General features: G+C 41.8%; 1 protein-coding gene across 1 annotated transcript; it reads right to left on the reverse strand.

The window, feature by feature from the left end:
• Window positions 1-18,882: 18,882 nt before the first annotated feature.
• LOC100559758 (BPI fold-containing family B member 4) lies at window positions 18,883-40,497 on the reverse strand. Its single transcript, XM_062979190.1, has 17 exons — window positions 40,402-40,497; window positions 39,429-39,550; window positions 38,415-38,526; window positions 35,651-35,752; window positions 34,935-35,087; window positions 32,702-32,765; window positions 30,364-30,427; window positions 28,757-28,848; window positions 28,431-28,613; window positions 26,849-26,902; window positions 25,050-25,070; window positions 24,773-24,919; window positions 24,561-24,628; window positions 23,285-23,327; window positions 22,605-22,668; window positions 19,554-19,630; window positions 18,883-19,085 (listed from the first exon to the last, which is right to left on the reverse strand). The coding sequence occupies exons 2-17, from the start codon at window positions 39,532-39,534 to the stop codon at window positions 19,062-19,064; spliced, it is 1,374 nt and encodes a 457-aa protein (XP_062835260.1). The 5' UTR covers window positions 39,535-39,550; window positions 40,402-40,497; the 3' UTR covers window positions 18,883-19,061.
• Between the last annotated feature and the right edge of the window lie 31,592 nt (window positions 40,498-72,089).

Consider the following 72,089-nt stretch of genomic DNA (forward strand, 5'->3'; position numbering starts at 1 on the left):
CAGATAAAAAGAAAGGAGTGGTTATATATAAAAAAGAAAAACACTCAGCACAACTAGCATTTAAGGATACGGAAGGAAGAATAGTAGGGATTAAGATTGACAAAGGAGGACAAAAACTTCTAATATGCAATATTTACGCTCCCAATGGAGCAAAAAGTAAATTTCTAAAAAAATTCATGGGCCTAATTGAAGAGCAAGAATATGACGAGCTAATGATAATGGGGGATTTCAATGGGGTCCTGGACACTAAAATTGACAAATCAGACCAAGGAAAAAAGACGAAAGACCCAAATTCAGGTCAACTGCCAAGAAATTTCATAAATTTTAAAAAGGAATATGATCTCAAAGATGCTTGGAGGAAACACCACCCAAGAGAGAAAGATTACACGTTCTTTCCAAATAGATATAAAATTGGTCAAGGATCGACATGATATGGATAACTAAAACACTAACTTCAAAAATAAACAAAATGAAAATCCTCCTGAGATCAGATACAGATCATTGCCCAATAGAAATTCAGATTAATCAAATACCAAAAAGTAGGAAATGGAGACTAAACAATAATTTACTGAGATCCGAAGAAGACATAGACAAATGCAAAAAACTTATAAAGGAATATTTTGAATTAAATGATACCCCGGACATAGACAAGTGCACCATTTGGGGCGCCAGTAAGGCCGTAATGAGAGGCAACTTTATTCAATTAAATACGATAAAAAACAACGCAAAACTTACCAAACAAAAAGAACTTCAAAAGGAAATTGAGAAAACAGAAAAAGAATTAAAAAGAAAACCAAATTGTTCCTCAGCAAAATCAAAATTAGAAATATTATACAAAGACGAAACTTAGAGATGGAACAAAGAGCAAAAGAAATGAAATGTATAAAACAATACCACTTTAGCAATGCAAATAAACCTGGGAGATGGTTGACACTCTTATTAAGGAAAAGAAAACAAGAATGTTGGGTAACCCAAATTAATGAAGAAGGAAAGTCTTATACCACAGATTATGAAATTTTGAGACAATTTAACAATTATTATGGGAAATTATATTCAAACGACCAAATTAAAAAGGAAGACATTATGAAATAGGAAAACAAAATATCCCGCGACTAACAGAGATACAACGAGAAAACTTAAATAAGGATATTACAGAAACAGAAATAGATACTGCAATAAAGAAGCTGAATCCCAGTAAGACTCCAGGCCCGGATGGTCTAACAGCAGCATACTATAAGAAATTAAAAGAAGAATTAACACCCTACCTAAAAGTTATAATGAATCAAGCCCCACACCAAAGCAAGATACCAAATTAATGGAAAGAGGCCAACATAGTAATAATACCTAAAGAAAACACTGACCCAACTAATGTTAAAAATTATAGGCTAATATCACTATTGAATATCGATTACAAAATTTTCACAACAATAATCGCAGAAAGGCTAAAAGAATATTTAATGATCTGGATTGAAGAAGACCAAACTGGGTTCTTACCCAACAGAAATATTAAAGACAATGTGAGGAATTTAATTGACATTATCGAATATTATGAATGCTACAATCAGAAAGAGCTGGCAAAAACACCCACCCAGGCCCAAAGGGGTGGACTAGGTGGCCTTTGGGGGTCCCCCAGGGCTGGCTCTAGGGACAAAGACAGGACTCTAACCCAGAGAGAGAGGCCCAGCTTCAGTGGACTAGAAGGGTGTGTGTGCAAGGTTTCCTGATTTCCCTGGTTCTTTGCTCCTCTCTAACCTTTCTATTCTTCTTTCACTTCCTTTTGACAGCCTCCCAGAAAGTGGCGGAGGGCCCCACTGAGCAAGACATTATTGAGGAAAAACTTTTTGATTTCTATGCAGCTATGGAAGTGCTGTGCACTCAGTGGGGCCCCTCCGAAGAAACAGGCAGTGGGGAGCCTGAATCCATATACATGGAAAACATACTTCCACCTCCCCTCTCAAGGAGAAGACGTCTTGGCTTAAGAATAAGCCACTGCCTTCAAAGGCTTTGGGCCCATCTCCGCCCCTCATGCCTTTCATTCCCCAACAGCCTGAAACTCTCCAGGCACCTGAGATTCCTTGGCAGACACCCACCCAGGCCCAAAGGGATGGACTAGGTGGCCTTTGGAGGTCCCCCAGGGCTGGCTCTAGGGACAAAGACAGGACTCTAACCCAGAGAGAGAGGCCCAGCTTTAGTGGACTGGAAGGGTGTGTGCAGAGGCGGTTCAACTACTAGGCCAACTAGGCAGTTGCCTGTAACACCATCTTGTTGGGGGCGCCATCGAGGCAACTTCTGTCTCCTGTGGCCTGCCTCCGCAAGGTATTGAACTGCTTTTTCTGTTGATTTGTTGTAAAACATGATGTTTTAGTGCTTGATTTGCAAAATCTTAATGTAATTTGATGTTTAATGGGGTTTTCCTTAATCCCTCCTTATTATCAAACATTTTCGCTTATCCAATGCTTTTATTTTTCAGTGATTGGTTTGGGGGGGGGGGGGGCCAAAATTCTGTTCGCCTACACTTGAAAAATACCTAGGGCCGGCTCTGGATGTGTGTGTGCAAGGTTTTCTGACTTCCTGGGTCCTTTCCTCCTCTCTAACCTTTCTATTCTTCTTTCACTCCTTTTGACAGCCTCCTAGAAAGTGGTGGTGGGCCCCATTGAGCAAGAAATTATTGAAAAAGAACTTTTGGATTTCTATACCACCATGGAAGTGTGACGTACTCAGTGGGGCCCCTCCAAATAAGCTGGCAGTGAAGACCGAAGGACCACAGCAAGGGCGGAAGGACAATTAAAAGCCTGCCAGAAGGGAACTGAAGCCCAAAAACCCTGAACCTAGCGCTCGCACCTCCATTGCTGCATAAAAGTGGCTAGAACGCAGGCCCAGGAACAAGGATCAAGCAGAAGAAGGGCAAGCAGAAGGTGGGACTACACACCAAGTTTGGGTGGAAGTATACCAAGAATCAATGAGGTAAATCCTAGAGAGCATAAATTACAAGAAACCATAGAGAAAAAATAATCGCTACAGACAATCTAAGCCCCCCAAATAAATAAGAATTACAAATATTCAATAACTACAAATAATATAAATAAAAGGAGAAATAGACGGATGGGCAGACAGATACAGAAACCGAAGGAGGGCGTTGAGGCGCAGTGGGCCAACAGATACCGGACCAGGAGACATCGAGGGAGCAACGCAAAGGACCTATCAAGGACAGAGTACAGCGAGATGGAGGAACCAGAATGACAAACAGAAGAAACATCGTGTTGTCGAAGGCTTTCATGGCCGGGAACATCAGCATAGAGCTTTTTGAGGGAAAGATGGAGAGGAGAGGATCAAGCACCGAGTACAGTGAGACGAAAGGCAATAAGATACCAGAGGAGAATAAAGGACTAACAAAGAAACTGCTTTGAGGGGGACTAAAAGATAAGGAGAAAAGCTAGGACAAAGACAGGACTTTAACCCAGAGATTGAGGCCCAGCTTTAGTGGACTGGAAGGGGGTGTGTGTTCAAGGTTTTTTGACTTCCTGGGTTCTTTCCTTCTCTCTAACCTTTCTATTCTTCTTTCACTTCCTTTTGACAGCCTCCCAGAAAGTGGTGGTGGGCTCCACTGAGCGAAAAATTATTGATAAAGAACTCATGGAATTTAACACATGCGCTGCGTGCTCAGTGCCCTCCCCCCCGCCCCAGAAGAATCTGGCAGTGGAGAGTGCATTTACATTGAAAGCATAGCTCCACCTCCCCTACCAAGAAGACTTGGTTTAAGAATACGCCACTGCTTGTGAAGGCCTTGGGCCCGTCTCTGCCCCTCCTGCCTCTCACCCGCATGCAAAGGCCGACCTCCGATTGCTGGCTGCATGTTGGACGACTTTGAGCTAGGGAGGTTGTTACCCCCTCATCCGCGTGATGGATCGAGACCCGGGAGATGCGACCCTCGCAGCGCGACCAGCCAACGGTGTCAAGAGGGGCCTTCCCTCAAGGAGACATCCCCAAGACACCCGGCAGCAGAGTGCAAAAAGGGGCAGCTCAAGTTTAATGGTGTTGGAGCCGAACGGCTCTCAAACGTCCATCTGCCACCAACACGTAGAGAAGGAAACCAACAGAACAAACGAAGATATATAAACAGAGCATCTCACCTCTAAGGAATGACCCCAGTTTGCAAGTGAAGCATACGCCAGTTTGATAACCTCGAGGGCTAAAGGTAAAGGAGTCCTTTCCTCCTCTCTAACCTTTTTATTCTTCTTTCACTTCCTTTTGACAGCCTCCCAAAAAGTGGTCCCCACTGAGGATGAAGTTATTACAAAAGAATTTTTGGATTTCTATACCACCAAGTGTTATGTACTCAGTGGAGCCCCTCAGAACAGCAAGCAGTGGGGAACCTGACTGGATTCACACTGAAAGCACAGCTCCTCCTCCCCAGCCAAGTTGCTCAAGAATAACCCACTACTTTTGAAGGCTTTGGGCCGTTTCGTCTCCGCCCCTCGATTCTATCGTCATCCTCCAAGAGCAACCTGCATCCTCAAGCAGGGATAGGGGGCGAGGGGGTGAAGAAAAGCCAAAAGGAAGGCAGGAGAAACCACAAATATAAAAGAAGGAAACAAATATACAAGATGACACAAAATGCGTGCCTTCATGCTATCACAAAAGATCAGAAAAGTCCCATCTTTGTTGTGTCATGCCTTGAACCCCACATTGTTCACACTCCATTTTCCTAGCATGTTTCATTTCTGCTCAGAAAGTCCATTGCCATATTGAAGGACCTTGTTAAAGGAATTGGCACTGAGGAGGATAAGAGATAACTTTTTCCCATTTCAATATTTCCATGGACTATGTACAAAGGAGATTTCACAGAGATAGCTATCTTCCATACATACTGGCACGCTCTGATTTGCCACCGTTTACTTACTTAGGGCCCAAGGATGATGGCCCTATATACGCAGTTTCTTGGTGGTGGATGCGTAGGTGGCTGTGGAGACCTATTCTTGACCCTATTCTTGAGAGGATAAAGAGAAAGAAAAAAAGAGAGGCAAAGAGGGAGGGAAGAGGGGAGAAGGAAAGAAGGAAGATTGATAGGAAAAAAGAGGAGGGGAGGAAGGGAGAAGGTAAGATGGAAAAATTACCTTCCCCATTTCGGCCCATGTTGCACTTTGCCTGGGTTCTATGAATTAGTCTCCAGTGTTAATATTGTATGTTTTATGTTGATTTTAACGATTTTTTTTTTACTGTAATTGATGTTTTTATTGGATAACTGTTTTATTGCTGTGTTTTGATATTTGTTTTATCGGGCAAGGCCCCATGTAACCCGCCCCGAGTCCCTTCAGGGAGATGGGACGGGGTATAAAAATAAAGTTATTATTATTATTATTAAAAAGAAAGAAAGGTAAGTAGGTTGGGAGAAGAGAAGGGAGGAGGGAAGGAGGAGGGAAGAAAGAAAGAAGTAAAGGAGGTAGGAAAAAGAAAGGAAGAGGGTAGAATCATAGAGTTGGAAGAGACCTCACAGGGCATCCAGTCCAACCCCATTCTGCCAAGAAGCAGGAAAATCACATTCAAAGCACCCTTGACAGGTGGCCATCCATCCTCTGCTTAAAAGCCTCCAAAAAAGGAGCCTCCACCACAGTCCGCGGCAGAGAGTTCCACTGCCGAACAGCTCTCTCTCACAGTGAAGAAGTTCTTCCTAATGTTCAGGTGGAATCTCCTTTCCTGTAGTTTAAAGCCATTTTTCTAGTCTTTAGGGCAGCAGAAAACAAGTTTGCTCTCCTCCCTATGACTTCCCCTCACATATTTATACATGGCTATCATGTCTCCTCTCAGCCTTCTCTTCTGTAGCTGCTCTTCATAGGGCTTGTTCTCCAGACCCTTGATCATTTTAGTCTCCCTCCTCTGGACGCTTTCAAGCTTGTCAACATCTCCCTTCAATTGCGGTGCCCAGAATTGGACACTGTGTGATTCCAGGTGTTTTCTGACCAAGGCAGAATAGAGGGGTAGCATGACTTTCCAGGATCTAGAAAGAAAAAGAAATCTGTAAGAAAAAGAATGGGAAGGAGGATGGAGGGGAGAAGAAAGAAAGAAAGAAAGAAAGGAAGTAAAGGGGGCAGGACAAAGAAAGGGAAGTTGGGGAGGGAAGAAAGAAAGTAAGAATCAAAGAAAGAAAGAAGCACAGGGGATAGAAAAGAAAAGGGTAGACGGGAGGAAGACAAGAGGGAAAGAGAGAGAGAAGAAAGGAGAAAAAAGAAAGAAAAAGAAAGGAAGAAATGTAGGTAGGAAAAAGACATGGAAGGAGGGAGGAGAGGAGAAGGAAAGTGTGAAAAAAATAAAGGGAGTAAGAAAAAGAAAGGGAAGAGGGAGGGGAGAAAGACAGAGAAAGATGTAGGAAAAGAAGAGTTAAGGTGGGAGTGAGGAGAGGAAAAGAGAAAGGAGAGAAAAAGAAAGAGACGTAGGAAAAAAAAGAGGGAAGGAGGGCGGGAGGAGAAAAGAAAGAAAAAATGAAGAAAGGGGAGGAGGGAAGAAGGAAAGAAGGAAAGAAACAAATAAAGGTGGTATAAAAAAGAACGGGAAGAGGGAGGGGAGAAAAGAGAAAGAGATAGGAAAAAGATAGGGAAGGAGAGAAAGAAGAGCGGAGAAAGAATATTAATAACTTTAATAAATTGTATTTATATCCCGCCACTCTTCCTGAGGGGACTCAGAAGGAGGAAAGAAAGAACGAAAGATAGGAAAAGTAGGGAAGGAGGGGGGAGGAGGGAAGAAAAAGAAAAAGAAAGGTAGGTAGGTAAAAGAGGGAAGAAAGTAGAAGAGAAAGAAATACAGGAAAGAAGTAAAAGCAGTTGGAAAAAGAAAGGGAAGGGGGTGAAAGAGAAAGGCAGAGAAAGAAGGAGACATAAGAAAAAGAGAAGGAAGGGAGACAGGATTGGAGAAAGAAAGAAAAGAAGAAAGGAAAAAGGGAGGAGGGGAGAAAAAAAGAGAAAGGTAGAAAAAGGAGGGAATGTGGCAGGGAAGTGGGGAGCATGAAAGAAGGAAAGAAAGGAAGTAAATAGATCAGGAAAAAGGAAAGGGTGGAGGGGGAGGGGAAAAACAAAGAACCAAAGAAAGAAAGGAGCAAATGGGGTAGTAACAGAAAGGAAAGGGTGGAGGAGAGAAAGAAAGAAAAGAAGAAAGGGAAGGAGGGAGAGAGAAAGGGAGAAAAAGGAAATAGAAAGAAAGGTAGAAAGGAAAAAAGGAGGGAGTGAAGGAGGGAGTGAGGAGAGGGGGAAGAAGAAAAGAAAGAAAGAGCTAAAGGATATAGGAAAAAGAAAGGAAATGGGGAGGGGAGAAAGAGAAAAAGGAAGGGAAAAGGGGATGGAGAAGGGAAGGAAGGAAGGAAGGAAGGAAGGAAGGAAGGAAGGAAGGAAGGAAGGAAGGAAGGAAGGAAGGAAGGAAGGAAGGAAGGAAGGAAGGAAGGAAGGAAGGAAGGAAGGAAGGAAGGCAGCACCAGGACCGGCCTGGCAATGGAGCGAGTGAGCGAGAGAGGGCCTTTGCCGCCATCCTTCACTCGCCTGCCCTCCGTCCCTCTACATTCTATATTTTAAAAATATTTTTGTTAACTGCCATCAAATTGACTTTGAGTTTCAGGGAGAGACCTCCAAGTCACCTTGGCCTTCACGGTCCAGCTCAGGACTTGCAAAGTCGGGGCAGCAGCGGCTTTCTTGGTTGCGGAATCCACAGCATCCTCCATTGCAAATGACACTGATGGTAATGGCTGCCATCTCCAGCAACCTCCTAGGGCCCCTAAGGGAGACAAAGTATGCCGTCACACCCAGGCAGTTTTTAAAACTTTAGGATGTGCTTCTTCCTTTGCCCAGGTGAACTGCGGGGCCTTACTTAGAAGCTCTGGAAATCCCAGTAACCAAAGGCACTTCAAGTAGAACAATCCAACAAATTTTTATTTTACAAAGTCCTTGGCAGACTTGGCACACATAATTCAGGTTGCAAATAAAAACAATCAACTTATAAAACCTTGTAGATGTTCCTTGCTTCCTTTTCCCCTTTAGGTTGCTGGGTTAACTTCCACCAAAGGCAAAGAGGTCCTGAGATCCTCTTCACCCTAGCTCTGAGCTGCTATCAAAAGATCTATAACTATCTAAACGCAAAGCTAGTTTTTGAGGCGAAGTTGGTAGGGCTTCTTCCAGTGGCAAAGAAATCCGAAGATGTTCTCTGCCCCAGTGCCAAAGCTATAAGAAAGAACAGGTCTTTCCCCTATCTATGCTTGGCACTGGTTTTAAAGGCAGGTCAATTGTTTTGTACTTACGATGGCCTTTTCAGAGTTGGCCTGGCTTGGCCACACAAGCACATCTATGATGTTTCTCCTTCAGTCTAGAAGGCAGAATAGGCTTCTCAAAATGGAGCCTTCTATCCCCAGGAAAAGGGGCGGTCTCCAGAACAAAATGATACATTTGCAGGCTGCAAACAGCAAAGACTTGCAAACAGGCTAAACCAGGGGTCCCCAAACTAAGGCCCGGGGGCCACATGCGGCCCATCGAAGCCATTTATCCGGCCCCCACGGCACAAAGGCAGAAGGGGGTTGGGCTAAATGACCCAAGGGTTCTCCTCTTCTATTATTATTATTATTATTATTATTATTATTATTATTATCATTGAAGCTAGGAGGCCATCTGTCAGGGGTGCTTTGCTTGTGCTTTTGATGCACAAGGGCAGAAGAGGGTTGGACTAAGTGGCCCAAGGGGTCTCTTCCAAACCTCTTTATTACTGTTGTTGTTATTATTATTATTAACATTGAGGCTGGGAAGCCATCTGTCAGGGGTGCTTTGCTTGTGCTTTTGGTGCTCAAAGGCAGAAGGGGGTTGAACTCAATGGCCCAAAGGGTCTCTTCCAATCCTCTTTATTATTATTATTGCTTGGTGGCCAACTATAGTCCGGCCCTCCAATGGTCCGAAGGATCGTGAACTGGCCCCCTGTTTAAAAAGTTTGGGGACCCCTGGGCTAAACTATCAGACTGCTGCAGAATCTGCAGCAACCCTGGAGCAAATGCAAACAGATACTATTCCCACAACTATAAAATGCAAACCAAACTTCTGGGGGACGGAACACAAAGCCATGTTGTTAAATGCTTCTGCCGAATGTGAGGCCTGCCTCAAAGCCTGAGGAGGGGAACCAGGCCTGCTTTCAGATATAGGACCCACCTCACTGGCAGCCATGCCCTCCTCAGTTGTGGTCTCCTGTGGAAGAGGCTGTTTGGCTGGGGCCCTCATGGCAGGCCCTCTACCCTCAGCTTCGATTGTGTATCCAGTTGTGGTATTCAGCCGGGGCCCTCCTGGCAGGCCCTTCACCCTTCGGTCCTCCCTGGCCCTTCCTGGAAGCCATGCTGTGCTAGGAAAAAACAGAGGCAAAGAAGTAAATCCCTATGCCCCAATGGCACTGTCTGCCAGATACAATGAAAAGGCTATGTGTAGTGAAACAAAATGGCTGCCAGAACAAAGTCAGGCTTCAAAAAGGATGACACAAAATGGCCGCCCTGCTCCCAGGCAGGATCCCTGCTGAGCATGAGATCAGGCCCAAAACTAAAATGGCCGCCCTGCCAAGCAAAGGCATGGAAAACAAAATGGCCACCCTACTACCAGGCAGGCTTCTTGCTGGCGGTGCGACTAGGCCCAAAATCAAAATGGCCGCCCAATGCAATGTTAGTGAGGCCAAAACAAGGAAATCAATTAGAAAAAGCACAAAAGTCTCTGTGAAAAGGTGACCAGGAGAGGAAAGCCAATGGGGCTGTAACTGGCAAAAGGCCAAGGTGTAAGGGCGAACAAAAAGGCCCTTCTGAGGGGCAAGAGGAGGACCAAGGGGCCCCTCCAAGGACAAAGGAAAGACTATTTTAAATCTCTCATGAAAGGACATTATGTGAGTTGGTGCAGCTGAGCACATTGTACATATGTTGTTCTGCATTTAAGAATAATAAACCACTTATTCTTTATTGTTCACCTGCGTGGCACCCATCTTCTTTCTCTGGCAAGGCCGTGTGTGGACTACACATTTTGATTTTTCATTGTGCCACAACATTGTCCGAATGCCCCATCACCGCCTCCCAAAGCAGTCCCTCTACTCTCAGCTCAAGAATGGAAAATAGAATATCGGTGGGCAAGAGGAGATTTAAAGGAGATTTAAAACATGTGAAAAGAGAACTGGGAAGCTGTTGTCCTCGAGCATTGGAACTGGAAGTCAGCTGTGACCAGCAGTGCTGTGGATTTTGAAGAGGCGCAAATGGGGGGCGAAAGGGAGAAACGTGCCCAGAGGAAGCAGGCATCCCAAGCTAACCCTCGTCAGGACCGCCATCCATTTGGAAATGTATATCCTCATAGGTCTCCACAGTCAATGACAGACCCACCATCAAGACTCTACGCTTGGAAGGCAATCAGACTCAGCCATGAGGGATGGCCTATAGCTGTCAGATAGCACCAACCCCATCAGAGCCTGACACATGGGTGGATGGATCCTGGCAGCTCTGGGACTGATAGACAGCTGTCTTTGGGGATGTCAGATGAAGGACTGTGTAGTGGTGATGTAGAGGCGATGGCTCACTGGCACTCTGCACAAAGTCAGGAGTCCCCTGGGCTCCAGAGAGCAATGTATAGTACACTACAAATTGAATACCAACTACAGGAGATTTTATTGTGGGCCAAGCAATAGGCGACAAAATGCATATGTCGCAATCTCAAAATTTGCAAGGGTTTTTATCACTTTTATAAAAAACTAGCTGTGCCCGGCCACGCGTTGCTGTGGCAAAGTGGTGGTGGTATTGGTTAAAAGTTGTGGTGGAATTTTTATTTGACGTTATTTGTATTTTTTAAATTAATTGTATTGTAACTTATCTTTTTTATTTATTATATTTTATTATTTTGTTGTATTGTTTTTAGTTATTTTGTTATAGTATTTTATTGTATTAATTTTTTTAGTGTTTTTTATTATTTTTATTGTATTATTTGTATTTATTTTATTTTTTATTCTTTTATTAACACTGGGCTGAGTGGGTTGCTAGGAGACCAAGTGGGCAGAGCTTAGCTTTCTAAGTGGCAGCAATTTGTATAAAAACATTTATTTCTCTCCCCCTAATTAGGACTTTATTTTTCTTTGCTTTTTGTTGTATCAACCTAGAGGCGTGGATGATGGGTTGTGTTGTCAAATTTAAAGGTTGGGGGGCTTGTACTTTTGTTGTTTTGTGGGTCGCCATGATGCCATCACTCTTTTATATATATAGATATCAAGGATATAGAGAAATCAATTATCCCATTGGTCTAATTTGGATAATACAGATTTTCATTGACTCTCTATGATTCCTCTATGACTCTGAACGGGCAGGAAGGCAAACAGGTGGCAGCTGACAATGGCACAATTATGGTCTTTCATGTTTCTGACCCTGCGCACTTACAGTAGAGTCTTACTTATCCAACCTTATCCAACTTTCTGTATTATCCAATGCAGTTGGCCTTTTAGTAGTCAATGTTTTTGTAGTCAATGTTTTCAATATATTGCGATGTTTTGGTGCAAAATTTGTACATACAGTAATTACTACATAACGTTACTGTGCATTGAACTGCTTTTTCTGTTGATTTGTTGTATAACATGATGTTTTGGTGCTTAATTTGTAAAATCATTATGTAATTTGACATTTAATAGGCTTTTCCTTGATCCCTCCTTATTATCCAACATATTCGCTTATCCAACGTTCTGCCGGCCCGTTTACATCAGTGAGACTCTACTGTACCTCATGTTTACAAAATTTACTTGGCGCACTTTGCCCAGTTCGTTTTTATGATTTTTATTTTTGTTGTTTAAATCATGTTCTATTAATGTCCGCCATTTTATCCTTGCATGTTAATGTTTAATATTTTATATTTGTGCATGGTTTTGTTATTTGGTTTTATCCTTGCATGTTAATGTTTAATATTTGTGCGTGGTTTTGTTATTGTTGTGGCTTTGATTTATCTGCCCATTCTAAAATAGCTCCATTGTTGATGCGTTGCCGTTATTACATTCCACTTTATTGTCCATTTTAGCTGTGAAACTACCTCTCCCCATTTCGGAATATTCTGCACTTTGGCCTAGATCTATGAATCAGTCTTCTGTTTTTAACATTTTATGCTGCATGTTGATTTTAATGACTATTTTATTGATGCTGATGTTTTTATTGTTGGGATAATTGTGTTATTGTTCTGTTACTGTAATTATACTGTTGTTTCAGGCAAGGCCCCATGTAAGCCACCCCGAGTCCCTTCGGGGAGATGGGCCGGGGTATAAAAATAAAGATGATGATGATGATGTTGGATAAGTGAATATGTTGGATAATAAGGAGGCATTAAGGAAAAGCCTATTAAACATCAAATTAGGTTATGATTTTACAAATGAAGTACCAAAACATCATGTTTAACAACACATTTGGCAGAACAAGTAGTTCAATACGCAGTAATGCTATGTAGTAATTACTGTATTTATGAATTTACGACCAAAATATCATGATGTATTGAAAACATTGACTACAAAAATGGCTTGGATTACCCAGAGGCTTGGATAAGTGAGACTCTACTGTATATTCATTTTGATATATGGAGTATTGACATTACAATCATAAATTCTGTAGTTAAGTGTATTTCATTCAATATAAGTTTATATTTTATACCTGATTATTGACCATTTACTAGTGTATACTTGTGGGTATACAGTAGAGTCTCACTTATCCAACATAAACAGGCGGGCAGAATGTTGGATAAGCGAATATCTTGGATAATAAGGAGAGATTCAGGAAACGCCTATTAAACATCAAATTAGGTTATGATTTTACAAATGAAGTACCAAAACATCACGTTAGACAACAAATTTGGCAGAACAAGTAGTTTAATACGCAGTAATGCTATGTAGTAATTACTGAATTTGTATATGTAGCACCAAAATATCATGATATATTGAAAACATGGACTACAAAAATGCGTTGGATAATCCAGAATGTTGGATAAGCGAGTGTTGGATAAGTGAGACTCTACTGTATTATTATTATAAAATAGTTCATTCACTTAATATAATAATCTTACAAAACCATTCACTGCAGCTGACCTCGCCACAGGATCGTAACAAACACTGTCTTCAGTGAGTCTTCTTGAAATGACAACAGGAAACAAAAGTAGTAAACAGTTCAGTTTCTGTCTTTTTTATGGAACCAGGATGCCCTTGACTGGTAGTGCAGAAAAGGTTTCACTCTTGGCGTTGATTTCAGCTTTAGCTTCCAGCTACTTATCAGCTGCCGGCCACCAGCAGCCACCATGTTTGCAAGCTCAATTCCTTTTTTTGAAAAAAGAGCATTCCTTTTCAGTTAGGGCCTTGGAACCCAGTCAGTGAGCAGTGGGGATTTGAAATTCAGGGAGCAGTTAGGAGTTGGTCTGTGGAATTCAATCAGTTCTGAACTATGTTTGGAGAAGAAAGGCTCTTCAAGGAAAATATAGAGAAAGCCTTTAAGAAAGGGCTAAGACCTATATTTGGGAGCTCTATGGTCTAGAGCAGGGGTCCTCAAACTTTTTAAGCTGAGGGCCGGTCCACAATCCTTCAGATTGTTGAGGGGCCGAATTATCATTTGAAAAAAAAAAATACAAACAAATTCTGATGCACACTGCACATGTCTTATTTGTAGTGCAAAAACAACAACAAGAACAATGAAAGAACAATACAATATTTAAAAATAAAAATAATTTTAACCAACGTACATTTATCAGGATTTCAATGGGAAGTGTGCTCCTGCTTCTGGCCAATAAGATAGTCAAGTTAATTAGGGTTGTTGTTGTTGTTGTTGTTGTTGTTGTTGTTGTGTGCCTTCAAGTCATTTCAGACTTTGGGCGAGCCTAAGTCTAAAATGTATTTATTTATTATTTATTTATTTACTGCATTTATTTACTACATTTGTATCACACCCTTCTCACCCCAAAGGGGACTTAGAGTGGCTTACAAATTATATGTACATACAATATATTATATTATTAGCATAGCACAATATTAGCATTATATATTACTTTATTGAACTATACCACTATACTGTAATATTATTAGTAATATTATATGTAATATAGAATATATAATTAATATTATTATATGGTATTATTATTAGTGTTATATTGTGTATACAATGTATTATATTATAAAACTGAGGGCGGGGGCCAGGTAAATGACCTCGGAGGGCCGCATCTGGCCCCCGGGCCTTAGTTTGGGGACCCCTGGTCTAGAGCACCGCTGTTTAAATCCCAGGAGAAGTGGATTTAAAAGTAAATTGTCCAGTTATGTTTCCTTGGTGAAGGAACCTAGTGACACAGAACCAAGATATAAGAATGAAGGGGCAAAGATGTAAAAGATGTAAAAATACTCCTCTTAATCCACTAGCAAAAACAGGAGGCCCCTTTTCTGTGGAGAGGGCGAGGAAAAACACCACAAAACTGCAAAAGAACTATTTATTGCGTGGCCATAGCAATGTGACAAATACATGCATACATGCAATCAAAGGATTTGTCCGAATTTCCAAAATGTTTGCAAGGGTTTTTATCACCTTCGCAGAAATTAGCAAGCATATCCTTATTGGTTTACAAAGATCATTTACCCCATTTGTCTAATGTTGTTTACGTCACAAACATCTTAACCATCATGCAATCCCATTGGTTTTCTATGCTGTAACAACATGTGATTCTTTAGACCAGGGGTCCCCAAACTAAGGCCCGCGGGCCGGATGCGGCCCTCTAAGGTCATTTACCTGGCCCCCGCCCACATTTATAATATAATATTTTTATATCCATTTTAATAATATAATATATTAAAATAATATTGTATATACATATGATATTGATAATAATATTATCATTTTATACAATATAATACGAATAATAATAACATATAATATTAATTATATGTTATATATTACACTAGCTGTGCCCGGCCACGCATTGCTGTGGCGAAGTCTGGTGGTCTGGGAAATAAAGTATTGAGGAATTGGTGGTAGTTAAGGTAAAAGGTAAAGGTTTTCCCCTGGCATTAAGTCCATTATAAATGGGTAATATAGCTGTGTGGAAGGGCTTTGAGTCTACACTGCCATATAATTTACTTCAAATCAGATAATCTGTATTTTATAGGCAGTGTGGAAGAGGCCTAAGTGAGGCCTAACTCTGCCTGTCCCCTGGGCTGAGTGGGTTGCTAGGAGACCAAGTGGGCAGAGCTTAGCCTTCTAACTGGCAGCAATTGGATAAAAACAATTATTCCTCTCCCTCTAATTAGGACTTTATTTTTCTTTTCTTTTTGTTGTATCAACCTAGAGCTGTGGATTGTGGGTTGTGTTGTCAAATTTCGAGGTTGGGGGGCCTGTAGTTTTGTTGTTTTGTCCGCTGCCCTGATGCCATCAGTCTTTTATATATATAGATATAATATTACAGTATAGTGGTATAGTTCAATATAGTAATATATAATGTTAATACTGTGCTATGCTAATAATATAATATATTGTATGTACATACAGCTGCTCTGAGTTCACTTCAGGGTGAGAAGGGTGGGATATAAATGTAGTAAATAAATTTAGTAAATGAATAAATAAATATTTTTGGACTTCAGCTCGCCCAAAGTCTGAAATGACTTGAAGACACACAACAACAACAATCCTAATTAACCTGACTATCTCATTGGCCAGAAGCAGGCCCAAACTTCCTATTGAAATCCTGATAAGTTTGAGGACCCCTGCTTTAGACAATGGTGCTTTCATGTTACTGACCCTGACTTGTTGCAAGTATAAGCTCGAAATCGTATGGGAACCGGTTCTGACTTGATGTATTGTTATTATTTGAAAGTAACTTCTTTTCTCTGGAACAACTCTTTTCCCAAACATCAGCATTTTCTCTCAAATGCAGGCCTTCCTCAAACCTAGGCCTTTTGCAACTTAGGTCAATCAAAACATATGGGACTTATAGTCATTACAAGTATCTTTGAAAATCCTTTTTGAACCCACGTCTCTCTCAAGAACATCCTTTGAAGTGAAAGCAGAAACCTTTAATGAAACCACAAAGCGTCTGTACTGTTCAATGTTAATGAAAACACCACACATATTTACTATTCAAACTACACATAAACAACCAGTTCTTGTTTATTTTCAAACAAAGTGGCACGTGTTTCTCTCAGTACCCTGATATAGAAAAAGCTCCTGAATAAAAGCATTTGATAGAAGTAGCGAGTTCAAATCCTTTACGTATTTAGTGGCAGCAGAAATAGAAATTCCTGCAATTCTAATAATTTGAGAAAGTACTCCTTATTGTATATTGTTTTTACAATATACAGCTGTGGCGCAGGCTGGTAAACAGCTGCTGCAATAAATAACTCTGACCATGAGGTCATGAGTTCGAGGCCAGCCCGTGGCGGGGTGAGCACCCGTCAATTAAAAATAAAATATAGCCCCTGCTTGTTGCTGACCTAGCAACCCGAAAGATAGTTGCATCTATCAAGTAGGAAATAAGGTACCACTTATAAAAGTGGGGAGGCAAGTTTAACTAATTTACAACGTTGGAATGAGGAAGTGCCATCAGAGTGGATGATGAAGCAGCTGCTCCCCCCTGTGGCCAGAATCGAACATCCCCTCAGGAGAAGGTTAAATTGCCTCTGCGTCTGTCTGTCTGTCTGTTGTCTCTGTCTCGGTTCGATGTGTTTATGGGCATTGAATGTTTGCCCTATATGTACATAATGTGATCCGCCCTGAGTCCCCTTCAGGTGAGAAGGGCGGAATATAAATACTGTAAATAAATAAATAAATAAATAAATAAATAAATAAATTTTTAAAAACCTATCCTCTATACCAGGGGTTCCCAAACTAAGGCCTGGGGGCCAGATGCGGCCCTCCAAGGTCATTGACCTGGCCCCTGTCCTAAACTTTAGACTTAGGGTTGACCTAAGTCTACCCACTCTTTGGATGTCTTTTTGCTTACCTATGGTCTTATGAGATCATCTAGATGTTCTTTGAAGGTCTCTTTGATTAGCTACGGCCTTAGGAGACCATCTAGATGGCTTTTGGAAGTCACTTTCCTTACCTATGGTCCTATGATACCGTCTAGATGGCCTTTGAGGGTCCCATTCCTTACCTATGGTTTTATGAGATCATCTAGATGGTCTTTGGAGGTATCTTTGCTTACCTATGGTCTTTTGAGACCATCTAGATGGTTTTTTGAGGCATCTTTGCTTACCTATGGTCTTATGAGACCATCTAGATGGTCTTTGAGGGCCCCTTTCCTTATCTATGGTCTTATGAGACCATCTAGATGGTCTTTGGAGGTCTCTTTGCTTACCTGTGGTCTTATGAGATCATCTAGATCAGGGGTCCCCTCCAAGGTCATTGACTTGGCCCCTGTCCTAAACTTTAGACTTAGGGTTGACCTAAGTCTGAAATGACTTGAAGGCACACAACAACAACAATCTTAATTTTGGACTATTTTATCACAGTCCGCCCTCCCCCCCCAACTGTCTGGGGGACTGTGAATCGGCCCTCCACTTAAAAAGTTTGAGGACCCCTGCTCTATACTATTCAATTCTTTTTTCTGTATTTTTCCCCAGAATTTCATTTTTTACCGTGCAATGTAAATATTATTTGACTCGCAGATGTCACCATGAGTAAAGTTAAACTGAGATGGATGAGAACATGAAGTTTATTTTCCCCGAAAGGCTGAAAGTACTGCTGTAAATCATAGGATCAGAAGGTGCCCCAAAGGCCATCTAGTCCAACCTACTGCTTAATGCAGGATCCCCAGTGAAAACATCTTCCACAAGATTTGAACCTTTTTGCCAAAGAGCTAAGACAGCAAAGGGGTGTCAAACAGCATTCATTGTACAGTAGATACACCCTTTGTAATATCACCTTTATTATTGTTGTTGTTGTTATTAACAACAACTGTTATTATTAAGCCTCCGATGGCGCAGCGGGTTAAACCGCTGAGCTGCTGAACTTGCTGACCGAAGGGTCGGCGGTTCAAATCTGGGAAGTGGAGTGAGCTCCCACTGTTAGCCCCAGCTTCTGCCAACCCAGCAATTCGAAAACATGCAAATGTGAGTAGATCAATTGGTACCACTCTGGTGGGAAGTAACTGTGTCCATATAGTCATGCTAGTCACATGCCCTTGGAGGTGTCTATGGACAACACCGGCTCTTGGCTTAATGACTAGACTTAATGTCGGAGGAAAACCTTTACCCTCTTATTATTGTACTACCTTTGACCTATTTTCTTATGTAGTTCCAAACTAACTTCGAGCTATGGCAGTTGGAGTGGTGCCCAACATTATTAATTCTACTTTCATGGACTTTCATTCTTCCATATTTTCTTTTTATGACGATATTCATATTCCTCTCTTTAGTCAAAGACCTCAGGGCAGCGTGCACTAAACTCACCTTAACACTTAGTTTAAAAGGAATAGGAAGTAGGAAATGAGACCCATACAACCTCCTGATGAATTTCAGGGGCCTTATACACGGGAAGGGAGCCCCTGGTGGTGCAGCGTGTTAAAGCGCTGAGCTGCTGAACTTATGGTCCGAAAGGTTGCAGGTTCAAATCCAGGGAGCGGTATGAGCACCCGCTGTTAGCCCCAGCTTTTGCCAACCTAACAGTTTGCAAACATGCAAACGTGAGTAGATCAATAGGTACCGCTCTGGTGGGAAGGTAATGGCGTTCCATGCAGTCATGCCGGCTACATGACCTTGGAGGTGTCTACGGCCAACGCCGGCTCTTCGGCTTAGAAATGGAGATGAGCACCAATCCCCAGAGTCGGACACGATTGGACTTAATGTCAGGGGGAAACTTTTACCTTTACAACCTATACATGGGAACCCATTTAGACAAAAAATAGGAAAGAGATTCCATTGTAAGTTGCTAGCAAAAGCCAATGCGTTTATTGAAAGCATTACATGATCATTGCATGAGATTGAATCAGCTAGAATCATATTAGATCAATAAAACAAAAATATTCATAGAAGAGCTTTGCATCCTTTGCTGGCTGGCGTTTTGTGCGGAGATGCTTCCGCTTGACTGTCCTCTGCTTTTACAGGCAAATCACAAGGGCGTTCTAAGCAAAGAGAGAAGAAGAAAATTCAGTTGTGTTAAAAAATTTCTTGTTTAAATGGCTTGGAGGAAACTGGGGTGGCTTCCTTTCCAACTCATTTTACAACTCGGCCATTGGACTCTGAGTACAAACAATGCTCACATTTACACTGACCCGTTATCACAAAGGGCAGCTGAATCAACTCCAGCTGGGAAAATGACATGGATTTGGATTCATGCAGGGGAAAGTCACTTAACATGGCCAAAGTTGCAAACCACAATTTTGGGCCCATCTAAACAGGTGGGACCCTTTTGAGATGGAACGCTGCAACTGCTTACATGTCCATCCTGTTTTCCCTAGGCATTTGTTGATCCAGATCAGGATCAACATACAGGGCAGAGTTCCTCAAGGCAGATCGACCTTACAGAGTTTTTGTAATAATTGAACCAAAATACTACTACTACTACTACTGCTATGTAATTCAGTCCTTACCACAACTGTTTTGATGGTCGCATTCAGCAGGGGAATGCCTAGCATTGTAGGCAGAGGTAGTCCATTAGAAAGAGGTCCTACAAGAAAGACATTGTATTAGACACTTGGGAAGTGTTTGACATGTAATAATACAAAAGCCAGCATAGTGATTTTGTTTGCTGTGTACTAATCCTGTTGTGTATCAAATAATAATAATAATAATAATAATAATAATAATAATAATAATAATAATAATAATAATTTTATTTCTTCCCCGCCTCTCCTCATGGCTCGAGACAAATTACAGAATAATTGAATCACATAAACATTGTAAAAATACCACAAATAGAAAACAGGTGTAATCTATTTTGTCATTTAGCCCTTGAGGAAATAGTGTTTGTAGTTTGAAAATCCAAAATGACTCTCTTTGTAGAAGACATCTTTTGACATCTGCATTTGGTCTGGGTCAGGGGTCCTCAAACTTTTAAAGCAGAGGGCCGGTCCACAATCCTTCGGACTGTTGAGGGGCCGAATTATCATTTGAAAAGAAATACGAACAAATTCCTATGCACATTGCATATGTCTTATTTGTAGTGCAATACAACAATAACAATTAAAGAACAATACAATATTTAAGAATGAAAATAATTTTAACCAACATAAACCTATTAGGATTTCAATGGAAAGTGTGGGCCTGCTACTGGCCAATGAGATAGTCAAGTTAATTATGATTGTTGTTGTTGTGTGCCTTCAAGTCATTTCAGACTTTGGGCAAGCCTAAGTTTAAAATTATTTATTTATTTATTTACTACCTTTATTTACTACATTTATATCCCACCCTTCTCACCCCGAAGGGGACTCAGAGCAACTGTATGCACATACAATATATTATATTATTAGCATAGCACAATATTAGCATTATATATTACTATATTGAACTATACCACTATACTGTAATATTATATCTAATATATAATATATAATTAATATTATTATATGGTATTATTATTAGTATTATATTGTATAACATTATAATATTTTTATCAATATTATATGTATATATTATATTATTAAAACTGATATAAAAATATTTTATTATAAAACTGAGGGTGGGGGCCAGGTAAATGACCTTGGAGGGCCGCATCCGGCCCCGGGCCTTAGTTTGGGGACCCCTGGTCTGGGTGATACTTTTTCCAAAGTGCAAAATTTAAAACTATGGTACGAGTGGGCTTTTTCATTAAAATGTACATACAGTGAAGAGTCAGTAGACCCATTCCTTATGCGGGAACAATGTTCATTTATCCTGGTTTTCAGGGGTCTGGTGGTCATTCCAATATATAACAGTTCACAGGGGCATTGTATTAAGTAAACTACATTATCAGTGGAACATATTGTCAAATGCTGCAATGTGATATTGATGTTAAGTGTTGGATGAGAGTATATTTTGCCCTTAAACAATTGTGAACAACAGTTGCAGTGGCCACAGCTAGTTTCATATATCTATTGTTTGTATGTTGTTTCACTCCTTTATTTAGTGTTCTCAAGCATAATAAGATAAAAAACAGGCATAACACGCAAATAAGTGATAACGAAACAAGGGAAACAAACTAGGAGACCTTGTTGTGTGCCAGTTCTTGGCGTTGCAAATCAAACAAATAATTCCTTTGAATATAGAAGTTGTTATCTTGGAGGCTGAATTTCTTTACAATTATTGACATTGGCTCAAGATTTCACACAGCTCCAGGAATAATATGGACTTGGTTGTCTCTTTATGTCTGTTTTTTACTCCTTGATCATTATACCCTTTGTTGGATCATGATATGAAATTTGTACCTTTACTTTTGTTACTCTGGAAGTAATTTCTTTATAAATAATATAGTTTGAAGTAACTTACTCTCAGGCAGAGTTGTAGAAAGCAGATCCGTGTTACATTTCTTGTGACTTATACAAGAGAAGGCTCAAGACCATGGCAAGTTACAGCTCTCTGGAATCCATAGCACTGAGCCATGGCAGTCAAAGTGGCATCAATCTGCACTCATTCTACAGTGCAGATGCACCCTTAGCTGATGCATAAAAGTTGAACTGCCAGCCAAGATCATTCCAGATGCCTCGACGGGAACAAAGACTTTTATCTGGCACCTGACCACCCAACAAGCAGGTGCCATGTTGACTTTCTTAGGGTAAAAATATGGTCAAAAGTGTTCCTTCCTAGAAATCGGCCTCCCTTCTAATATAGCGACAGAAGGCAAAGCATTGGCCAAAGGTCTTAAAGATTGGGGTTGTTGTATGTCTTTCGGGCTGTGTGGCCATGTTCCAGAAGCATTCTCTCCTGACGTTTCGCCCACATCTATGGCAGGCATCCTCAGAGGTTGTGAGGTATGGATAAACTGAGATCTTTAAATCTTAAAGATTTATGCCAATGGAAGCATGAAAGCAACAGACCTCTGCAGCCATTGGCATTCTGTAGTCTTGGGTTTCATTTACTCAGATTCATCCATTCCCAGATTCAACCTTCTGTGGCTTGAAAATATTCTCTCCAAAGCACTCCAAAATGTATTTTGCTATGGGACACAATTTTGCTATGTTATGGTATATAACAAGGCTTGAGCTTTCATGGATTTTGGCATTCATGGAGTGTGTTCTAGAGTCAACCCCCAAAGATAGTGATGTCCCACCATATGTCTTTTGTCCCAGAGGTTCAGCATCCCTGTGACACTTAATATTCAGGATTAGGCCTAACCTTTATTCCACATGGATTTATCTAACCATCTCCCCTATTTGCCACCCAAATTATTTATTAATTTATTTATTTCCCATACTTGTATCCCACTCTTCTCACCCTGAAGGAGACTCAGGGCGGCCTCACAACCAACATATAATGCCCAACATATAATTCAATGCCCAACATATAATTCCAAAAATAACAATTACAATTAAAACCAAACATTAAACATAGATTAATTAAAACAACAATTAAAATCACGCATGTTTCATTAATGTGACTGCCTTCCCAGCACAAAATATGCAAACATCTCCCGGCTGTTGCTCAGCCATTTTTTAAGAGGGTCTTACCATTCAAAACAGGCAAAATGACTTCATTCACTAAGCCATTGATGGGGCCGAGAAGACTGCTAATCTGTGAAGGAAAGCAGAAGCGACATGTGAAGGCATGGAGCTAAGGTGGACACTGCATAGCATAGGAAAACATTAAAGCCCTGTATAGCCATGTAATACCATCATCTGAAGAAGGAGAGTTAGGGTACATCTACACTGCAGAATTAATGTAGTTTGGCACTCCTTGAATTGCCATGGCTCAATGATACAGAATCCCAGGAGCTGTAGTTTTGCAAGACCTTCAGCCTGCTCTGCCTAAGCGACTGCTGCTTTACCAAACTACAGTTCCCATAACTCCTTAGCCGTGAACTATGGCAGTTAAAGTGAGATCAAACTGCATTAAAGTGGTTTGTGCCATTAAGCATTGTCCGTTCTCTGCTCAAGAATTACAGCCAACATTTAAAAACTAGACCACACCACCCAAGCTACATCTTAAATCTCAGCCAATGTTTTTCTGGTTGATGAGCTTGAAAAAAAAATACGAAGATTGGGCAGAATCTTTGAGGTTTTAAAAAGGACCTTCTTCGTCTCCTCTCTCAATGAGTGGTAACATTTCCTTATTCAAACCAGTGAACCCAGCATTTCCAAAAAGGAAAGTTGAAAGCAATGTGATGAAACTCCAGAAAAGATCAACTTACATCTGTGATGCCAGCGCCTGAAGATACCAGTGTGAACATGTTCCTGAGGGACAAGAATATGTGATTTCATAAGAATCTAAGTGTCAAAAAGAACCTTTTCCTAGTGGGTGAAATAGTTGAGTATCTAATTTGATGTATTTGTGTGCGTCTTTGCCTTCCAGTCACCAGTCGACTTATGGTGACTTGAAGCAACAATGGGGTGTTGCAACAAGATTCCAGCTACCAGAGAAATCAGAGGGCTCTATTTGTATTGGTTTCCTGAAGGCATTCCTGCAAACTCTAGTCTCCGATTTGGTTTGTTCGTTAAAGCAAATCTACACATTTAGCAGGTTAGTTCAAGAAAATCTACACAAATACGGCTACAGAAATGCAAAATCATGCTCAACATCTGTTGCCGGCCATTGAGTTGCATTATATTTGACAGCTCTGAACTTACAACATTGTGAGACTCAACATTATGTACTTTCAAAATCACAAGCATCGAAACCTGAGTGATCTTTCAGTACCATTTTGGAATAGTTAAGCCTTTTCCAAAGAATAGGTCTTTCACAAAATAAGACTTTAGGATGAGTCCCCTCAGCACATTTAGATGTGGCTCCAAGAGGGTTAGATATTGTCCACCAAGGATGCATCAACACTGTAGAATTAATGCTGCTTGAACCCACTTTAACCATCATGACTCAATGCAATGGAATCCTGGGATTTGTAGTGTGATTGGGCCCCTGCACGTTTTGGCAGAGAAGGCTAAAGACCTTGTACAACCACAGCTCCCATGCTTCCATAGCATTGAGTTTTGGCAGTTAAGGTGGTATTATACTGCTAAAGTGTAGGTACAGCCTGACTTTCACCATGGCTTTGCTTCTCTCTGCCATGTGGAACTTTAGTGGAACAGTGATATTTCAGAAGGTATTTAGGGAATGAGATCAGATGCATGAGAAGAAGTCTGTGGCTTTGGCCATTTCTTCCTATTTTTCTCGTTAAGCTTTTCCATCAGTGCCTTCCATCAATAATAATAATAATAATAAAACTTTATTTATACCCCGCCACCATCTCCCCAGCGGGGACTTGGGGCGGCTTACAAGGCTCACCCTCAACTTTTTCAAAGGACGACCTAAATTATAATGCAATCCAAAGGCTATATCATCAGCGTAGAACTTTTTCCAAAAAGCTTCCGCAACCTAATTCATAGCAGAATATAATGTCCAGCTCTGAAATCCCTCCAAATGACTTGGAGACACTAGTCAAATGGGGTTATGAGCACAAAAAACGCACTTACTTCGAGAGTGAGAGGCCTAGGATCAGTTTACCATTGACCAGAGAGATCGTAGCTTTCAAGGAAATACGCTGCAAATACATAAAATGGTCACTGGGGAGAAAAAGGTGGTTAGATCCCCACTTCCCATTGTCATGACAGAATCCATCCAGGGTTCAAGATTTCTGACCCCACAAAGAAGAAGAGCCTTTCTTTATGAATGTACTACTACTCACACATCTCACGGCAACTACAGAAACTTTAGATCCATCTGCCTTCTTGCTCAAGATCTCAACGTCAGCAATGAGAGTCACATTGCCACCAGTAGTGTCGAAGGCAATGACAGGGCTTGCTCCAATGGTAATCTTAAGGGAGAGATCACTCTGCATAAAAAGAGAGAGCAAGATAAAGATGACGAATGGTAAAGTTTCACTGGCACAGAAGCATAAATGTTCAAAGGCAGGTTTGCTCCCCTCCCCAGGAAAGAGGTCCCTGAAGTGTTAGCACACATACCGTGGGGAGATCTGGAAGAACCTAGAGAGAGAAAGTGAAGGAAGATTTAGCATGGCATCTCAAGGAAGCTGTCCTTAGGTCTGTCATGTTCTTCTGGCACCATATAATAATAATACCCTATTTCCCTGAAAATAAGACATCCCCTGAAAATAAGACTTAGTCGAGGTTTTGCTGAATTGCTAAATATAAGGCATCCCCTGAAAGTAAGACCTAGCAAAGTTTTTGTTTGGAAGCATGCCCGCCAAACAGAACACCAGAGCATGCAGGATCGATAAATGTACATACCATTGATTGTTGTACATGGAAATAATGGTAGTAACAAGAAATTCTTGATAGGATTCACAGTTTGTCTGGTTATGCTGGTTTGTGATTAAAACTACAGTACAGTATATAATAAATGTTCATTTTTTGTTCAACAATAAATGTGAATTCTTCTTCATGGAAATGTAAGACATCCCCTGAAAATAAGACCTAGTGCATCTTTGAGAGCAAAAATTAATATAAGACACTGTCTTATTTTGGGGAAAACAGGGTAATATAAATAATAAATCTTTATTTATATCCTGCTTTTCTCCCAAAAAGGGATCCAGATATATGACAATATATGAAAACATATGGCTACTGTGTACATCCAACATGCCTCCTGTATTCAAGTGTACTACAGTAATGTATCTGCTATCAAGTTATATGTTTATAATACTCATTATTGTAATCCTATATTAAATATTGTGTGCTTTGGTGCTCATATATGATCATATACAGCAGGCAGGTACATCCAAAACCACATTCATTAGGAATGCAGGGCTATCTTGTTTAGACTGAGTTATGATTTCCTTGGAAGGATCAGGAAACAATTATTTATTTATTTACTTACAGTATTTATATTCCTCCCTTCTCACCCCGAAGGGGACTCAGGACGGATTACAATGAACACATATATGGCAAACATTCAATGCCAACAGACAAACAACATACATTAGACAGACTCAGAGGCATTTTAAACATTTTTCCAGCTTCATGATTCCGGCCACAGGGGGAGCTGTTGCTTCACCGTCCAGTAGTGGCTGTACTTCCTCATTCCTTTCCTCGTGTTTTGCTGGCAGTTTTATGGTGTTGTAAATTAGCCTCCCGCATAAAGCATCCCTAAATTTCCCTAATTGACAGGTGCAACTGTCTTTCGGGGCTGCATAGGTCAACAGCAAGCCGGGGCTATTAATGGTTGGAGGCTTAACCCGACCCGGGCTTCGAACTCATGACCTCTCAGTCAGTATTGATTTATAGCAGCTGGTTACTAGCCAGCTGTGCCACAGCCCGGCCCCAACTCATGGTTTTTCTCATGTGAATGCCAAAAAAAAGTGGAATGAGATTACCTGGCTAATGATGGAAAAGACACTGAAAATAGCAACATATACTGCATTTTGACAAATGAGGAATAGCAGGTGAAATATTTGAACTGCCTACTTAGATATATGATGTTTGTGATTCTTAGTAGTTCTGACCATAACTGGGATATAGTATCTTGTTCCTGTTCTCTTTAAATAAAGCTTTACTACCTCAAAGTGAGCTAATTTCCCAAGACGAAGAGATCAATTTTTCTCTTTGTAATGTGTGTCTGTGCCTTTAAGCCACCTGACCTCACTTATGGTGACTCCATGGATATGTCCTCTCTAGGCTTTTTCTAGGTCCTCCAGTGGTCTTCTTTGTCCTAAAATCCTTCTGTTCAATACTGGTTTCAAAATGGCCTTTCATTTCAGGGAATCAGGTGTGTGTTGGGCTACCTTTGTAAAGGCATTACTCACCCCAGGTGGAACCAGAGCCAGAAGAGTGTTCTTCAGTTCCTCAGCTTTAGAGAACTGTTGTAAGGAAAGGAAGGGAAAGGATTTAGTGCATAAATCTGAGGAGCATTGTTCATTTGTAAAGTCCCATTAAGAATAAAGTTGGATCTAACTGTACTCAGCTGTTGTGTCAAATTTTGTATTTATCTCCAACATTCCTTTGTTTTCTTACATATCCACCACACATGGTAGCAAGTACCTTGATTTCTTTCACACCTCCAACATAATCCTTAAACTTCTTTGACAGTTTTACTGGAGTTGTCAAAATATCGTTTTGTTAGTGTTTTCTTTAAGATCCAAACATAAAATGTCTTTTATATTATTACTAGCTGTGCCCGGCCATGCGTTGCTGTGGTAAAGTGGTGGTGGTATTGGTTAAAAATTGTTGTGTAATTTTTATTTGACGTTATTTGTATTTTTTTATTTTATTGTAAGTTATCTTTGTATTTATTATATTTTATTATTTTCTTGTATTATTTTTAGTTATTTTCTGTTATTATAGTATTTTATTGTATTAATTTTTTTTAGTGTTTTTAATTGTTTTTAGTGTTTTTTATTATTTTTATTGGGTTGCTAGGAGACCAAGTTGGAGGAGCTTAGCCTTCTAACTGGCAGCAATTGAATAAAAACAATTATTCCTCTCCCTCTAATTAGGACTTTATTTTTCTTTTCTTTTTGTTGTATCAACCTAGAGGCGTGGATGATGGGTTGTGTTGTCAAATTTCGAGGTTGGGGAGCCTGTAGTTTTGTTGTTTTGTGGGTCGCCGTGATGCCATTACTCTTTTATATATATAGATTTTTTTGGCCACATTTCCTCCCATCTCTCCAGGGAGAATTCCTTCTGTTCCAGACAGGCCCATTGGCTTTCAAAGGAACAATTTCTGCTGTAAAATTCATCTTGTTCATTATGGAATTTATTTTATGAAAAGAAAATCAGCATTGAAGTCGGACCTATTGCATGACAACATGGGCATCCTGCGTCTGGCCTGCCTCCTCCCCGTTATCAATCTGTCTCCCATGATTCATAGGAAAACCAGTCAATAAGTGAAATTTCACCACATTTCCATCACCTCCTTTGTATGGGATATAAATAAACATAAAAGCAGGATATGAACAAATATAATAGTGTGATAATGCCATTCTACATCTGTGTCAGGATACTGATTACATGATATCAGGAGGCGGGATTCTCCTCTTCTCTGCCTGCTATTCCCAACCAGTTTGCTTTTTAATTTACAGTAATATGTTGACTTTAACAAAATAACCATCGCTGGAACTGAAAGCTTTCAAAAGAAATTGGAAGCAGTGGACCTGCAAGGTCGTGAATATACAAAGGTATGTGGTACAACCACAGAAACACAGAGCTCAAACCTGCGCAATTGTGTGAATGAATGGAGAGCGTTGGAATAACATGGGTGCTCAACTGCTCACGTCACTCTTGGTGATAGAGCAATCTCTGTAGAATAGCAACTGCGTGCCATAAAGTCCGATAACACTCACCTTGCCATTTGGAGTTAGAGTTAGCCATTGGAGAGAGAGTACTCACTGTTGTTAGGCTATTGATCAGTTCCAGAGGCACTTTGGGGGTCACGACATACAGTAGAATATTCATTGCAGCTGGACTGATGGACAGGCAGAAACCATTGTTGTCCAGAGAAGGCACGGCAATAGAAACAGCTGTGTCGGGAATGGAGACATTGACGCCTGATGCTGCATATTGGAAGGCAACCTGAAAAGACAAAGAAGGAGCAGATATGAGACCCTCACGGGTGCTTGACTGCCTCTTTAGTTTAGTGCTAACAAACAGTAGACAGGGAAAAAGAGTGCAGATAGAGCTATCGGTGGGCATTTCTTTCTGTTGCTGATACTCACAATTAAATCTATTCCAACATAAGTGGGTGTTATTGAAGGCAAGGCCGCCAACTGAAACTTCAGATTTCCATAGTTGCCCAGGGGAAGAGCCACTGTGTAGAAACAGAACAAATGGTCATGCCAGTCAACACTCATCTTTGTACATTCCTAAAATCCTAAAATACTTTTAAAATTCCATCTTATTTTCTTGGCCCTTTTGTGTGAACTATTTCTAGAGTGCAGACACACCCCAGGTGTTGGGAAAACAGTATGGTGATGATCCCTTATTTAAAATTGTTAGGAAATAGAGCAAACTTGGTTTCTTGTGGGAGGAATCTATAGTCGTGGTTCTATTGCAGGAAAGATCCTGTCTTGCGTACCTAGCTGTCAGAGTAAATCGCAGCATAGCAGCAGTTGTATGTTGTCAATGGAGCGCAGAAACCAAGAGACGTCAGAAACGATGTTAAATATATATATACAAGGCTTTACTTTACAAGACAAACAGATTTGCAGATGAACACAGGCTTGGCTTTCACTCTAGGCAGACACAAACTCAGAACAGAGCAAGATCTCAATTGACGCAATCAGTAATGTACAAACACACTTGACTCTGGATACTCCCAAGGTTCCAGCCACACATCAAGGTCAACACAGCTTCTCAGTCATTAACTCTTTACAGACTAGAGCATACTCTGGATGATGCAACCTGTATGCAATACATGCCAGACACAAATTTCATTTAAACACTACCAATACACAAATCCCACATTAACACTAGCAACTTGGTGGCAGGAAATAAAACTCTTGGCCAACGTTGGGCAAAGGTCCTGCTCACCAAAAAAGATACCTGGCGAATCCAGAGCAAGGCTGAGTCTGAGTCTAAACAATGGCCTAAGCAGTGAACCCAGCCCTTTGAGAGGGATGATAATGGATCACATCTCAACCTGTAAAGACCAAGTTATCTGTTTTTAGATACGAGAAATTTGAAGTACAGGAGCCATTCTGGAAAGGTGCATCCTCATGCCTTCCATACTCATCCTTCAAGCAAAAAGGAAAGCAGCCTTGCACTATGTGTGATGGGGACAAAGAAAGTGTTTTGGATCAGAGAAGGAAACTGATGTGTGAGACCAAGGGAAAAGATGAGTTCTTGGTGCACATATTAGTTTGGCTTCTTTGTGGGAATGCTTCACATCTACCCATTCTCACCTAATATGCTTGAACTCTCCCCACAATGTTCCAAAGCCACCTTCATCGCCAGAAATAACTCCTCCTGGAATTTCTCAATGCTCATGGGAAAACAGCCACCCAGAGGCGGTCCAACCACCAGGCAATCTAGGCATTTGCCTGTGGCGCCATTGTCCCGGGGGCGCCATCGAGGCCCCCGGGAGGGTGGTGCTACCCCCCACCTCCTTCACCTTCGGGATGGGCCTTCCCGCCTCGGTCTGGGCCTTGCCGCCATGCGGCCCACGCGCGGGGGCGGGGAGGGGGGGCGGGGCGCAAAAATTACCTTTGCCTACTACATTAAAATACCTAAGGACGGCTCTGCAGCCACCACACCAGGATTTTACATGTTACCAGTAGTAGATATATTAATAAGCCCAGGAAGGGTTCGGACACAAGGTTCTCACCATTTAAAGAGTTCAGCAATATCTGGTGCGCTGCAGCATAGACATTATTCACGATGGCACATGTCTGCAGGATGAAGAAAGAGAATAAGAGCCAGTGGAAAGTCACATTTCCTCCTGCACTTTGGTCAATCAGCCGTTACTCAAGATTCCAAAATCCAAACTACTCCAAAATACAAAACTGTTTACCTTTGCTTTCTGATGGTTCAGCATTCCCAAACTTCATTCCATGCATTTAAAATTATTAAATGTATTGTGTATACAATTACCTTCAGGCTAGGTATATAAGGTGTTTATGAAACATCTAAGAATTTTGTCTTTAGAATTGGCTCCCATGAGCCCCCGAGGGGGCAATGGGTTAAACCCTTGTGCTGGCAGGACTGCTGATTGAAAGGTTGGCAGTTCAAATCTGGGGAGTGGGGTGAGCTCCTGTCTGTCAGCTCCAGCTTCCCACGTGGGGATATGAGAGAACCCTCCCACAGGATGGTAAAACATCTGGGTGTCCCCTGGGCAATGTCCTTGCAGACGGGCAATTATCTCACATCAGAAGCGACTTGCAGTTTCTCAAGTCACTCCTGACATGGAAAAAAAAACAACTTGGTTCCTATCTCCTGATGTCATATTTTGGTGTCATCAGCTGTCAGCAAAGCAATCCTTTTGACATGCAAGTCAGTATTTGTTATTTGTCATTTTGATTTCACCATTTCATGACATTGTTTGGAGGACCAGATGGTTTTAGAAATAATTCTTTTTATTGTTCTCAACTCAAGAGAGGCATTGGTTACACATTCAGATCACAGGAGCATAGGATCCTAGAGTTGGAATAGAGCACAAGGCCACCCAGGTCAATCCCATTCTGGTATCTATGTAGGGAGACCCAGTCCAAGCCCTCATAACAGATGGCCTTCCAGTCTCTGTTTCAAAACCTCCAGAGAAGGAGATTCCACCACACTTTAAGGAAGCCTATTTCACTATCAAACAGCTCTTACCACCAGAAATGTTTGAACGAGCTCTCTTTTTCTGCAGTTTGACTCTATGTCCTAGTCTCCAGAGCAGCAGCAAACAAGCCTACACCCTCATCAATGTGATACTTTCAGATATTCAACCATGGACCTCATGTCTCCTCTGGATCTTCTCTTCTCCAAGCTAAACATCCCAACCTCCCTCAACTTCTCCTCTGAGGGTTTCATAGTTTCCAGAACTTCAACCATTTTTGTCACCCTTCTCTGGATACCTTCCAGTCTGTCAATATCCTTCTTGTATTTTGTTATCCAGAACTGGACACAGGAATATTCCAGGTCAGCTTTAACCAAAATGGAAATGAGTGGGACTATGACTTCCCTCCATCTAAACACCATATTCCTAATGATGCAGCCTAGAATCACATTGGCTATTTTAGCTGCTGCATCACACTGTTGTCTCATGTTCTGCTTGTGGTCTACTGAGATCCCCTTTATCTGTACTATTTTCAAGTCAAGTGTCACCCATCTTATATTTGTGCATTTCATTTTTTTTTCTGGCTAAGTGTAGTGCCATATTTGGTTAGTTTTTGCCAATACAGTAGAGTCTCACTTATCCAAGCCTCGCTTATCCAAGCCTCTGGATAATCCAAGCCATTTTTGTAGTCAATATTTTCAATATATCGTGATATTTTGGTGCTAAATTTGTAAAAACAGTAATTACAGCATAACATTACTGCGTATTGAACTACTTTTTCTGTCAAATTTGTTGTATAACATGATGTTTTGGTGCTTAATTTGTAAAATCATAACCTAATTTGATGTTTAATAGGCTTTTCCTTAATTCTTCCTTATTATCCAAGATATTAGCTTATCCAAGGTTCTGCCGGCCCATTTAGCTTGGATAAATGAGACTCTACTGTATTCCTAATGATGCAGCCTAGAGTCGCATTGGCTATTTTAGCTGCTGCATCACACTTTTGGCTTATGTTCTGCTTGTGGTCTATTAAGATCCCTTTTATCTCTACTATTTTCAAGCCAAGTGTCAAGCCAAGTTTCAAGCATATATTTGTCATTTTTTTCTGGCTAGGTGCACTGCCATATATGTTTGTCAATATCTGTTTCTTCTTAAGCCTGCTGTCACCCATCCTATATCTCTCCATTTCATTTTTGTGTAGTATCCTACATTTCTCCTTGTTGAAATCCCTTGGCTTAGTTTTGGCCCAGCTCTCGAATGTCATTTTGGATCCTGACCCTGTCCTTTGGGGTATTAGCCATTCCTTCTAATTTGCTGTCAACTGCAAATGGGATCAGTGTGCTCTCTCATCCATGTTTTGGCTACAAATGTCTTCCCATCCCTTGCTGATAGAGAGATGTCTTACTTGTTTTAGTAAATCTGCCGTAAGAGATTTCTGGATTGTTGATATCTGCGGTAATGTAAGCAAACTGCAAAATAAAACAATAAGCATGAGAACTGTAGTATTCACCAGGCAAGGGAAAACCTCTAGTGTACAATCAAATAGAAATGGCATGGGTTATTTGAAAGATGGTATGTTGACAGCTGAAACAACACATTTATCCCATAGGCATTTTAAATGAGATAGAGTTTCAATAATTTTTCAAGTGAGAGATATTTCAGTCTATTTCAGTGTGAAAGGCATCTGCAGCATCTTCAAATCTAACTGGTTTGTTTTACCACGAGCTTTCATCGATTTCAGTCTATTTGTTTTGATGAACTGATATGTAGTACAACACAGAAAATGGAAGCATTTAAGCAGAGTTGTCATGGATAAATATGTATGGTTTAAATGGAATTGTATGAATGGAGTGTGAGTGGGGCCTGATTGGGCTGAAGACACAATTCTAAAAACAACTACACTCAGGAACTATAATTAAAAGTTGCTGATGAGAACTGTGACAAATGATTAACTGTTCACATTGTTGACCTGATGAACTTTTGGTGAAAAACAATGTGTTTACATTATCAGAGACAACGGCTCTTTCAGATAATAATAATAATAATAATAATAATAATAATAATAATAATAATAATAATAATAATAATACCGTGTTTCCCCGAAAATAAGACAGTGTCTTATATTAATTTTTGCTCCCAAATATGCGCTAGGTCTTATTTTCAGGGGATGTCTTATTTTTCCATGAAGAAGAATTCACATTTATTGTTGAACAAAAAAATGAACATTTATTATATACTGTACAGTAGTTGTCATCACAAACCAGCATAACCAGACAAACTGTGAATCTTATCAAGAATTTCTTGTTATTACCAATATTTCCATGTACAACACTTTATGGTATGTACATTTACCGATCCTGGAAGCTCTGGTGTTCTGTTCGTTGGGCATGCTTCCAAACAGAAACCTTTGCTAGGTCTTACTTTCGGGGGAGGCCTTATATTTAGCAATTTAGCAAAACCTCTACTAGGTCTTATTTTCTGGGGATGTCTTATTTTCGGGGAAACAGGGTAATAATAATAAACAACTGCAAAAGGCCACCCTACTGGGATCTGCGCGCATCATCCGAAAATACATCACACAGTCCTAGACACTTGGGAAGTGTTCGACTTGTGATTTTGTGATACCAAATCCAGCATATCTATCTTGTTTGCTGTGTCATACATAATAATAATAATAATAATACTTTATTTATATTCCGCTCCATCTCCTCAAGAGGATTTAGGGTGGTTTCCAACATGAACAAAAACATTAAGTTGTCAGAAAGACACCATACAACAAGGTTAAGCATAATAAACATAGTGAACATAGTTAAGGAAATGCTTACAAAGTTCCTTACATTACGAAGGAAGCAAACAAGGCTCCTTGAGAAGGAAAACAAACTAAAGAAAGTCAACATCTGCCAGGAACTGAGATTGAGCCAGGATGTTTCAGGCTGGAAGAACGTCTATCGTTCATTTAGAACTTTGGAACATCAGCAAGAAATATTGCTATATAAGAGACCTTACTATAATCCAAAAATTGTGACAGACAACTGTGCTGTTCACCCGTCATGCTCTTCTCTTTAGGAAGGAGAGAGATGATGTACCTTTGGGAGTGGCAGATTTTCAAATAATGTTTCAGAAAAAAAAATCCTTAAAAGCTAAAAAGCTTCAGTCAAAATGTCAGTTACAACAATCAGGAAGCTGTCCAAATGATAGCTCACTTTCTATTTCTTCCCAGTGTTGCACAGTTGCAAGTAAATACTGGTTGTGTCCTTTTATAGAAGGCTTCTGCCAGTTGTGTTGCACTACAACTCCCATCATGCACAGCCAGTGGGTCCTTGGGACTTGTGATCTGACCCATCTGAAGGCCTCCATTCATGAAAGGCTGTTGTGAGGTGCATGCCCAGTTTGAACTGGATGGCCATTGGGGTCAATGTGTGAGGCCGTTCATACAGTTTTGAGTGGAGATGGTAGAACTTAAAGAGAGGTGATTAACAAATATTTATTAATGTTATATTATTGTTATCAATGATCCAAACATCTTCCACAAGCACAAGCAACTCTGTGACAGCTTTCTCAGTCCCTAAAAACATAATGAAAGTTTGCAGCTTAAAGAATAGGAACGCTTGCAGAAAAAAGGAAAACCACATACTCACCCACCCAAGAGTTTGACATCAATGGCTCCAAGTGTGACCTCACAAGCAGAAATTACAAAATCGAATTTCCCATCAGAAAAGTTTTTTATTTCTACTGCAAATTTAACATTCGCATCAACTGAAATAGTGATTATACTGGAAAGTGGAAGGATTCTAAAAAATACAAACACAAAAACACACTCCTTTACAGTATGACACTTATAACACAGCATTAAGAAGCAAACATTTCGTCAATTTAACATCAAATAAGGGAAAAGATCTCATTTGACCTGAGTCCAGGCTGGAGCAGAATACTCTCGACTGGTTCCAGATTAAGCAACTAATGTGAGCACACCCTTAGTCTATGAATGCTTATGCTACTGACCTTTTCTCAAAGATATTACCAAATAAGTAATATTGCTACCTGCAAGAAAGACCTTTAACTGTCATACCACAAGCCACACGGATATACCAATGGTTATTAATTACTCTTACTGGGGCTTTGTCATTGAATTATATTTTTAAAAGTTCAGTTCCAATCTTGTAATCACTTTTGAACTTTCTTTTCAAGCCTGATTTAGAAATAATTTGTTGCTATTCCTGTACCATCTAGCACTACTATTGGCATGCAATATGATAAATTCTTGTAAAATACCTTAAAGACCCAGACTTATATCCTCTTTCAGTGGCATAATCTGTTTATTTTTCAACCTGAAAAGTAGGTTCGCAATACTCACGCATTGCCGGAGATGTCCAGGCGAACAGACAAATGCACTTCTGCTTTCTCATTAAGGAGGACCACCACAGAACCAGTGATGACAGCTTTATCGGGTTTGAGCCTGAAGAAAAAGATTGAAATCAGTGAGAAAAGGGATGTACTTAGACAGTGTCAGTAGCAGAATGAAACTGGAGCTGTTGTAATGTTCTTTTGCGGCCAAACGGAATGAAAAGTACACTATTTACATTGACTTTTTAATGCAACTTCAAGCGATCTCCAGTACACTGTAATTAAACTACTCATGCTGTGAAAGTGTGCTGCAGTGTGTTTTAAACCCAGTAATCCAACACAAGCAAGGTTGGGCAGAAATCCAACATAAAGCCCTTAATGTGCACCAGCACAGTGTAATAAACTGCATCACATGGGGAAGTGGGTTTTACAGAATTCAAATTGTTGTGTAGACATCCAAAGTGCCCCCCTGATGCGCAATTACACTTTCATTTTTTTGTTGTATAAATTTTATTGTGTTATGTGACACAATAAATGCAAAATTCAACAACCAAGTATTGTTGCCCTCCACCTCCTTACTCACCACCCATGACTTCTGACACTGGGCCGGGCTGTGGCGCAGCTGGCTAGTAACCAGCTGCAATAAATCACTACTGACCGAGAGGTCATGAGTTCGAAGCCCGGGTCGGGTTAAGCCCCCGACCATTAAATAGCCCGGCTTGCTGTTGACCTATGCAGCCCTGAAAGACAGTTGCATCTATCAAGTAGGGAAATTTAGGTATGCTTTATGCTGGAGGCTAATTTAACTAATTTACAACATCATAAAACTGCCAGCAAAACATGAGGAAAAGAATGAGGAAGTACAGCCACTAGTGGACAGTGAAGCAACAGCTCCCCCTGTGGCCAGAATCGTGAAGCTGGAAAAAAAAGTTAAATGCCTCTGTGTCTGTCTATATATGTTGTTTTTCTGTTGGCATTGAATGTTTGCCATATATGTGTTCATTGTAATCTGCCCTGAGTCTCCTTCGGGGTGAGAAAGAAGGGCGGAATATAAATACTGTAAATAATAAATAAATAAATACTCAGTTTGAAACTAGTATCTAATAAAACTCAATCCTTATCATTACACTAATATTGTTGTAAGTCATTACCCAGGACTGTGCTCTGACATACAAGAAGCAGTGCTTGACTATCAAGCAAAAAGTGGGCGCTAGAAATAACATCATACAAAAGCTGACTGGCACAACCTGGAGATCACAACAAGGCTTTAACCCACTATGCCACCACATCACACTGGCAACGAAGGTCCGCATAGCGAAAGCAATGGTCTTCCCCATAGTGACCTATGGATGTGAGAGATGGACCATAAGGAAGGCTGAGCGAAGGAAGAGAGACGCTTTTGAACTCTGGTGCTGGAGGAAAATCCTGAGAGTGCCTTGGACCTTGGCAAGAAGATCCAACCAGTCCAAACTCTAGGAAATAAAACCCAACTGCTCACTGTAGAGAAGGATATCAGAGGCAAAGATGAAGCACTTGGAGAAGAGAATGATGCTGGGGAAAAGGGAAGGGAAAAGGAAGAGGGGCCAACCAAGGGCAAGGTGGGTGGGTGGTCTCCTTGAAGAGACTGGCTTGACCTTGAAGGAGCTGGGGGTGGCCACGGCCGACAGGGAGCTCTGGCCGGGGATGGACCATGAGGTCATGAAGTTATTAAAAGAGAGTCAGCTGCTCTTCCATGAAGCCTGAGTTCTGAAAACAGAGATTCTTGGCTTCCAGCAGATGGTCAAGCTTATCTCCCGATATTTTCCTTCCTTCAGCTCCAACCAGCTGCTTTTTGTAAGTCGACATTCTCCCCTCACTCAATTCAGTCTGGCAGGAGGGTTGGTGGGGGGAGGATTGCTGAATTTCCCCCCACTATCTTCCTGAACCACGGAGCTCACATTTCTCCATCCTGCTCCATTAGTATCCAACCTCGGAAGCCCCACAATTGCACTTTCCAAAGGGTGACCTGAGAAAAAAACGCATTCTCCACAGCTGTCAAGTCACAGATACTGTGGATCTGGAATTGGGTTTAGTCCAGCTTCTGAGTGCATCTAACCACCATCTAGGTCGCAAAACCAGTTCCAGGGCTGACAATCTAGGCGTCCACACATCAAAACCACCAGTTTCAAACTGACCCCAGTAATCTCTATAGAGATGCCCAAGGATGCCTTGAAATGGATTACATCTCAAAATGAATAAAAATAATTGAATCAAAGAATCACATGGGTCACCCAGTCCAACCCCCTTCCGCCAGGCAGGAAAAGCACTATCAAAACACTCCTGACAGATGTCTAAGAGCCTCCAAAGAAGAAACTTCCACCCCACATTGTACTTTCCCATTGAACAACTCCCTTCAGATGTTACTTTTCCATTGCTCACAGGACCTTACCTAATCTCAGTGATATTGTGGCATTCTTCATGACATTTTAGTTAAACCTGACACCATTGAGTCATTCCTGACAACTTATTACCTGATGCCAATGTAATTGTGTCATTGCTCAAATCGTTTTCCGTAATCCCTGCATCATTGTTTACAACATTTTGCCTTGTACCAACTGCATTGCATCATTGCTGAAGACATTTTCCATATTCCCAACACTTTGTCCCCGACTCCATTACATCATGGTCCACAATATTTTGCCAAATCTTAAAACCAGGCATCAGTGGCATACAAGGGTGGTCTTCAAAGACATCAAGCACCAGCTTGCACTTTGCAAATCTCTGTTTCTACTTACCCAACAATGTTGCCAAGTAAACCAAGGAGTCCTCCAAGAGGGATGTCGGAAAGCCCAAGGTTTTTCAGGTTATTCTCTAGAAGGCCATTTTTGGTCAAAGTATCTGTAACAACTGAATTATAAACATTATCTCTGAGACCACATGAAGAACACAGATGGGTTAGTACAGATGCCCCTCTCTATCCGTGGTATTAACCATCCAAGGCTTGAAATAATTCCAAAAAATTATAATTTCAAAAAGCAAACTTTTGCTATTTTATATAAGGAACATCATCTTACGAGGTCATTGTATACCATGGGGCTTGAGCATCCATTGATTTTGGTATCCGGGGGGAGGATGTGTATGTTTTTCGGAACCCAACCCCAAAGGATTGCAATGGTCCATTGTGTTGAACATCAGCAACAACAAGTAATTAGCTAAATCTTGAATGAAGCATGGCTCAACTGTAGATCCCACCACAGATTCCTTTCATTGCTTTCAAACGCGCCACGTGTTCGCAGCCCCAGAAAACCCAATGATTCCCAGTGACTGCCTTATTCTAAGTCTAGTTGTGTCCAACTCTGGGGGTTGGTGCTCATCTACATTTCTAAGCTGAAGAGCCGGTCGTTGTCCGTAGACATCTCCTAGATCATGTGGGCAGCATGACTGCATGGAGCGCCGTTACCTTCCCACAAAAGCGGTACCTATTGATCTACTCACATTTGCATGTTTTCAAACTGCTAGGTTGGCAGAAGCTGGGGCTAATAGCGGGAGCTCACTCTGCTTCCCGGATTCGAACTGCCAACCTTTTGGTCAAGAAGTTCAGCAGCTCAGCGGTTTGACCCACTGCCCCACTGGGAGCTCCTAGTGACCACCTTAGGGTTGCCATAAATCCAACCTATTCCAAGGCACACAATTTTCCAAGCCCCCTTTCTTGCCTCCCTAATTTCTGCAACAGGTGGGCAGTGGAACGAATGACAACACTCTTAAGATAGAATGTTTTCCACCTTAAATAATTCAATGGACTTTCTTACCTTTAGCCATTTTGACATCATTTAAAGCAGACCGAATCCCGGGAACTGCTCCTGAAGTGGTGCTCAGCAGGCCACAGAAAACTAGAATTCCCAGAACCTTCAACATTTTGGAGTTATCACACCTGCAGGGAAAATTATTGTTTCAAGCAATCTGGCCTCAATGGTTTTAAGCACCGAAGAACCACTTCAAGGGCTTTTTGCTGCACATGAGAATTTTAAATGAACAAGTAAAATTAATGGATCCATCCGCAACCTGTCTCCTCTGTCATCCAACTAAAAGCTGAGGGTGCATCTACACTGTATGATTAATGCAGTTTGATATGACTTTGTCATGGCTCAATGCTATGGAATCCTGGGAGCTGTAGTACAGTGAGGGACCTGGCAGAGAAGGCTAAAAAGCTTGCAAAACTATACCTCCCAGGATTCAACCACATTGACACTTAAAAGTGGTGTCAAATTGCATCTGTTCTGTAGTGTAGATGCACCCTGAGATCTAGATTTCATAAAGCATCATTGAATGCATCTATAATATAGAACGGATGCATGAATCATGGGAATTTCATGAGATCTTTAGCCTTTTCTGTCAAAGAGTGCCAGTCCCTCAGCAAACTACATAGCATTGAACCATGGCAGCTAAAGTGGTGACAGACTGTACAGTCTTTGACAGTCCTTGGGAGCATCTACACTGTAGGATTAATCCAGTTTGATATGACTTTAACTGTCATGGCTCAATACTATGGAATCCTGAGAGCTGTAGTACAGTGAGGGACCTGCACAATTTGGCAGAGAAGGCAAAAGACCTTGTAAAACTACAGCATGGAGGCTTCCATGGCATTTAGCCCTGGCTGATTAAGTTTTGTCAAAGTGGTTTAATTCTACAATGTAGATGCATGCTTTGTTTCAGGTTTATCCCATAGAATCCAAAGAATGGTGCCTATCCCTTCTTTCCAGAGAAAAATGTATTAGAGCTTACCAGACCCTCTTGAGAAGGACAGTTGGCTTGAATTAGTGCTGCCAATGTTCTCCAGACCTTCTGCCTCTCTTCTCCTTGTCCCTCCTCTGATACTGGCTTCGGTTTGACCGCCTTTCTTATAGCCCAAAACCCAGACAAGAATGAGGACGCATTGTGCACATTTTTGGGCTTGGCATGGGAACTCGCTTGAATGATCTTGCGAAATTATGAGACGAATGCAAAGCTTTAATTCCTTTCAAACCAGCAGTGAATACCTGGGTCACCTTGACTGGCAGGAAAGTGTCCTCAAAACTAAGGCCATCACATTTGAGAATGTGATTGAAAACTTCTTTATAGAAATGCATAGACCCTTTGTTGGAAAATGACCATAGATTCATGGTATAGAGAACACTTTTCTGGTGGAAGTTGGGCATAGAGCCATGTTGGAGGAAATGGAGACTCCAAGAGAGAATGCTTCTCCAGGGAAGGAGACCATCGAATTGAGCTACAGAACCAGGAGATACCTAGAGGGAAGGCCTCTTTGGAGGAGCTTGATCATCGAATCATATGGGAGGACTGAGAGATTCCTAGAGGAAATGACTCTCTGGTAGACGTTGACCATAGAATCAGACTGGAGGACCAGGAAACTCCCAGAGGGAATTGAAGAATAACAAATGGAGGGCGAAAGGGAGAAACGTGCCAAGAGGAAGGTGCGTCAAGCCAACCCTGACTGGGACCACCTTCTGGAAACCGATGTCCTCACTGTGGAAGAACATGCAGGTTAAGATACGGTCACCTACATGTCCACTACCAAGACATTGCACTTGGAAGGCCATCATACTCGGACAACAAGGGATCACCTAAGTAAGTAAGTAAGTAAGTAACATTTTGTATAATTCATAATTTGGGGTCTGATTTCTTGATATCAGTTTTCTATAGAGCACACTGCTGGAAGTTGACCATATTTTAAAATATCCTTCTTCATATGTAATGATTAAAACTGTGCTTGTTAATTAAGGTCACACCATAAGTTTGTATGCAAGCAGACTAAGGTTGCGTCTGCACTTTAACATGGTTGAAGTTTGACACTACTTGGCTGCCATGGCTCAATGCTATGGAGTCAAGGACTCCGTAGTTTGTTGAGGCAATCCATGGCAGAGAAGATTAAAGACACTGTAAAGCTACAAATCTCAGGATTCCATAGCATTGAGCCAGGTAAATTGGAGGCTCCCTGATCCTTCCTCTCATGAAATGCTACGCTTTCCCATTTTGACTATTGCCGTTAATTTTTGATGGTGCATTTGTGCAAATAACAACAACAACAACAACAACAACACATCACACAGTCCTAAACACCTGGGAAGTGTTCGACTTATGATTTTGTGATCCTGTTTGCTGTGTCATACTATGTCTTTGTGTAAATGACAACAACAACAACAACAACAACAACAACAAAGACGTGGGATCCAGTACAACAGCCAGCAGAGTGTCTGCTGTGGACTCATCTTGTTATGTTTCAAATAATAATAATAATAATAATAATAATAATAATAATAATAATAATAATAATAATACACAAAGAGTCAGAAAAATTCTCAAAAGCAAGCTCAATGGAGGCAACACCATCAAGGCCATAAACACCTGGGCCATACCTGTCATAAGATATACTGCTGGCATTATAAATTGGACACAGGCGGAACTGGACAATTTGGACAGAAAAACAAGAAAACTCATGACCATTCATCATTCCCTGCACCCTCGCAGTGTTGTTGACTGACTATATCTGCCTAGAAGATCAGGGGGCAGAGCACTCTTACAAGTCAAACAAGCAGTCAAAGAAGAAGAACATGCCCTGGCAGAAGATGTAAAGCAAAGTGAAGAACCTGCTTTGATTGAAGTCAAAAATCAGAAACTCCTCAAAGCACAGCAGACAAAAAACCAGTACAAGAAACCCGCACTACAAACTAGAGCTGACAGCTGGCACAACAAAACATTGCATGGAAAGTTCCTTGACAAAATTGAAGGAAAAGCTGATAAGGAGAAGACCTGGCTCTGGCTCACGAATGGGACCCTGAAGAAGGAGACAGAAGGCCTGATCCTTGCAGCCCATCAGGACAAAGGCAATTCAGGTCAAGATCGAAAAATCAGCTGATGACCCCAAATGCAGACTGTGCAAGGAAACTGACGAAACCATTGATCATCTCCTCAGCTGCTGTAAGAAAATTGCACAGACAGACTACAAACAGAGGCACAACTATGTGGCCCAACGGATCCATTGGAACTTATGCCTCAAGTACCACCTCCCAGCAGCAAAGAACTGGTGGGATCACAAACCTGCAAAAGTATTGGAAAATGAGCACGCAAAGATACTGTGGGACTTCCGAATCCAGACTGACAAAGTTCTGGAACACAACACACCAGACATCACAGTTGTGGAAAAGAACAAGGTTTGGATCATTGATGTCGCCATCCCAGGTGACAGTCGCATAGATGAAAAACAACAGGAAAAACTCAGCCGCTATCAGGACCTCAAGACTGAACTTCAAAGACTCTGGCAGAAAACAGTGCAGGTGGTCCCGGTGGTGATCGGCACACTGGGTGCCATGTCAAAAGATCTCAGCCGGCATTTGGAAACTATAGACATTGACAAAATCACCATCTGCCAACTGCAAAAGGCCACCCTACTGGGATCTGCACGCATCATCCGAAAATACATCACACAGTCCTAGTCACTTGGGAAGTGTTCGACTTGTGGTTTTGTGAAACGAAATCCAGCATATCTATCTTGTTTGCTGTGCCATACAACGTCGTTGTGTTGATAATAATAATAATAATAATAATAATAATAATAATAATAATAATAACTTTATTTTTGTACCCTGCCTCCATCTCCCCGAACTTCCTCACTGTGAGAGAGAACTGTTCAGCAGTGGAACTCTCTGCTGCGGAGTGTGGTGGAGGCTCCTTCTTTGGAGGCTTTTAAGCAGTCTGGATGGCCATCTGTCGGGGGTGCTTTGAATGAGATTTTCCTGCTTCTTAGCAGGGGGTTAGATTGGATGGCCTGTGAGGTCTCTTCCATCTCTATAATTCGGTGATTCTATGACTCCTGTATTAGACTCAGGTTAAAACTTGCCTTGTATACACAGTAGAGTCTCACTTATCCAAGCTAAACGGGCCGTCAGAACCTTGGATAAGCGAATATGTTGGATAATAAGGAGGGATTAAGGAAAAGCCTATTAAACATCAAATAAGGTTATGATTTTACAAAGCTTCAAAACATCATGTTATACAACAAATTTGACAGAAAGAGTAGTTCAATACGCAGTAATGCTATGTAGTAATTACTGTATTTACGAATTTAGCCCCAAAATATCATGATGTATTGAAAACATTGACTACAAAAATGTGTTGGATAATCCAGAACGTTGGATAAGCGAGTGTTGGATAAATGAGACTCTACTGTTTTGTAATGTTTTTACCCATGTTCATACGCATCTAGAATTGTACTTGTCCTGTTTTTAGTTGGTCTCATCAGTTTATGAATCTGCTGTGATGTTTTTCTGCTAAGCAAATTGGGTCTTTCGACCGTAATAAAGCTTGATGATGAAGTTGTGTTTGTGAGGTGTGTAACAAAATGGCTGACCAATTGGCCGTTTTTTAAAACTTTTATTCTTAATCGGTCTTCATCTCAGTCTGTTATTCCATCTTTCAAGGCCTCCATCATTGTTCAAGTACCAAAGAAGTTCCCTGCTAGTAATTTCCAAGACTAGAGAACAATGGCACTCACATCCATTATCATGAAGTGACTTGAAAAATTGGCCTGTAGGCATTTCATTTCTTCCCTTCCACATACCTTTTGAGAAACATCAGTTTGCATACAGAGCCCACAGATTGACGGAGGACACCATATCTATCACGCTCCACATTGCTTTGACCCACCTGGAATGATGGATGCTTTCTGCAGAATTTAGTTCTGCATTTAACAAAATCCTCCCACATAGACTGGTGTGAAAACTCACGAATCTTGGATTGTCACATTCAGTCTGTTCCTGGATTGTAGACTTCTCATCTGGATTTTCCCAGAGGGTTAGATCAGGATGACCTCGTGTCAGTTCTCACTCTCAACACTGGGACACCACAGAGCTGTGTGTTGAGTCCTCTGCTTTACACTTTGCACACATATAATTGTACTGTCTCCCACAATAGCAATATCATTACCAAATTCACACATGATACAACTGTGGTGAAGCTTCTTATCTCTGAAGGAGATGAGTCTGCCTATGGGAATGAGGTAGATCGTCTGCTTTGAGACAATAATCTGGTTCTTAACATCAATAGGACCAAGGGGCGTATAGTGGACAACAGAAAGAACAGACCAGAAATCCAACCCTTGGTCATAAATGGAGACCAAGTAGAGCAGGTGGTCAGTTTTGCGTTCTTGGGTGTTGCTGTGAAGGAGGATCTGACCTGGGGCAGCATTCATACTCCAGCGTTGGTGAAGAGGTCCCAGCAGAGACGGCACTGAGGAACCAACAACTGAATGAACAACTGTTGGTGACTTTCTATCACTGTGTTATTGAGAGTGTCCCAACCTCCTGCATCTGCGCATGGTTTGGTAGCTGCATAGTGGCAGATAGATAGGAAGGTGCTCCAAAGGATCACCACTTCTGCACAGAGAAGCATTGGTTGTCCTCTTTCTCCCCTCTTTGGAAGAACTTTATGTCATGGTTTGCAAAGATACTATATAATAAAGTTAATATATAATAAAGTTATTCTTATTCTTATTCTTCTTCTTATTATTATTATATGTGTATTAACTGGAATATCAAATGCATGAAGCTGATTGGCTGAGTTTGCAAGGACCTGGGGAATTGGTTTGTAACTGTTGCTATCCTGCTGCTGGAGAACGAGTTTGAACAGGTTTCTCTGTGTGTGTGTGTGTGTGTGTGTGTCTGTCTGTCTGTCTTCTGAGTACTGGCTGGAAAGAAGATGGCTCTGTACTCAGAGAGGCCTGACTATTTCTGAGGCTTTGTTTGCTACTGATCTCCACTGAAGCAGATTCATGGACTAAGAAAGGATTGCCTATAACTGCTGATTTCTGTAAGCAAACAAAAGGACTATTGTATTTATTTATTTATTTATTTATTTATTTATTTCCGGTATTTCTACCCTGCCCTTCTCCCCTGGGGGACTCAGGGCGGCTTACAACTTGGCAACACAGTGCCATCACATCAACAATACAATACAAAAGGCATTAAAAACATTTAAAACATCATAAAAACCAATATACAATAATAAAACATTACCATGCACCGAGGTAATGTCCTTTCATTGTCCTTTCATGGTATTGTAAATACTATTGTTCTGTTGATCTCTTGGATTTAATAAACATTCCTTGTTCTGCAAAGCTGAGTGGTGCATCATTCTGCAGGGTGTCTCTGGGCTCACTGGCTCACGTAAGAGCTTCCATCTATCATCCACAAACCCAAACACTTTATAGTTTCCGCTGACTTAAGAAAGCTCAGAGCATTCTTAAGGACCCACCCCATCCGGCATATTCTTTTTTTGAATTATTACAATCTGGCAGACAGTACAAGGTGACAAAGACAAGGACAAACAGACTGCAAGATAGCTTTTATCCTAGAGCTGTAACTATCTTGAACTATATTCACATTGTGGTGCGAATATGGAGGGATGGGTGTGTTGTTTTGTGATGTGTGCTGGGGAAAGCATTTAATTTTGTTGTGCGATAATACAATGACAATAAAGTCATTCTATTCCACTGAAAAAATGGACCTGTAAAATTAGAGCAATGTTGTGCCATCATATTTTGTGTAAAAGCTTGGCGAACCTGATACTGGGTCTTATGAAAGTCACAAAAGGCATTTGGAGCACATTGCCTAAATAGGCCACAAGTGTTCAGATGTCACAGGGCCTTTTTCGAAGGCAGTGAAAAAGAGCAAGATGAACCTCATGAACTTCAACCTCAAAACGAAGAAAGATTGAGGACTCTTCTACTTGTCAGGTCATTGCTTGACATTGGGAGTGATCAGTAGTGAGTTAAATTTGAACCAATTTACTACCCATCAGGTTTTAACACAGGATTTGGGCATGAGAAAAGTGTGCGCCAAGATGGTTCCAAAAAAACCGCAGAGCTGAACAGAAGGCCAGTTGGAGTGTTGATCTTCTGAAGCCAGAATTCTTCAATTGCGTGATCACAACTGATGAATCGTGAGCGAATAGAAAATCAAATTGATATTCATTCCTTCTTTTGCCAGTCAGTGGATCGTCCACAAGGAATTTATGCTTCTAAGAAAAAGTGTCAATCCAACTTTTTTTCAGGAGGGAAGTCTTTGAAAGGCTCAGGAAGAGGGTGCCATGTGTGCAGCCAGGCACTGCACACATTTTGTTGCGGCACCATGACAATTATGTTAGCAGATTGATGATCAGAAATGGAAGCTTGTGATGACTCATGGGCCTTGTAGTCCTGTTCCTAGTACTATTGTGGCAGACGAAGAGGAAAACATGGGATTTTCGCCGGTTCAGCAAGAGCCGGAGTCTCTTCACCTGCAGGATGTTGATGTTTGCCCACAAGAATTCAGCCAAACAGGCCTTGGGCAGAACTCCCCCCCCCCCCCCCCCGTTTTCCAGGAGGGAAAATTACTCTAAAGATAGGGGAGTCAGGGAGGCTAATCGGAGAAGCCTGAGAATCGCTGCCAAACAAATGGCTGATTAGGTCTGCTTCCCTTGGGAAATTCTAAGGAGTCATGCATCTGGACAGAGTTGGGTTTCGTTTCCCATTCTCTAGGGAAAGAGTTCTGTTGGCGGGAAAACGAGACCCAATATAGGTGTTTGGCGCGAGGGATACTTTGTGGAGTCAATTGATCAGCTTGAGGAGAGAGATCGTGTGTGGACTTTGTAATCCCAGTTCCTTGCTTCCCGGATCAAGCTTCAAGTCTTGCCTTGTCTCACGTTTTTACCACGGACTATGTTTCATGCTTCATGTTCATCTTGCCTCCAGTCAAGGATCTAGTCGAGAATCAAGTTTATTCCAGCCTTGTTGTCAAGCTTCATTGGACTTTAAAGATTCTGTTATTTCCCCACACTATTGCTTGGCAAAGTGTGTGTTTCGGTCAAGTGGATTAAAACTTTGAACTCTAATATCTTATATTGGACAATATATTTCTGGACTATATTTGACCTTATCTGAAGGGTCTGATTCTGAACTATATTCTTCACTTGTTTTTATTGACTTTATATATTTCTTTAATAAAGATATTAGATAGAGACTGGCCTCTGTGTAAGGTTATTGGTGCTCTGCAGCCTGGGTCCTGACAAAGCTCTTACGTGTGCCGCAATCCAGAGACACCCACAGAACAATAACATGCCACTCAGGTTTGCAGAACAAAAATACACAGAACTTTACTGACTCCAAGAGATCAAAACCAGTAGTATTTACAATGGTCCCTCTGATCACTTACTGAAGGCCGCAGTCATAAACAGTCCTTTCTCAGTCCACAAATTTGCTTCAGAGAAGAATACAGCCCTGGTTCTTCTCCCTCTTTTTTCAGTAGCAAACAGGCCTCAAAATAGCAAGGCCTCTCTGAGTACACTGCTCTCATTCACCAGCACTGAAAACAACTCCAAACTGGTTATGCAGCAGCAGAACAGAAACAGTACCAAATCAATCCCCAGGTCTTTGCAAGCTCAAGACAATCAACCACATTTTCCAGTTAACACACACAGCACAGTGCCTTTGCAAACCATGACAATTCCCCATGTCACACGGCAATCTTCATCAATGCATTTTCTCCTGTGATTCCTCAACTGGATCTCAGTCCTGTGGCTTCTTTTTTATCCCCCCCCCCCCCCCCCCCACACACACACACCAAAAGGGCACCATTTTGGCACTTTGAATAATATCCAGAAGAGCCTGGCATGTCAAGCTTCTCAGAAGGCCAGACAAGACATCACTAAGGAATGAAGACAGGATTGACATCTTGTCTGAGTTTTGCAACTGAGAGAAGAATCTCTCAAGGTAACCAAAGAACACAGATTGAAATCAATTTCTACAAAAAATCCAGAATCCTCTCTATTCTGACAGCCTTATCAGAAATGTCACCTTGCCCCATTTTTCATTCTTTTCTGAACCTTTTACTGCTTTGAAATACTTTTTTCATGTGTAGTTATTAAAAGTATGCCAGATGGACGTTGTAGAGAAAACAATGTCATTGCGTGCACCTCACTTGTTCTGGGCTTCTTGTTGCTGGAAATGTATTTATTTATTTAAAACATTTATATTCCATTCTTCTTGCCCCGAAGGGGACTCAGGACGGAGCACTACATATATACTTCAAGCTTCTCAGTTGTTGCCTATTGAAAGCAACAAGAAACTCATAGCAAGCGAGGTGCACACAATCACATTGGGTTTCCTTCCGTGTCCTTCTGATACAGTTTTATCAACTGCACATGAAAAGGAGTATTTCAAAGCAGTAAAACATTCAGAAAATAATAAAAAAATGAGGCAAGGTAACATTTCTGACAACATTGTCAGGATAGAAAGAGTTCCAGGGTTCTTGTAAAAATTGTTTCCAATCTGTGTTCTTTGGTTATCTTGAGGGACATTTCTCTCAATTGCAAAACTCAGACATGATGACAATCTTGTCTCCATTCCTTGGTGATGTCTTGTCTGGCCTTCTGAGAAGCTTGACATGCCAGGCTCTTCGGGATGTTATTCAAAGTGCCAAAATTGTGCCCTTTTGGAGTGGGGGAAAAAAAAAATAATCCACAGAACTGTGATCCAGTTGGGGAATCACAGGAATGTTTTCTTCTGGCACAAATTCATTGATGGAGACTTCCGTGTGACATGGGCAATTGTCGTGGTTCTGTATCAAAGTGTGTGCAATGCCTGGTTGCACACATGCCACTCTCTTCCTAAGCCTTTCAAAGACTTGCCTCCTGAAAAAAAAGTTGGATTGACACTATTTCTTGAAAGGAATAGTATTCCAGTATTTACAGTTAAGACCCTTTTGAGGATTTAACACAGTTATAAATTGAGAGCTCATTCTAAATAATTCAATCAGAAATATTTCAGGAGCCTGGCCAGGTCAAAAGTCCCCTGGGCTTTTGTTTTTCTTTCAAATACACAGAAACAATGCCTCTGAGCTATTCAATCCATTCACCTTTTAAAACAGCTCAGCCATTTACATACACATGACACGTGTCATGTAAACGTGTCCTATCTGTGTGGGTCTTGCTGCCACCAAGATCCCACTGCATTACTCTTTTGATGGAGAAGCACCTGCTCTAATAAGTTACTCCAGGACTGGGTTGTTGTATGTTTTCCGGGCTGTCTGGCCATGTTCCAGAAGCATTCTCTCCTGACGTTTCACACACGTCTATGGCAGGCATCCTCAGAGGTTGAGGTATGGAGAAACTAAACAAGAAAGTTTTATGTATCTGTGGAAGTTCCTGGGTGGAGGGAAGAACTCTTGACTGTTGGAGGCCAGTGTGAATATTGTAATTAATCACCTTTGTTAGCATTAAATGGCCTTCCCAGCCTCACATCCTAGCCTGGGGGAATCCAGGGAACCACAGACCACATAGGCAAACTGATGAAGAAACACAGCCTACAAGCTATCTACAGAACCACTAAGAAAATCAAACAAATGCTACGGTCAGCAAAAGACAAGAGGGATCCTCTCTTATCTGCAGGAGTTAACCATAGACCATGCAGCTGTGGACAAATCTACATAGGGACCACCAAATGCAGCAATGCCCAAGCACAAATCAAGGAACATGAAAGGCACTGCAGACTGATTCAACCAAAGAAATCAGCCATAGCACAGCACTTGATGAACCAGCCTGGACACAGTATATTATTTGAGAACACAGAAATGCTCGACCACTCCAACAACTATCATGTCAGACGACACAGAGAAGCCATTGAAATCCACAAGTATGTGGACAACTTCAAGAGAAAGGAGGAAACCATGAAAATGAACACAGTCTGGCTACCAGTATTAAAATACTCCAAAACCAGAACAGTAAATAAGAAGCAACATTCTGAAAACAGAAGAATTCCAGGCAGGAATCAATCAGGGGCAGCTAACGACTCTGAACAAAGGATTTCCCCAGGCCAGGATGTGAAGCTGGGAAGGCCATTTAATGCTAACAAAATTGATTAATTACAACATTCACACTGGCCTCCAACAGACAAGAATTCTTCCCTCCACCCAGGAACTTCCACAGATATATATAAACCTTCCTTGCTTAGTTTCTCCATATACCTCACAACTTCTGAGGATTTTTTTTTTCGTGTCACGAGCGACTTGAGAAACTGCAAGGAGCCTCCGGTGGCCTAGGGGATAAAAGCCTTGTGACTTGAAGGTTAGGTTGCTGACCTGAAGGCTGCCAGGTTCGAATCCCACCTGGGGAGAGCGCGGATGAGCTCCCTCTTTAAGCTCCAGCTCCATGCGGGGACAAGAGAGAAGCCTCCCACAAGGATGGTAAAACATCAAAACATCCAGGCAATGTCCCCTGGGCAACGTCCTTGCAGACGGCCAATTCTCTCACTCCAGAAGCAACTCGGGTTGCTCCTGACACGAAAGAAAAAAAAAATCTTCTCCAAGCTTTCCTGTCTCCTCATGATGTGGCCAAAATACTTCAGCTTTGCCTCTAATATCCTTCCCTCCAGTGAGCAGCCATTGGGCATTATTTCCTGGAGGATGGACTGGTTGGATCTTCTTGCCAAGGTCCAAGGCACTCTCAGGATTTTCCTCCAGCACCAATGTCAGCGAATGCCCAGAAAACGCAATGCAACCCCTTGCCAGTAGTGGCTTTCCAATTTATATAATTTTACACAGAAAGCTAACTGACAATGGAATTTACTGACTATTATCATCCTTTTGGACATGCGTAGTTGCCTTGTAACTTATATAACTCATTACTCAACACATCAGGTGAAGTGTCCATAGTTTGTTCCACGTATGCACCATCCAGCAAGCCAAATCATTACTGCAGTTAAAGAAAATATTCAAGAGCTGCAGCATTAGAACAGGACTTACAGCGAGGAAGTTCTTCCTAATGTGTTGTCGGAGGCTTTCATGGCCGGGATCACAGGGTTGTTGTATGTTTTCTGGGCTGTATGGCCATGTTCTAGAAGTATTCTCTCCTGACGTTTTGCCCACATCTATGGCAGGCATCCTCAGAGGTTGTGAGGTATGGAAAAACTAAGCAAGGAATCCTGTAGATTCCACCTGAACATTAGGAAGAATTATTCCCTGTAGTAAGCTATGGATGCAAGATCTGGATCATTTTTTGTGTGTGTCAGGAGTGACTTGAGAAACTGCAAGTTGCTTCTGGTGTGAGAGAATTGGCCGTCTGCACCATAAGGAAGGCTTAGCGAAGAAAGATAGAGACATTTCAACTGTGATGTTGGAGGAAAATCCTGAGAGTGCCTTGGACCGCAAGAAGATCCAACCAGTCCATCCTCCAGGAAATAATGCCCGGCTGCTCACTGGAGAGAAGGATATTATTTATTTATTATTATTTATTTACAGGAAGGGCAGAGCCAAGACTTCACGCTTGGGATGGGCAGAGTTTGCAGTATTCCTCTCCCAACTTTGGCTTTTGGTCTCTGGGTCATATTTGAAAATCCACGATTCAACAGCTGTGAGCATGCAACTGAAGAATTCTGGATTCCTCTCAAGATGGTTCAGAAGATCAACACTCCAACTGGCCTTCTGTTCAGCTGTGAGGTTTTTTTTGGAACCACCTTGGCACACACTTTTCTTCCACAGTGAGGACATCGGTTTCCAGAAGGTGGTCCCAGTCAAGGTTGGCTTGACGCACCTTCCTCTTGGCATGTTTCGCCATTTCGCCCTTGTAATGGAGTACGAATTTTGGTTTATAGATGTTATGTTTAATTGTGTGTTTATGTTTTAAAAGGGTAAGTATTACAGTTGTTGCAGCTCAGCACTCGGAGGCTAGTTGCCATGGAGAAGTAGGCGGAGCCAACTGCCGTTTAGTTGAAGAAAGTGCAGAGTTTAAAAAAAAGTCAGTCTGTGCTCTGATGAGGCACAGGGAAGATGGGATCAAGGAGACTCAATTGTTCATTTTGAGTCGGTTTTAAATAAGTTTGGTGACTTATTTAATGTAGTCTGTGTCCTGGAAAGGCACAGAGAATCTGTGATAGTATATCACAGGGGTGACTGTGGTTTGAAGTCACTGGATAGTCCAAGTTTCAGACTTTGGGAACCAATCCCAGCTGGACCCACAGAGATCCATTGAAATAACAGTTTAAAAGGAGCAGAGGAAGAAGTTTTAACTACTTTAAGTAAAAGAAGTGATACTTTAGAGAGCTGATTCATCTCATTTTAGTATTGTAACTGTTAATAAGAATACCTCTAAGTAAGAAACAACATTGTAACCACTAAGCTCTGTGCCTGAATAAACTTATTATTGTTCTTCCAACATCTAAGCCTCTGTCGCATATATTCTAAACCAAGTTACGCTACCATCTAAAGTGAAGAAGAAGAAAGAAAAAAAAGTAAAAGGTCTCCTCCCTGAGTCTTTGGTGGTTGCATCTTTACAAATTGGTGGCAGCGGTGGGATAAAAAGATTCCCCCTTGCCTGAAGAAGCCTTAGATGTTCATAGTTCCTCTACAGCCCTCCATTCGTTACTCCTCAAATTCCACAGCATTGCTGGTCACAACTGACCTCCAGCTAGAGCACTCAAGAGCCAGGGCTTCCCAGTTCTCGGTGTCTATGCCACAGTTTTTAAAGTTGGCTTTAAGCCCATCTTTAAATCTCTTTTCCTGTCCACCAGCATTCCGTTGGAAAACGGAATATAAAATGTATAAATAAAAAGATGCACCTCCATTGGGATATACAGGAAACACGAACATCTTTGTCCTATAGGAACCCCTCTCATGAATTGTCTTTGCAATGTTGCCTAACCTACCTAGACCCCAGGCAACGATTCCTCCAATTTCCATAATCCCCTCAATATGAACTGGGAGACGTGAGGAGAGCTCACAATGAATTTGCGTCAGAGCTCGAGGGTCTGTTTCCTGTTCTTTCCTGATATGATTGGGGCTATCTGTGGGAACGGTCCACCTCCCATGACACACCCACTGAGATCATCATCACCTGCAAGCACCTAGTGAATATTTTGGACTAACTCTCTTGTTCCCGCTGGAGTCAAATAATTAAACTCATCTCGAGCCCATTGTCCAAAGCCACACAGTATTCCTTTCCACCAGGTCTCCTCATGATGTGGCCAAAATACTTCATCTTTGCCTCCAATATCCTTCCCTCCAGTGAGCAGCCATTGGGCATTATTTCCTGGAGGATGGACTGGTTGGATCTTCTTGCGGTCCAAGGCACTCTCAGGATTTTCCTCCAACATCACAGTTCAAATGTCTCTATCTTTCTTCGCTAAGCCTTCCTTATGGTGCAGATGGCCAATTCTCTCACACCAGAAGCACCTTGCAGTTTCTCAAGTCACTCCTGACACACACAAAAAATGATCCAGAGCTTGCATCCATAGCTTACTACAGGGAATAATTCTTCCTAATGTTCAGGTGGAATCTACAGGATTCCTTGCTTAGTTTTTCCATACCTCACAACCTCTGAGGATGCCTGCCATAGATGTGGGCAAAACGTCAGGAGAGAATACTTCTAGAACATGGCCATACAGCCCAGAAAACATACAACAACCCTGTGATCCCGGCCATGAAAGCCTCCGACAACACATTAGGAAGAACTTCCTCACTGTAAGTCCTGTTCTAATGCTGCAGCTCTTGAATATTTTCTTTAACTGCAGTAATGATTTGGCTTGCTGGATGGTGCATACGTGGAACAAACTATGGACACTTCACCTGATGTGTTGAGTAATGAGTTATATAAGTTACAAGGCAACTACGCATGTCCAAAAGGATGATAATAGTCAGTAAATTCCATTGTCAGTTAGCTTTCTGTGGATGCTTGTGTAAAATTATATAAATTGGAAAGCCACAAAGGGGTTGCATTGCGTTTTCTGGGCATTCGCTGACATTGGTGCTGGAGGAAAATCCTGAGCGTGCCTTGGACCTTGGCAAGAAGATCCAACCAGTCCATCCTCCAGGAAATAATGCCCAATGGCTGCTCACTGGAGGGAAGGATATTAGAGGCTAAGATGAAGTATTTTGGCCACATAATGAGAAGACAGGAAATCTTGGAGAAGAGAATTTTTTTTCGCGTCAGGAGCAACCTGAGTTGCTTCTGGAGTGAGAGAATTGGCCGTCTGCAAGGACGTTGCCCAGGGGACATTGCCTGGATGTTTTGATGTTTTACCATCCTTGTGGGAGGCTTCTCTCTTGTCCCCGCATGGAGCTGGAGCTTAAAGAGGGAGCTCATCCGCGCTCTCCCCAGGTGGGATTCGAACCTGGCAGCCTTCAGGTCAGCAACCTAACCTTCAAGTCACAAGGCTTTTATCCCCTAGGCCACCGGAGGCTCCTTGCAGTTTCTCAAGTCGCTCGTGACACGAAAAAAAAAAATCCTCAGAGGTTGTGAGGTATATGGAGAAACTAAGCAAGGAAGGTTTATATATCTGGGTGGGGGAAAGAACTCTTGTCTGTTGGAGGCCGGTGTGAATGTTGTAATTAATCACCTTTGTTAGCATTAATGGCCTTCCCAGCCTCACATCCTGGGCTGGGGGAATCCTTTGTTCAGAGTCATTAGCTGCCCCTGATTGATTCCTGTCTGGAATTCTTCTGTTTTCAGAGTGCTGCTCCTTATTTACTGTTCTGATTTTTGAGTTTTTTAATACTGGTAGCCAGATTTTGTTCATGTTCATAGTTTCCTCCTTTCTGTTGAAGATGTCCACATGCTTGTGGATTTCAAGGGCTTCTCTGTGTCGTCTGACATGATAGTTGTTGGAGTGGTCGAGCATTTCTGTGTTCTCAAATAATATACTGTGTCCAGGTTGGTTCATCAAGTGCTGTGCTATGGCTGATTTCTTTGGTTGAATCAGTTTGCAGTGCCTTTCATGTTCCTTGATTTGTGCTTGGGCATTGCTGCATTTGGTGGTCCCTATGTAGACTTGTCCACAGCTGCATGGTCTATGGTTAACTCCTGCAGATAAGAGAGGATCCCTCTTGTCTTTTGCTGACTGTAGCACTTGTTGGATTTTCTTAGTGGTTCTGTAGATGGTTTGTAGGCTGTGTTTCAGTTTGCCTACGCGGTCAGTAGTTCCCTGGATCCCCCCAGGCTAGGATGTGAGGCTGGGAAGGCCATTTAATGCTAACAAAGGTGATTAATTACAACATTCACACTGGCCTCCAACAGTCAAGAGTTCTTCCCTCCACCCAGGAACTGCCACAGATATATAAACCTTCCTTGCTTAGTTTCTCCATATACCTCACAACCTCTGAGGATGCCTGCCACAGATGTGGGCGAAACGTCAGGAGAGAATACTTCTGGAACATGGCCATACCTCACAACCTCTGAGGATGCCTGCCATAGATGTGGGCGAAACGTCAGAAGAGAATACTTCTGGAACATGGCTATACAGCCCGGAAAACATACAACAACCCAGTCCTGGAGTAACTTAATAGAGCAGGCGCTTCTCCATCAAAAGAGTAATACAGTGGGATCTTGGTGGCAGCAAGACCCACACAGATAGGACACGTTTACATGACACGTGCCATGTGTATGTAAATGGCTGAGCTGTTTTAAAAGGTGAATGGATTGAATAGCTCAGAGGCATTGTTTCTGTGTATTTGAAAGAAAAGCAAAAGTCGAGGGGACTTTTGACCTGGCCAGGCTCCTGTAATATTTCTGATTGAATTGTTTAGAATGAGCTCTCAATTTATAACCGCGTTAAATCTTCAAAAGGGTGTTAACTGTAAATACTGGAATACTATTTCTTCCAAAAAATAGTGTCAATCCAACTTTTTTTTTTAGGAGTGAAGTCTTTGAAAGGCTTAGGAAGAGAGTGGCATGTGTGCAACCAGGCATTGCGCACACTTTGATACAGAACCACGACAATTCCCCATGTCACACGGAAGTCTCCATCAATGAATTTGTGCCAGAAGAAAGCATTACTGTGACTCCCCAACTGGATCTCAGTTTTGTGGCTTCTTTTTATCCCTACCTCCCATTCCAAAAGGACACCATTTTGGCACTTTGAATAATATCGAGAAAAGCCTGTCATGTCAAGCTTCTCAGAAGGCCAGACAAGACATCACCAAGGAATGAAGACAAGATTGTCATCATGTCTGAGTTTTGCAGTTGAGAGAAATGTCCCTCAAGATAACCAAAGAACACAGATTGGAAACAATTTTTACAAGAACCCTGGAACTCTTTCAATTCTGACAATGTTGTCAGAAATGTTACCTTGCCTCATTTTTCATTATTTTCTGAACTTTTTACTGCTTTGAAATACTTTTTTTTATGTGCAGTTGATAAAACTATATCAGAAGGACACAGAAGGGAACCCAATGTGATTGTGTGCACCTCCCTTCTATGAGTTTCTTGTTGCTTTCAATAGGCACCAACTGAGAAGCTTGAAGTATATATGTGGTGCTCCGTCCTGAGTCCCCTTCAGGGTGAGAAGAATGGAATATAAATGTTTTAAATAAATAAATACATTTCCAACAACAAGAAGCCCAGAGCAAGTGAGGTGCACGCAATGACATTGTTTTCTCTACAACGTCCATCTGGCATACTTTTAATAACTGCGCATAAAAAAGTATTTCAAAGCAGTAAAAGGTTCAGAAAAGAATGAAAAATGAGTCAAGGTGACATTTCTGATAAGGCTGTCAGAATAGAGAGGGTTCTGGTTTTTTGTAGAAATTGATTTCAATCTGTGTTCTTTGGTTACCTTGAGAGACTCTTCTCTCAGTTGCAAAACTCAGAAGGATCTATCTTGTCTTCATTCCTTGGTGATGTCTTGTCTGGCCTTCTGAGAAGCTTGACATGCCAGGCTTTTCTCAATATTATTTGCACATTCCTGTTTTCTTGGTGTGATGGCATGCCCGAGCCTTAGAGGAAACTATAGTGTATGTCTTTCTTCGGGATCTATCTGTATACCTTCTATTAAGATCAAGACACTTAACACACAGCGGCACTTTAAGCAAGGTGAAAGTTAACCAAAATATCCAGACCTCTAAACTCTGTAGCTCTGAAAAAAAGGGTCTAGCAAGAAAGCTCTGTGCAGGCAAATGGACTAAACCAACTAACATTAGCCAAAAACTAATACAAAAGGAGGTAGCTACACAATTGGAGAAACTAAACAGAGGGAAGTGAAGCAAAGAAGAGGAAAGACAGAGGCAAGACTTCACGCTTGGGATGGGCAGAGTTTGCAGTATTCCTCTCCCAACTTTGGCTTTTGGTCTCTGGGTCATATTTGAAAATCCACGATTCAACAGCTGTGATCATGCAACTGAAGAATTCTGGATTCTTCTCAAGATGGTTCAGAAGATCAACACTCCAACTGGCCTTCTGTTCAGCCGTGAGGTTTTTTTGGAACGACCTTGGCACACACTTTTCTTCCACAGTGAGGACATCGGTTTCCAGAAGGTGGTCCCAGTCAAGGTTGGCTTGACGCACCTTCCTCTTGGCATGTTTCTCCATTTCGCCCTTGTAATGGAGTACAAATTTTGGTTTACAGATGTTATGTTTAATTGTGTGTTTATGTTTTAAAAGGGTAAGTAGTATTACAGTTGTTGCAGCTCAGTACTCGGAGGCTAGTTGCCATGGAGAAGTAGGCGGAGCCAACTGCTGTTTAGTTGAAGAAAGTGCAGAGTTTAAAAAGAAAGTCAGTCTGTTCTCTGATGAGGCACAGGGAAGATTGATTCTAGGTTGATGGGATCAAGGAGACTGAATTGTTCATTTTGAGTCGGTTTTAAATAAGTTTGGTGACTTATTTAATGTAGTCTGTGTCCTGGAAAGGCACAGAGAATCTGTGATAGTATATCACAGGGGTGACTATGGTTTGAAGTCACTGGATAGTCCAAGTTTCAGACTTTGGGAACCAATCCCAGCTGGACCCACAGAGATCCATTGAAGTAACAGTTTAAAAGGAGCAGAGGAAGAAGTTTTAACTACTTTAAGTAAAAGAAGTGATATTTTAGAGAGTCGATTCATCTCATTCTAGTATTGTAACTGTTAATAAGAATACCTCTAAGTGAGAAACAACATTGTAACCACTAAGCTCTGTGCCTGAATAAACTTATTATTGTTCTTCCAACATCTAAGCCTCTGTCGCATATATTCTAAACCAAGTTACGCTACCATCTAAAGTGAAGAAGAAGAAAGAAAAAAAAGTAAAAGGTCTCCTCCCTGAGTCTTTGGTGGTTGCATCTTTACAAATTGGTGGCAACGGTGGGATAAAAAGATTCCCCCTTGCCTGAAGGAGCCTTAGACGTTCATAGTTCCTTTACAGCCCTCCATTCGTTACTCTTCAAATTCCACAGCATTGCTGGTCACAACTGACCTCCAGCTAGAGCACTCAAGAGCCAGGGCTTCCCAGTTCTCGGTGTCTATGCCACAGTTTTTAAAGTTGGCTTTAAGCCCATCTTTAAAACTCTTTTCCTGTCCACCAACATTCCATTGGAAAACGGAATATAAAATGTATACCGTGTTTCCCCAAAAATAAGACAGTGTCTTATATTAATTTTTGTTCCCAAAGATGCTCTAGGTCTTATTTTCAGGGGATGTCTTATTTTTCCATGAAGAAGAATTCACATTTATTGTTGAACAAAAAATGAACATTTATTATATACTGTACAGTAGTTGTCAACATAAACCAGCATAACCAGGCAAACTGTGAATCCTATCAAGAATTTCTTGTTACTACCAATATTTCCATGTACAACAATCTATGGTATGTACATTTACCGATCCTGCATGCTCTGGTGTTCTGTTCGGCGGGCATGCTTCCAAACAAAAACTTTGCTAGGTCTTACTTTTGGGGGAGGCCTTATATTTAGCAATTTAGCAAAACCTCTACTAGGTCTTATTTTCTGGGGATGTCTTATTTTTGGGGAAACAGGGTAAATAAAAAGATGCGCCTCCATTGGGATATACAGGAAGCATGAACATCTTTGTCCTATAGGTACCCCTCTCATGAATTGTCTTTGCAATGTTGCCTAACCTACTTGGACCCCAGGCAACGATTCCTCCAATTTCCATAACCCCCTCAATATGAACTGGGAGATGTGAGGGGAGCTCACAATGAATTTGCGTCAGAGCTCGAGGGTCTGTTTCCTGTTCTTTCCTGATATGATCGGGCCTATCTGGGGGAACGGTCCACCTCCCATGACACACCCACTGAGATCATCATCACCTGCAAGCACCTAGTGAATATTTTGGACTAACTCTCTTGTTCCCGCTGGAGTCAAATAATTAAACTCATCTCGAGTCCATTGTACAAAGCCACACAGTATTCCTTTTCATCAGGTCCCACTCAGAGACAGACTGATAAAATGGACTGATACTTCAAATACCCAATGACCGTTTATTAAATTTCTCTCGACCAGGAAGGGCCAGCCAGCAACGACTTTGGACAAAGCCCGAGCCACTCAGGACATGGATCTTAGATTGGCAGTTTTTCAGCCAATCAAGGACAGGTTTCTTGAACAGCTGTCAAAGGGGATAAAAGTGCTCTGTATCTGCAATTGCGGTATGTCAGTACTTTGGAGTGCTTTCTTAGCTGACATCCTCTTTGGCCATTGAGAATAAATATCTCTGCTTTTGCCTTCGATCCATCTATGTCTCATTCGGCTTTCTGGGAAGTGAGACACGACAGCCCGCTGAACCCACGGTTTGAGCTGAGCTGAAATCATGCAACAAAACCATAGGTGCCAGAGCATGACCAACTATGGTACTCTTCCACCAGTGGTCCTCCAGCATGGCTCCATGATCAACTTCCATCAGAGAAATGTTCCCTCTGGGAGTTTCCTGGTCCTCCAGTCTGATCCTATGGTCAACATCCACCAGAGTCATTGTTAGATCCCAGCCAGCCAGGGCACCAAGGCCTGCAGTGTTTCGGGACCTGTACTTTGACACAGATAATGATGAGGAATGTACTGACATTACACCCTCCACGGAGGGGCCTTTACAGCTGCAGGTGCCTGAAAATGTTGACTCTGGAGACTTGATAATTGGAGAAGATTCTTTTAGTCCTCCCTCACAAATAGAGCCAGATGTGGAAGAAAAGCCAGGCTTTTTAATCGTAGAGATTTTGTGACTAGAAAAAGAAGTGCAAAACAGGAAATCCGCCAGAGCCAAAGACTGGCAAATAGATGGGATAATGGGTAGCATTCCCTTGGGAAAGTTTTGGGAGTTTGTACTCCCCAAATTTTGAACAGTCCAGAATCTGTTAAAAGTGTTTTGTTCGGTAGATTTCCTTGCGGTGTCAACATTGCTTCTTGGAGAGAGGTTTCTCCGTTTCTAGCTCCTGTTTCCAAGCCAAGTTTTCCAGTTCCACTCGGGCCGTGCTGTGCTGTGACTCTCGAGTAGACCTTGACTATACTTCAGTTGTTATTTCTTGTTCCTGTTTCAAGTTTGCCTCAGCTTTAACAACTTTGCTGCCTTGATTGCTACAAACTATTTCCAGTGGATAGAACTCTGTTTTCTGCCAGCCTTGTTTCCCTGTTTAAATTCATGGACTTTGATTTCTTGGGAGAGTTATCGAATTCTCATTGTGGATTATAATATCGGACCTTTTCCTTCATCCAGTTGAAACCGTCATCAACTTTCTGAAAAGAACTATTCCTTACTCAGACTCTATACCTAATTTCCTTTGGATTTATAATTGTTTTAATAAAGATATAGTGTGTTATATTGGCTCTTGTCTGGTTTTCGAGTGCTCACGCTGCCTTGGGGTGCAACAGTCATTTTCTCTAGGAATCTCTCAGTCCTCCCATATGATTCTATGATGAAGCTCCTCCAAAGAGGCCTTCCCTCTAGGTATCTCCTGGTCCTTCAGCTCAATTCGATGATCTCCTTCCACTGGAGACGCATTCTGTCTTGGACTCTCTAGTTCCTCCGACATGGTTCTATGCCCAACCTCCACCAGAAAGATGTTCTCTATACCATGAATCTATGGTCATTTTCCAACAGAGGATCTGTACATTTCTGCAAAGAAGTTTTCCATCACATTCCCAAAGAATCAAATCAAAACTGCAGGCTTCATCCTGAAAACACTTTCCTGCCCATCGAGGTGACGCAGGCATTCGCCGTTGGTCTGAAAGGAATTCAAGCTTTGCATTCATCTCATAATTACGCAGGATCCTTGAAGCAAGTTCCCATGCCTAGCTCAAAAACATGCACAATATTTCCTCATTCTTGGCTAAGGTGTGGGCTACAAGGAAGGTGGTCAAACTGAAGGCAGTGTCGGAGGAGGGAAGAGGAGAAGAGAGTCTTAAGGTCTGGAGAACTTTTGTGACCCTAATTCAGGCCAACAATCCTTCTCAAGAGGGTCTGGTAAGAGGGTCTAATACATTTTTTGGTTTCTATGGACTAAACCTGAAACAAAGTGCACATCTATATTGTGGAATGGAAACAGTTTGTCAAAACTTTAACAGCCAGGTCCATGGAAGCCTTAGAGTGGTAGCTTTTCAACTTAGCTTATCAACAGTTTTAGCTTATCAACTGTTTTATTCTTGTTTTATATTGTATTACTGTTATTCTCTTTTATACCATGAATTGTATTTATATTGTTGTTTATTTTGTCAATGTTGTTCAAGCCTTTGCCCCATGTAAGCCGCCCCGAGTCCCCATGGGGAGATGGTGGCGGGGTATAAATAAAGTTTTATTACTACTACTACTACTACTATTTATTTATTTATTTATTTATTTATTTATTTATTTATTTTCAAGGTCTTTTGCCATCCCTGCCAAAGAGTGCTGGTGCCTCATTGAAACACAGCTCCCAGGATTCCATAGCATTGAGCCATGACATACAAAGTGATGTCAAACTGCCTTAATTCTTCTGTGTAGAGGCTCCCAAGGACTTTCAAATTTTCTACTGTACAGTTGATACCACTTTAGCTGCCATGGTTCAATGCTATGGAATCCTCAAAGCTATAGTTTGCCAATGGACTGGCACTCTTTGACAAAAAGGGCCAAAGACCTCGTGAAACTACAATTCCCATGATTCCATGTGTCAGTTCTACAGTATAGATGCAGCCTATGATGCTTTATGAGATCCATATCTCAGAGTGCATCTACACTACAGAACTGATGCAATTTTACACCACTTTAAACTGCCATGTCCCAACGCGAAGGAATTTCGGGAGGTGTAGTTTGGTAATCTTTTTAACCTTCTTTGCCAAATTGTGCTGGTGCCATGACAGTTAAAGTCACGTCAAATAGTACAGTGTAGATCATTAAAGTGTAGATCAGTGGTTTCCAACCTTTTTTGACCAGGGACCACTTTGACCAGGGACCACTTTCCAACATTAGTTACGAACCAGTATTTGGTCAACATAGGGTTACTAACCAGTGTTTGGTCAATTGTAGGTTCGGCCTGGTTATTTGGGGTGCTGATTCTGAAAATTTCATTGGACAGACCACATCAGCTCTAGTTTCTGATGCAGAACATATGCCATCCAGTAGTCTCCATCTGCTCACTCACAGAAAACTATATTTAATAATCTAGAACTGATGTGGTCTATCCAATGCAGTTTTCTGAATCAGCATGCCAAATAACCCATGACAGTTAAAATCCTAATAGGCCTAAAAACAAAAACACCAAGGTGCCCCTGTTTCCAGGCACCACACGGAACGACTCCACTCAGGGGAGGGAGGAGGAGAAGCAGCAGTCAGGAGGCTTGTTGTCATGCCTTTTGTGGGTAGTCAACCTCTCCCCTCCCAACATCCCCATTGCCTTAGCACTATAAGAGGGTTTCGAGAGACTACTCGCTCTCATTGCAATTGTGTAGTAACGGTGAGGCCAACGCCACACAGAATGACTCCACTCGGGGGGGGGGGGGGGGAGGAGAAGCAGCAATCAGGAGGCTTGTTGTTACGCCTTTCGTGGTAGTCAGCCTCTCCCTGCCCAACATCCCCATTGCCTTAGCACTATAAGAGGGTTTCGAGAGACTACTCGCTCTCATTGCAATTGTGTAGTAACGGTGAGGCCAACGCCACACAGAATGACTCCACTCGGGGGGGGGGGGGGGGAGGAGAAGCAGCAATCAGGAGGCTTGTTGTTACGCCTTTCGTGGTAGTCAGCCTCTCCCTGCCCAACATCCCAGTTGCCTTAGCACTATAAATGGGTTTTGAGAGACTAGTCACTCTCGTTGCAATGGTGTAGTAACGGTGAGGCTATGGACCATATTTAAGGTCTTTGGGACCACTGGTGGTCCACGGACCACAGGTTGGGAACTACTGGTGTAGATGCACCCTCAATGTTTGGTTGGATGGCGGAGGAGACAGGCTGTAGAGGGATTGATTTGTTTTACTTGTTCATGTAAAATTCTCATGCATAGCAAAAGCCCTGGAAGCCAGATTAATTAAAACAATAGTTTTCCCTGCAGGTGTGAGAACTTTAAGATGTGGAAGATTCTGGGAGTTCTAGTCTTCTGTGGCCTGCAGAGCCCCGCTTTAGGTTCATTTCCAGGGATTAGGGCTGTTATAAATCAGGCCAAACTGTCTGAAGGTAAGAAAGTCCATTGGATTATTTAGGGTGGAAAACAGTCCATCCTAAGAGTCTTGTTAATCTTTCCTCTGCCCACCCGTTGCATCCTGGGAACATTTGGGCTTGGAAAGGACGTGGTTGTTGTGTGCCTTGGAGTAAGTTGGCTTTGTGGCAACCCTAAGGCGATCACTGGGGGTCACTGGGTTTTCTGGGGCTGAGAATGTGTGACACACCCAAGATAAACCATATTCTGGATTTTACAATGTGCTTCAGTGTGGTGAGTGAGTCTACAATGCATTTTGCATGGCTTATATTGCATGGTTTATATTTGTGGCTCGCTGCAGTACATTTAGAGGCTTATGTCAGTCTTTCCCCAATCTTTGCTTGATGCACTTTCTCCTCCTTAACCCACACTGCAGTGCGCTTTGGTGGTGTGCATCACTGAGCCTCCGCAGTGTAAAACTAGCTTCAAACTGCATTATATGCTGAGTGTAGATGAATATATGCACAGTTTTGCGAAATATCAGAACCCTTCTGTGGCCTGCTGCTTAGAGCAGCGGGGATTAGAATTATTTTAAATGCACCAAAGTAGCTGAAATTAAGAAAGCCTGTTAAATTATGATGGAAAATTATCCATTCTCTCCTTGCCAATCTATCCACTGTTCACCTGTGATATGCAAGGAAAATTTGGGAGGTGCTTGGGAATGTTATTGCTGGTTTTCTGTCTTCATTTCTGACTTATAGTGACCCTAAGGCAGGGGTCCTCAAACTTTTTAAGTGGAGGGCCAGTTCACAATCCCTCAGACTGCTGGGGGGCCAGACTATGATGAAATAGTCCAAAATTGGGATTGTTGTTGTTGTGTGCCTTCAAGTCGTTTCAGACTTAGGTCAACCCTAAGTCTAAAGTTTAGTACAGGGGCCAGGTCAATGACCTTGGAGGGCTGCATCCGGCCCATGGGCCTTAGTTTGGGGACCCCTGATTTAGACAATCGCATAAGACTATAGGTAAGCAAAGAGACCTCCAAAGACGATCTAGATGGTCTCATAAGACCATAGGTATGGAAAGTGACCTCCAAAAGCCATCTAGATGTTCTCATAAAGCCGTAGCTAAGCAAAGAGGCCTTCAAAGACCATTTAGACCATCTCATAAGACCATAGATAAGCAAAGAGACCTCCAAAGACCATCTAGATGGTCTCATAAGACCATAGGTAAGGAAAGGACCCTCAAAGGCCATCTAGATGATCTCATCAGGCCATCAGAAGACCATAGATAAGAAAAGGGACCTATGGTTTTATAAGACCATAGGTAAGGAAAGGGACTCTCAAAGGCCATCAAGACAATCTCATAATCTCATAAAACCATAGATAAAGAAAGTGACTCTCAAAGGCCATCTAGACATAGGACTATAGGTAAGGAAGCCTTCTAGATGTTCTCATAAGGCCACAGCTAAGCAAAGAGGCCTTCAAAGACCATCTAGATGATCTCATAAGACCATAGATAAGCAAAGAGACCTCCAAAGACCAGGCAGACTTAGGTCAACCCTAAGTCTAAAGTTTAGGTCAGGGGCCAGGTCAATGACCTTGGAAGGCCACATCCAGCCCACGGGCCTTAGTTTGGGGACCCCTGCCCTAAGGTGTCTCTAACACAGGGCTTTCTGCTACCCAAAGTTTTTGGTTCACCCAGGGTCACTCAGTGGGTTTCAATGGTCAAGTGGAGATTGGAGCCCAAGTCTCCAGCATCATGGTCAAACCACACATGCAAATTGCTCGTTGTTGTTTCAAAGAAACCTTAACAGAGCTGGTCTAAAAGGCTAACAGCTTCTTCCAAAAGCAAGATGGAGCTTATCTTCTGCTCTAGGACACAATGGAGCAACAGATTCAAATTGCAGGGAAAGAGATTCCAACTAAACAGCTTCGCCCTGCCACAGCCGTGAAAGTGGGGTGTCCGAAATATCTGTAGGTCAATTTGGATTTCGGGTAATTTTGTTGATTTGGCAGCCAAACCACCAAAATGAAACATGAGCCAACGGTGTTTGTTTTCAAGACTGCCATCATATTGGGCTTGGAGCATATTGTACAAAATACCCACTAACTGATTTCTTATCTTCTTCAGCAAGTGAGCTGTCTGCATGTACAAAATCTACCAAATGTTCTCCTTCATGCAGTCCGACACAGCTGCCAAGCACCAGTTCAGGACCTGAACAGACTCCTTAGCAATAACGGGGCAAGTCCCAGCAGATTGGAAGAGGGCAAACGTGGTCCCTATATTCAAGAAGGGAAAAAAAGGACAACCCAAACAATTACTGTCTGGTTAGCATTATGTCGATACCAGGCAAGATTCTGGAAAAGATTGTTAAGGAAGTGGTCTGCAGACATGGATGAATTCAAATAGTCATTCTGTTGCAGTATAACTCTTTTTGGCAATTGGAAATGCTTTCACTTTTGCCCAACTACAAACAGAACAGTCCAGAAACTTGACAATGTTTCAAATCCAAATCTGCAACCTTAGACGACTTCTGAAGGTTTGCAAAACTCACATGACCCATCACTCAGTGTAATAATGGACACAACTATCGTGCAATGATTTGTTGGCTGTACATGACATATTTAACACATTTCCCTTTGTTTTCTTGTCAGTCGTGACATATAACGTTTTGCATAACTTTCCATTGGCACATTCCCGACCATTTTCAAATACTTTACACCCTTGATCATTTGAAGTTACATCATAACCTTCTAGACATAAACTAGGAACACTTAGCAAACAATAGTGTAATTTTGGCACAAAAAGAATATTGTTCAGTCTTTTGCCCAGCCATGGAATAAAAGCATTCCCCTGAATCTCACTTTGCCTGCTTTCTGTCCTGTTTTGCCCCAGAAACAGCATTAAAACATGAGGAAAGGTTACTAAAAAAAGCTTTATTTCAGCAAAATAATAATAATAATAATAATAATAATAATAATAATAATGCAAACAGCAATGAAGGAAACAACATAAAGTTCAGAAGCAATGCAAGGCCTTACAGCAGGCATGAAACAAAAGTCTTTGGCACAAGTTTTGACAGCAGACAGGAGCAAATTAAGCACGAAAACATCATGTTTTACAACAAATAGACAGAAAAAGCAGTTGAATACACAGTAACATTATGTAGTAATTAAGCTTTCTGGGATGCTTTGCATCGTGAACAGGAAATTTGCCCAACTCTTATCTAAAGATGACAGGAACATATAAGCTTTATGGGTCTAACTAAACATTATTTGCTTGTCTTCAAGGCCAGCAAAGAGACTTCATAATTGTTGCAAATGTTCAGCCACACTTTCGCCCTTCTTACCTTCAAATTATAAAGGTGGCGTGTTAGGATAATCTTAATTGCTGCGGTTTCTGTTTGATAGACATTTTTGAGTCTCTACCAGCAATCGCTTGCCGATGCCGCATTCCTTGAGTAGACCAGTTGTGAATCTTCTACAGCAAGCATAATATATAATACTAGCTGTGCCTGGCCACGCGTTGCTGTGGCGAAGTATGGTGGTATGGGAAATAAACTATTGAGGAACTAGTTAAGGTAATTAAGGTAAAGGGTAAAGGTTTTACCTTACATTAAGTCCATTATAAATGGGTTATATAGCTGTGTGGAAGGGCCTTGAGTCTACCCTGCCATATAATCCAGTTAAAATCAGATAATCTGTATTTTATAGGCAGTGTGGAAGAGGCCTAAGTGAGGCCTAACTCTGCCTGTCCCCTGGGCTGAGTGGGTTGCTAGGAGACCAAGTGGGCAGAGCTTAGCCTTCTAACTGGCAGCAATTGGATAAAAACAATTATTCCTCTCCCTCTAATTAGGACTTTATTTTTCTTTTCTTTTTGTTGTATGAACGTAGAGGCGTGGATGAGGGGTTGTGCTGCCAAGTTAAGTGTTTCTGGGGTGTGTAGTTTTGTTGTTTTGTCCTAGGCCGAAATTTCATTATCCTTTTATATATATAGATTAGCATCTGCTTTCTGTTCAGCTCTTAAATTTGCTCGCACCATCAGCCGGTGGGTTCTCAACAACCTCCCACATGTCCTCTTTAATTAAGAAGTATCTCAGATTCACTGCCCAAGGTGGGTAGCTGTGAGCATTCAGTCATTCAAATGGCAACTCACCACTCACCTGGAGAGACATAGCTGCACCTTTCTCTTCGCCACACACACAAACACAGGATACTGGGCTTTAGAATTCTTCTGCCATTGGGATAGCTTGGCCCATAACCAATGTCAGGGATGCTCTGCTACCTTAACAGATTTCCCCTTCAGATAGTAGATAGAGCCCAAGCTTGTAGTTGTGGCAAGAAAAGGGGGGACCCGAAATTCAAAATGAAAACAGAACAGATTTCTAACATTTTGCACACCCCTAGATCACACCACAATACTTCTACTAGCCAGATGCATCCCTAGAGAGTCTTCTCTCGGTTTAAAAAAATGAGCATCTTTAGAAATAATGTTTTTCTCACTTTTGTGACCCGAACTCTCATGAATGCAGAGGGCTCACCCTCTGACACCCTGCCATGAAAGGAATCTGTGGTGAGATCTATAGTTGACCGTTTGAGATTTAGCTATTTACCAGTAGTTGTTGTTGCTGAACAATGGACCATTGCAATCCTTTGGGGTTGGGTTCCAGGACACATTCATCTTCCCGCGGATACCAAAATCCATGGATGCTCAAGCCCCATGATATACAAAGACCTAGTAAAACGATGTTCCTTATCTAAAATGGTAAAATCAAGGTTTGCTTTTTCAAATTGTAATGCTAGGAATTATTTCAAGCCTTGGATGGCTGAATCCATGGATACAGAGGGGTCTCTGTACTACCCCATCTTTCTCCTTCATGTGGTCTCAAAGATATTGTTTATGATTCAGTCCTTATAGATACTTGGACCCAAGATGGCCTTCTAGCGAGTCACTTGAAAAGCCTTGGGCTTTCTGACATCCGTCTTGGACGACTCCTCAGTTTAGTTGACAATATAGTTGGGTAAGTAGAAACTGAGATTTGCAAAGTGGGTGGCTGGTGCTTGATGTCTTTGAAGACCACCCTTGTATGCCAGCAATGCCTGGTTTTAAGATTAGGTAAAATGTTATGGACCATGACGCAGTGGAGTCAGGGACAAAGTGTTGGGAATATGGAAAATATCGTATATACTTGAGTATAAGCCAACTCGAATATAAGCCGAGGCACCTAATTTTGCCACAAAAAACTGGGATAACTTATTGACCCGAGTATAAGCCGAGGGTGGGGAAATCCAGCAGCTACGGGTAAATTTCAAAATAAAAATAGATACCAATAAAATTTCATTAATCGAGGCATCAGTAGGTTAAATGTTTTTGAATATTTACCGTATTTCAAAGAAAAACAAACTAGCTCTATAAGTGGAAAAGTAGGGACAACAAAAACAATATGGTATCAACAATAACATAACAACAACAACGACAACAACAGCAACTTCATTTTGAATCCCACCCTATCTCCCCATGGGGACTCAGCATACGTGGTCTAGCCGCTGTGCCTTGGACATAACTTGACACTGTGTTATGAAGTCAGTGTAGATGGGGTTCTTGTCACTTCCTTTGGCGGCAAAATAACACTACAGCAAATCCAGTTTCATTCTGCTACCAAAGTCGTCTAAGTACATCCCTTTTTTTCACTGATTTCAATCTCTTTCTTCAGGCTCAAAATTGACGAATTTATCCTCACTAGTTATAGACTGGTCCTTCTTAATGAGAAAGCAGAAACAAATTTGTCTATTCATCTGGGCACCAGCGGCAACACGTGAGTAGCATGAACCTGCTTTCTTGTTGTAAAATAAACAGATTTTGCCACTGAAAGAGGAAATAAGTCCTGACCTTTAAGATATGCTACAAGCATGCAGAGTAAGGGTGTGTCTACATTGGCTGCTTATTCTGGACCCAGTCTGGAGCATTATGCTTTGGCCTGGGCTCAGGTGAACCATGATGGTGGCCACACACATCAGGCCAAACACAGTGTGGCACCATGTTGTTGTCCACACCAACCAGTTGGGCCAGTTGCGTGTCCATCCACCGGTCCACCCTCAGTTTTGGATGCTGCTGCCACCACTTCAATTACACCTTTAAGACTGTCGTGGAAGCTTGCTGGTGCACCATCACTTCTTCTGAGAACACAAATGGGAGCCCAGATATCGGATCGAAAAGGAGGGATTCTGTGGACACGTGAGGGGCAGGGGTGGGGGGTGATTCTCAATTAACCTCCGCAACACCCTGACTCATTAGTGAGTCTGTGTCACGCCCAAGGCTACGGAGCACCAAGAACCAAACACGGAGGCCAATAACTATCTAATATCTTTATTAAGGAAATATATAAGAATAATAAAAACAAGTAGAAAATGTAGTCCAGAAGCAGACCTATCAAATGAGGTCAAATATAGTCCAGAAATGTTTTGTCCAATAAATGATATTAGAGTTCAAATTTAAATTCCAAACCGAAACACACACTATTGCCAAGCAATAGTGTGGGGAAACGTCCAGGGTCTTTCAGGGTCCAAGGTAAAAATCCACAACAAGGTACGAGGGCAAGACTTGATTCTTGGAGCAAGGCCCGTGGCTAGGAGCAAAGCGAGGCAATTCTTGAATACTTGGAAAGACAAGGCAGTTCTTGAATACTTGGATTGGCAAGGCAAGGAAGCTGGGGTTGCGGACTTGCGAAGTCCACACTAGACTGGAACACCAAATCACTCCTGAAGCTGCTCTGTTGACTCCGCACGGATCCAACCGTGCCAGGCACCTATACCTGGGTCTCGTTTTCCCGCCAAACAGGTGTCCAGAGTTCTCTTTCCCTAGAGAACGGAAAACGAAACCCAGTTTTCTCCAGATGTGAGACTCCCTAGATTTTCCCAAGGGAAGCATGGCTAATCAGTATCTTGTTTAGCTGCGATTCTCAGACTCCTGCGAATCTGCTCCCTTTCTCTCCTTTCCGCAGTATAGGACTGTCTCCTGGCAAAAGGAGGCGAGGATTGCTCAAGGTCTTTTTTAATTGCTTCTTGGGCAAAAACATCAACATCGGGCATCTGAAAGGATTCCAGTTGTTGTTGATCTGGAGAAAACCCCATGTTTTCATCCTCATCTGCCACAGGGACACTAGGAGCGGGACTACAAGGCCCATGAGTCATCACAGTCTGGTCCTCTCACCTTCTTCTCTCCAGTCAGACTGCTTAAGCTTCCAGCTAAAGCAGCACCAACAAACTGACACCACAGTTGTAATTCAGCTGATCCCAGCGGTTTTAAGACTTTATTATATACATCTATATACAGTTACAAAGTCCATCACTCATGTCGCACCTCAGGCTAAGTTCACCTTGCTATAGATACCCAGTCAGACACACAGGTAGTCTTTTGAGGTTTTTATTAAGCAAAGCAGGATATAAATCAAGCAAGCAATCAAAAGGTAGTTCAAAGTTGTAGTGAAAGAGTCAATAAGTCCAATAAGATCACAAGGTAAAGAAATGTCCAATAATCCAAAATGCAAGGTCCATAAGTTCAAAGAGCATTGCAAGAGCAATAATCCACAAGGCAAGGTAATAATCCATAGAGTCCAAAGAACAAAGCCCAAGACTCCAAGAACACTGACGAGGAAAACATCCACATAGATGAAGCAATGAATTGCTCTGGCAAAGAGTGATCTGCAAAAGCACACTTTAATAACAACTCAGAAAGGCGTTCCTTTTCCCACAGCTAGTCTCCCTTTTCCGCGCCAAACGCTCACTTCTACGAAACTGGGAACCCATCCAAGACAAACGGTCCTCTCTGGATAACTCATTGCTTGTGTTACCGTTATCTTGCACCTGGCCTGGAGCTAAACCGTCTCCCTCATTATTTCTCAAAGCTGAAGTTTCTCCCTCATCATTTCTCAAGAAAATGTCAGCCTGACCGTTATCTATCTCTCCTGGGGTCAGCAGTTCATCCTGCTCAAACTGAAACTGTATCTCTGAGCTGGCTTCAGCCTCAGATAGCTCTTGAATCCCAAAACCAGAATCCTCTTCATCTTCATCTTGAATATGGCCAGTCTGTGGCTGG

This window comes from Anolis carolinensis, chromosome 4 (genome assembly GCF_035594765.1).
Source record: "Anolis carolinensis isolate JA03-04 chromosome 4, rAnoCar3.1.pri, whole genome shotgun sequence".
Classification (NCBI taxonomy): domain Eukaryota; kingdom Metazoa; phylum Chordata; class Lepidosauria; order Squamata; family Dactyloidae; genus Anolis; species Anolis carolinensis.

Excerpts from the sequence above, each read along its gene's own strand:
- LOC100559758 (XM_062979190.1), bottom strand. The coding sequence starts at position 39,534 with ATGTTGAAGGTTCTGGGAATTCTAGTTTTCTGTGGCCTGCTGAGCACC. Across the intron at positions 38,527-39,428 it reads TGATGTCAAAATGGCTAAAG|TTGTTACAGATACTTTGACC; the intron begins GTAAGAAAGTCC and ends TTTATAATTCAG. Across the intron at positions 35,088-35,650 it reads CTGGACATCTCCGGCAATGC|AATCCTTCCACTTTCCAGTA; the intron begins GTGAGTATTGCG and ends TGTATTTTTTAG.